This window comes from Bufo bufo, chromosome 9, assembly GCF_905171765.1.
Source record: "Bufo bufo chromosome 9, aBufBuf1.1, whole genome shotgun sequence".
In the NCBI taxonomy this organism is placed as follows: domain Eukaryota; kingdom Metazoa; phylum Chordata; class Amphibia; order Anura; family Bufonidae; genus Bufo; species Bufo bufo.
In genome coordinates this window covers 85,161,516-85,233,604 of record NC_053397.1, presented here as the reverse complement: position 1 = coordinate 85,233,604, position 72,089 = coordinate 85,161,516, and the positions used below count along the sequence as shown (strand labels likewise).

The 72,089-nt window shown below is 46.3% G+C and overlaps 1 protein-coding gene across 2 annotated transcripts; it reads right to left on the bottom strand.

Annotated features, from left to right (window-relative positions):
• Positions 1–27,623: 27,623 nt before the first annotated feature.
• C9H1orf53 (chromosome 9 C1orf53 homolog) lies at positions 27,624–65,616 on the bottom strand. 2 transcript variants are annotated; one of them, XM_040408343.1, is made up of 5 exons: positions 65,188–65,616; positions 60,797–60,810; positions 60,654–60,705; positions 32,876–32,977; positions 27,624–28,017 (listed from the first exon to the last, which is right to left on the bottom strand). In XM_040408343.1, exons 1-5 carry the CDS (start codon positions 65,404–65,406, stop codon positions 27,949–27,951), a joined length of 456 nt encoding a protein of 151 aa, XP_040264277.1. In that variant the 5' UTR covers positions 65,407–65,616; the 3' UTR covers positions 27,624–27,948. The 2 variants fall into 2 exon arrangements, with proteins under 2 accessions (XP_040264277.1, XP_040264278.1); XM_040408344.1 differs by lacking the exons at positions 60,654–60,705; positions 60,797–60,810 and having other exon boundaries at positions 27,632–28,017.
• Positions 65,617–72,089: the final 6,473 nt, after the last annotated feature.

The window sequence follows — 72,089 nt, the reverse complement described above, 5'->3', positions numbered from 1 at the left end:
AGGGTAACTTCTTGAGAGGAACACAGTGGCACATTTTGGAAAACCGATCCACAATCATGAGAATGACCGTATGGCCTCGGGATGCAGGGAGGTCCACAATGAAATCCATCCCCAGGTGTGACCATGGGCGCTCCCCGGTGGCTATGGGTTGCAGAAGGCCCAACGGAAGGTGCCGAGGGGACTTACTCTGGGCACAAACGGAGCATGCCGCTACATATGCGGCGATGTCGGAACGTAGGGAAGGCCACCAGAACAGACGTGAAACAGCCCAGGACAGCTGATTCTTTCCAGGATGCCCCGCGGTCTTGGAGTTATGGTAGGTTCGCAACAACCGAGTGCGCAACTCCTCAGGCACAAAACATCTGCCGTTGGGTCTCCCAGAGGGAGCACCAGATTGAGCCGCCAAAATCTGCTCACCGAGGGGAGAGGTCAGGCTGGTGCGAATGGCGGCCAAGATCTGATTCGGAGGTATGACCGAAGTCGGAATCGACTCCTCCCTGGACAGCTCGGAGTACTGCCGTGATAAGGCATCCGCCCTGATGTTCTTGGAACCGGGTAGGTAGGAGACCACGTAATTAAAATGTGACAAGAACAGAGCCCATCTGGCCTGACGTGGTGTCAATCTCTTGGCCTCAGAAAGGTAGGTCAGATTCTTGTGGTCCGTCAGGATGAGGACCGGAACCACCGAACCCTCGAGCAAGTGCCTCCATTCTTTAAGGGCCTGCACGATGGCCAATAACTCCCTGTCACCAATCTGATAGTTGCACTCCGCGGAAGACAGTTTCCGGGAGTAAAACCCACAAGGAAGCAGAGGACCCTCTGGTGTTCTACGCTGAGACAGAAGGGCGCCTACTCCCGTCTCAGACGCGTCCACCTCGAGGACAAAGGGCAACCCAGGGTTGGGATGCGACAGAATCGGAGCCGACACAAAGGCGGGCTTTAGAGCCTCAAAAGCTCGGATGGCCTCGAGCGGCCAGACCTGGGAATTACTGCCCTTCCTGGTCAGATCCGTGAGAGGCTTGGCTAGCATGGAAAAGTCCCTGATGAACTTCCGATAATAATTGGCGAAGCCCAAAAAGCGCTGCAGGGAACGAAGACCACTGGGCTGGGGCCACTGTAAGACAGCCGAAACCTTCTCAGGATCCATGGAGAACCCCTCAGCGGAAATGATGTAACCTAAGAAGGTTACCTGGGATCGGTGAAATTCGCATTTCTCAAGCTTACCGAACAGCTTGTTCTCTCGTAACCGTTGCAACACTCGTCTGACATCCAGAATGTGGGCCTCCATGGATTCAGAATATACCAAGATGTCATCCAAATAGACCACCACACACTGCTGCAACAGGTCACGGAAAACATCGTTGATGAATTCCTGAAAGACTGCGGGCGCATTGCACAACCCAAAGGGCATAACCAAGGATTCATAATGACCGGTCCTGGTGTTAAACGCGGTCTTCCACTCATCGCCCGCCTTGATCCTTACCAGGTTATATGCCGCCCTCAGGTCGAGTTTGGTAAAGACCGTGGCCCCTTTAAGGCGATCGAACAGCTCGGAAATCAAGGGTATCGTGTAAGCGTTCTTGATCGTGATGCGATTGAGACCCCTGTAATCGATGCAAGGCCTCAACTCACCGCCCTTCTTTTTCCCAAAGAAAAATCCAGCCCCTGCCGGGGACGAGGATTTGCGAATGTGTCATTCTCCGCTACCGACAGTGGATAGACTTTGCCACGAGGAGGAACGGCACCAGATTGTAACTCTATGGCACAATCGTATGGGCGGTGCGGAGGTAGGGCAACAGCGCGCACCTTATCGAATACATCCCGGTACTCCTCGTATTCAGGAGGCAACAGAGAGTCCGAGGAAGTACACAGCAACTTGACAGACCCATGGATGCAACTAGCCCCACACTGCGGTGACCACGAGAGGATCTCGGCTGATCTCCAATCGAAAGTCGGATTATGCTTCTGGAGCCAGGGGTACCCCAAGACCACCGAGTAGTGTGGAGACGAAATAACCTGGAGGCAGACCGACTCTCTGTGAACGGCACCAATGGCTATCCCCACTGGAAGGGTCTCATGAGTCACGTGTGGCGGCAGAAGGGGTCTGCCGTCTATCGCCTCAAGAGCCAGTGGGGAACCTCGAGCCTGCAGAGGAATGGAATTGGCGGCAGCGAACACACTATCAATGAACAAACCACCAGCACCAGAGTCCACCAACGCCTGGGTCGTCACCGAGCCCCCGACCCAGGAGAGGACAACAGTGATCAGTGGTTTGTCAACACGGGAAACCGGGGACGAGGAGACTCCACCCAAGATCTGCCCCCGACAGGATCTCAGGTGCGAGCGTTTCCCGGACGGTTCGGACATGCCAACCGAAAATGCCCACCGAGACCACAGTACATGCATCGGCCCTCGCGTCTCCGGAGTACCCTCTCCCCCTCGGACAGGCGATCAAACCCCAGCTGCATGGGTTCACCCCCAGACAAGTCATCCCCAGGAGGCGTGGGAGGAGAGGGAGGCACGGGTGGGACAGCAAACGTAGGCGCCAATCTGTTAGAAAACCTCCGCAGGCTCTCCTTAAAGGAAGGTCTCTCCCTGAGTCTGGTGTCAATCAAAATCAGGAAAGAAATAAGAGACTCGAGCTCCACTGGTAGGTCCTTAGCTGCAACCTCATCCTTCAAGGCATCCGAGAGACCATGAGAGAAAGCAGCGACCAGAGCCTCATTGTTCCAGCCCACCTCTGCTGCCAGGGTACGAAACTCAATGGCGTATTCAGCTACGGATCGTGAACCCTGTCTGATGGACATAAGGAGCTTCGCAGCAGAGGCAGCACGAGCCGGCACATCGAATACCTTCCGAAGAGAAGCAACAAAACCGGAAAACTCGGCAACCACCGGATTGTTGTTCTCCCATAAAGGGCTGGCCCAGGCCAAGGCCTTGTCCGAGAGCAGCGAGATCAAGAAGCCCACCTTTGATCTCTCAGTAGGAAAGGCATGTGGCAGCAACTCGAAATAAATGCCCACCTGGTTAAGGAAACCTCGGCACTGAGTTGGCTCTCCCCCAAAGCGCTGTGGAAGAGGGGCAGAACCGGTCATACCCCGAAACACCGCAGGCGCAACAACAGGTGTCGGGGTAGACTCTGGCGCAACAACCGGAGCGGCAGTAGGAGCGGGCCCAGGAGCGACAACCGACCCATCGGCAACGGGAGCGAAATGAGCCGTGCGTTCAAGCAGGGTTTGCAACGCCACAGCGAACCGACCCAACAGGTGATCCTGCTGATCAAGTCTGGCAACCAGCGTGGGTAGCGAGGATGGCCCTGTACCGTCAGAATTCATGGCTTGGTCCTAATGTCACGGAACCATGAACCAGACGTACAACAAGAGATAAGTGAAAAATAAGAAGGCTTTATTAAAAATAAAGTTGTAAAGCAAAAGTCCAAACGGATGGCGAAACCGAAGCAGAGTCTTTGCGAAGCCAGAGGTCAGGAACCAGAAGGGTAGTCAGACGAAGCCAGGATCAGGAACCAGCAGGGTAGTCAGACGAAGCCAGGATCAGGAACCAGCAGGGTAGTCAGACGAAGCCAGGATCAGGAACCAGCAGGGTAGTCGGACGAAACCAGGATCAGGAACCAGCAGGGTAGTCGGACGAAACCAGGATCAGGAACCAGCAGGGTAGTCGGACGAAACCAGGATCAGGAACCAGAAGCAGCAGCAGTCTTAGAAGCATGTGAACACAGGAGGACCAAGCAAGGAACTGAAGCCACAGGCCTCCTATATATATGAGCTAGGCATCCAGCTCCTCCCAGTGGGAAGGAGGAGCCGCAGGGTGGGAGGCTACAAGAAACCCAGAAACCAAGATGGCCGCCAGCACATGTCAAACGAAGGAGAACAGCAAGAAGGTAAGACCATGACAAATACAGTTGTATCTATCTGGCAGGCAGGACATTCGGGGACTGGGACAAAACATCAGGGGCCCAGGCCCCGAATGTTTTAACCTAGCAACGCCCCTGGTAGGTTATATAAATGGTCTCTGTGATCCATCATCTCTGTAGTGTAAATGATGATGGGGCGGGGGCTGAATGAAGAAACATTAGATTGGGGATGTGATAGGCCATCCTAAAAAGATGTGTTTTTAGGAAGCGCCTAAAACTGTGGAGAATTACCTCATTGCTTTCGGTAGGGCATTCCAGAAAACTGGTGCAGCTTAGAAGAAGTCTTGGAGACGGGAAAAAGAGGTTCGGATTATGGTGGATGTTAGTCGTAAGTTGCTGGCTGAGTGGAGATCACGGGAAGGGTGGTAGACAGAAATGAGGGAGGATGTAGGGGGTTTAGCACTGTGGATAGCTTTGTGGGTGAGAATGACTAGTTTAAATTGAATCCTGTTCTGTGTGAGCAATCAGTGCAATTATTGGTACAGGACAGAGGCATCGGAGCAGAAAAGAGTTACAGTAATCAATGCAAGAAAGTGTCAGGGCCTATACAGTAAGAATAGGGAACATTTTAGAAATGTTTTTGAGGTGCAGGTGCATGAGCGGGCGAAGGATTGAATACTACCACACCATCAATAGGTTGACACACTGCAAAATGTATATAGTAATCTCTAAAACTGAAATAAATGAGAAATGCTCTGATATATATTTTGGAACAATGTCAACCTCAATCTTAGGGTTCAAATATTGCCAAAGATTTGACTTTCAATTTTTTTAATGCTTGTACCACTTGTGCTTGTACCACTTGTGCTTGTACCACGGAATGGGCGGCCCATTGTAGAAATGCCTATTCTTGTCCGCAAAACGGACAAGAATAGGACATGTAACTTTTTTTTTGCGGGGCCACGGAACAGAGCAACGGATGCGGACAGCACACAGAGTGCTGTCGCAATCTTTTGCGGTTCCATTAAAGTGAATGGGTCCGCACCCGAGCCGCAAAAACTGCGGCTCGGATGCGGACCCAAACAACGATCGTGTGCATGAGGCCTAAAGTGTGTGAATAACTTCTTGGTAAGAGCTAAGGTCCTAAGATCAGGAGATATTTGAAACTAAATGCTGCCATTGCACCAGTGTCAGAGCTTCCTATAAAGTTTATTGAATGCTTAGACTTCACACTTGCTGTAATGCTCATTCATCATTGTATATGGCATCTTTGTAGGCAACCCTACGTTTCTCTCACTTACAAAGCTGGTTGGCAAGAGTTCACATCTGATTTCTCCATTCTTCTATTTTCTACACTGAACTCTTCTCAACATGATGTTGCCTTCCCTGAAAAAAAAAAGGAATTTCTCTTTACCAGCAGCTACTTTAAAGAATACATTTGGGAACTGCATAAATACAATGCCCCATTTTCAATGGAAAAGTCTTTGTGGAGAAACTTAAATTCTGAGATATATTTTTAAATATGCAATAATCTGATGCTGTCTTTTGTGGATTATTAAATGCAAAATACATTTCTATGCCCAATATTATTAGAATACACTAAATAAGTAAAAACTATTAGTGATCTAATTAAAGCTTCTAAAATATGGAACAAATGCAGTCAAGGAAGGGCAAGTATTGAAATCTTCCATCACGACTCCTTCAGCACAAAATGTTCTGCTCCCAATTTTCCCTTCTAATTATCTATTGCGTTTCCCTGTGTTCTGAACAGGCTTCAAACATGCTATTGTTTGGTAGTTTAAGTAAACACATGTTTAATCACTGTTATTTCCCTGTCATTAAAATCTATGGTGATACTGACATGAATTTTTCAGCTCCACATGGGAGCATTACAGCTCTACACAAAGACTGAAAGGGAAATTCATCGTTTTAACAGGTTATATTTACTATTTACACAATTGATACAAATAATAATAATAAAGAACAACAATAATAATAATGACAATAATAAATAATAATTTGTGTGCAGCAGAAAAGTCTCTCATCACTTATCTCAGGAACTGAATCTACATGTCTGAAGGAGAGATAACATCTGTGATGGCATTAAAAGGGATATTTCAGCCAGAAGCCGTCATCACCAATGCCACTGGATAGCTGAAAAATACTAGATATGTGCAATATCCCTTTAAGCAAGGCATCAATGGTTCAAGTGCCTGTGAGCCCATCACAGCACTCCCTGTTCCTGAATTTTGGCATGTAAATGTTATCATCGACTCACCTGGCTTCATGGTAGTAAAAGACATTTCAGCTTTCATTTTACTAGCGCAGATGGCTTGCTATCAGGACTAGTATTGCTAAGTAATCAGAGTACAGGGACAGGAAGCACTATCATAGGGACACAAAACGTTTTCTTGCAGACAACCTGTAAGAACTTGAAGAATAAGATAATTTTTTTTTTCATATTTATAAAAGATACTGAGTTGACTTAAAGGGGTTGTTCACGTTTATGATGTTTTTTACAGTACACACAGAGTGGATGGACCCACAGTGGTGATCATACTTAGCTGATCCCCACCACAGTTTTTTGGATAAATTGCTGGTCCGCCAGCTCTGCAGGTCTCCCTGTGTCAACATCCGGTTTGATATGGGGCAAGTGACCGTTGCAGCAAATGAATGGCTGCAGTGGTGACATGTCACCCATGTGGCATGTCACTGGATCACATGCTCCATGGGTGACTCGTCACTGCTGTGTCCAGTGGTTGGCTGCACTGGTCACATGACCTGAGTCAAAACGGATACTGGCATGAGGAAACCAGTTACCTGTATGGCTGGTAGAGCATTGTTGGAGACAGAACGAAGTGTTAGGGATCAGGTAAGTATGATCACCACTGAGCGTCCAGCCATTCAGACTGGCGCATCGACACGCCACTCCCTCAACACCGGAGGCCCCATTTGCTACACCGGAGGTGCTACAGCATATCCCGAGGTGCTCAGACACAGAGGCATGCTTACCCGATTCACAGGGGAACAGAAACCTTCTTCCGTAGTGTAGTACCACGAGGCAGCCGCCATCTTGGGATGCAGCTCAAACTACACAACCCCAATACAATGCACAGACCCCAGGTAATACAGGCATGGCAGAGGGGGGAAGCCTAGGAGAGCAATGGGACTGGAGGGAACATATGAAGCTTTTGGCTACTAAGCATGAAATGGAGATGTTTGTGGAAAGGCTGGAAAACTCATATAAACAAGAGCTATCCACGATTAAAGCCAATGTACAAGCTATAGAATAAAAAGTGGAAGACGTGGCATCCATGCATGACCATACAGCAGCAAAAGTGGAGGAAATGTTAACACAAGGGGATTAAAGATCGCCATATAAGCCATCTTTACCGCCTTCATGACGATATTGAGAATTGCAACAGAAGGAACAACATAAGAATCAGGGAGCTCCCAGAGTCCACCAGAACGGAGGACTTAATTCCCACATTACAGGGTCTATTTAGCACTATTTTAGGGAAACCTATCTCAGACCGTCTAGAGATGGACAGGGTGCACAGAGCTTTAGCCCCCATCAATCCAGACCCTTCCAGGCCAAGAGATGAGATTTGCCGTCTTTACTACTACGCATTAAAGGAAGAGATTATGAAAAAAAACATTGATTTTGATGGGGCTACCCTGACAATTCTACAAGATGTATCATGAGCTACCCTAGCTCAGAGAAGAGCTCTCAAACCTTTATTGGATCTCCTCCGAGCAAAGGACATCCCTTACTCCTGGGAGTTCCTGTTCCAGTTAATAGTACGCAAGAATAGACACCGAATAGAACTGCAAGATCCTGAAGACCTCAACATGTTCCTCAAAGCACTAGATTTACCACCCATCCAGTTGCCAGACTGGCAGAATATACCTCCTCTCCCACTTCGCTCCATAATAAAGAGACCCAGAAGATATTTCCCAAAGAATACAAACACAGAGCATCCTACTTGATCTCACCATAGGAATAGGAGAACGAAGGCACCTACAATGTCCTTTAGTTAGCTCTGGAAGTGATGAGCCGGACTCATCTGTATTCACCTGTTTTATTAACCCGAGTTATTTGCTTTTACTCAGGTCACTCCTTTCTTTCCACAGGGATTTAGTTCTCCATAAGAACTACTTGCCTCATTACCATGCCACCAATTGGTGAGCTTCGGTTAGAAAAAGTTGGAATTGCTAATTGAAAGATTAAGATTTTCATGGGCTCGGGGCGGCTTCCTCGTTCTGTCACTGGAAGTCAGTCTCCCATTGTAAATCTCGTCTTAAATGTGTAATAGACGAGGTACCCCTTTTTTGTCGAAGGGCTACTTGATTCCTTATTTTACTTTTATTCTCTCTCTCCTCTCTCTCTTGCTCCCCTTCTTCCTCCCCCTAGGCCCCTGCCTTCCCTTGTTACACCTCTCTGCCCATTGGTTTGGAGACCCCCTCTCTACTCCTCAGAAGTCATACGTACCCACAGAACCTATCTGAGTCTTAGGTAGCTTTAGAGCTATCTCTCTTTTTTCTCCTCTCCTCACAGCCTCCTACAGCCCATACAAGAATAGGGCGCCCGACAATCCTCAGTCCACCTAGCGTTAAACTTGCCTCATTAAATGTTCGGGGCTTTAACACTCTGGAAAAGCAATCAGGGGTCTTATACTGCATGCACAAAGAGAGGGTGCAGATACTGTTATTGCAGGAAACACATTTTAAACAGGGTCACATACCAAAAATGTATTCTAAATACTTTACCTACTGGGTTCACAGCACCAAACCAGACTCTAGGACTAAGGGAATTTCAATAGCTCTTCATAAATCCCCCCCCTTTCTATCCAAATTAGACACCTTTGCTGAGGGAGTTGTATTGTTGGGAAGTGACTTTAATATGATCATGGAGCCCTCGCTGGATTCTTCTACGGGTAAAATGACGGTTCCTTGGTCAGCAATTTCAAGAGCAAAACAAACACTACACTCTAGGCAACTCGTAGATGTCTGGCATATACTTCATCCTAAAGACAAAGATTATACCTATTTTTCCCCAGCTCACCAATCTTACAGCAGACTGGACAAGTTCCTGATATCCCACCAAGCATTATCTTTCTCCCCCAGCACGCACATAGGCGCCCCAGTTTGGTCAGATCACTCGCCAGTCTTTCTGTCTTTGGAGTTACCAGGTCTGACAACTAAAGAATGGACATGAAGATTGAATGAAACCCTTATGAGTGACAGTGTGTGTAGAGCGGACATAGAATCCATTATTAAACAGTTTGTTGAAAATCACTCAACAGATAAAACAGCTCTCCCGCTACAATGGGAAGCATTCAAATGTGTGTGTATGCCCCCAAAATAGTACCAATCTAACCATTACCTCATCCAGCAAAAAAGGATACCAAAACTAAGACAATCGTCCAAAAAATAAAAAACTATGGCTCTAAGACTATGGAGACACTAAAACATGATTTTTTTGGTTTTAAAAATGCTGTTATTGTGTAAAACTTAAGTATATAAAAAAAAGTAAACATATTAGGTATCGCCGCATCCATAACAACCTGCTCTATAAAAATACCACATGACCTAACCCCTCAGGTAAACACCGTAAAAAATAAAAAATAAAAACGGTGTAAAAAAAGCAATTTTTTGTTACCTTACATCACAAAAAGTGTAATAGCAAGCAATCAAAAAGTCATATACACCCTAAAATAGTACCAATCAAACCGTCATCTCATCCCGAAAAAAAAATTTGCCCCTACACAAGATAGTCGCCCAAAAAATAAAAATAAACTACGGCTTTCAGAATGTGGAGACACTAAAAAACATATTTTTTTTCAAATATGCTTTATTATGTAAATCTGAAACTAACAACCCAAAAAAGTAGTCATATCTAGTATTGTTGCGTCCGTAACAATCTGCTCTGTAAAAATACCTCATGATCTAACCTATCAGGTGAACGTTGTAAATAACAAAAAATAAAAACAGTGCCTCACAAAGAGTGTAATATAGAGCAACCAAAAATCATATGTACACTAAAATTGTACCAACAAAACTGCCACCTTATCCCGTAGTTTCCAAAATGGGGTCTTTTATTGGAGTTTCTACTCTAGGGGTGATTCAGGGGGGCTTCAAATGGGACATGGTGTAAAAAAACTAGTTCAGCAAAATCTGCCTCCCAAAAACCATATGGCCTTTCCTTCTGCGCAATTCCGTGTGCCCGTACAGCAGTTTACGACCACATATGGGGTGTTTCTGTAAACGACAGAATCAGGGCCATAAATATTGAGTTTTGTTTGGCTGTTAACCCTTGCTTTGTAACTGGAAAACATGGATTAAAATGGAAAATCTGCCAAAAAAGTGAAATTTTGAAATGTTATCTCTATTTTCCATTAATGCTTGTGGAACACCTTAAGGGTTAACAAAGTTTGTAAAATCAGTTTTATATACCTTGAAGGGTGTAGTTTCTAAAATGGGGTCACTTTTTTGGAGTTTCTACTCTAGGGGTGCATCAGGGGGTCTTCAAATATGACATGGCAGCTTAAAATGATCCCAGTGAAATCTGCCTCCCAAAAACAATATGGCGTTCCTTTCCTTCTGCGCAATACCGTGTGCCCGTACAGCAGTTTACGACCACATATGGGGTGTTTCTGTAAACTACAGAATCAGAGCAATAAATATTGAGTTTTGTTTGGCTGTTAACCCTTGCTTTGTTAGTGTAAACAAATTGATTAAAATGGAAAATCTGCCAAAAAAGTGAAATTCTTTTCATCTCCATTTTCCATTAATTCTTGTGGAACACCTAAAGGGTTAACAAAGTTTGTAAAATCAGTTTTGAATACCTTGAGAGGTGTAGTTTCTAAAATTTGGTCATTTTTGGGTGGTTACTATAATGTAAGCCTCACAAAGTGACTTCAGAACTGGTCCTTAAAAAGTGGGTTTTGGAAATTTTCTGAAAAATTTCAAGATTTGCTTCTAAACTTCTAAGCCTTCTAACGTCCCCAAAAAATAAAATGTCATTCACAAAATGATCCAAACATGAAGTAGACATATGAGGAATGTAAAGTAATAACTATTTTTTTAGTTATTACTATCTATTATAAAAGTAGAGAAATTGAAATTTGGAAATTTCTCAAAATTTTTGGTAAATTTGGCTTTTTTTTATAAATAAAAATACATTTTTTGGACTCAATTATAATTTTTTTTAACTCCTTTTATTGAAGTTTAACAACAAGCATGGTTCATCACATTTTGGAGCAGTGGCAACCCACACAGGGGAACCCCTAGCTCCACACAATTCAGTCATAGTACAAAGTGCATTGGGTAATTACTAGCAATATTTCCACAGCTTGGCATCAAGGATACTACAGACCTACATTCCTATACTCAGACACCCAGCGCAGTGGGGTCTTCCGACACGGAGTGCATATGCCTAGATTGTAAGGAGTGAGTTGAGGAGCACCACTCTCCCCACACTTTCTGAAATTTCCTTGGGCACTTTCTATGTATATAAACCACTTTTTCCATATTCATTGCATGATTCATCAAGGTCTTCCATTGGCCCACCGTAGGGAGTCTTTCCGCCATCCACCTTAGCGCTACAGCCTTCCTGGCCAAGAAGAGAGCCTCCCCAAAAATACTCTCTGATAGTGTGTCCACTGTTCCTCCTCTAATATCCCAAGGATACATATTTTAGGGCAGACTTCTATCGAGACCGGTACCATTGTGGAGAGAATTTCTACAATTTTACCCCAAAAAGTTTGTAAATATCTATATCCCCACATTAAATGCCAGAAATCTGCACTCTCCTCTTGACATCTATGACACCTGGTGCTAGGCAATCTCCCCATCTTATACAACCTAAGAGGGGACAAATAGCTTCTATGCAGTATGAACAATTGTATCAGTTTGTTATTTACCGATGGGGAAACCTTAGTGGGTACCAACATGGCCTCCTCCCATTCTTCAGCATCAAGAGTTGGAATATTAGCCTTCCATTTCGCTTCTACCTCCAATGGTTGAAGAATCATGCGATCACCCAATAAATATGTATACAATATAGAAATAATGCCTTTAGGTCCCTGTGATCTCAACACCCCTATCAATGGGTATTTAGAAATACTACGATTCGTCCCCCTAAACTGAGCATTCAGGGCGTGCCGTAATTGAAGGTACCTATAAAACAAAGAGTGGGGAATCTCAAATTTCTCCTGTAGTTGCTGTAAAGTCTGCAGTACACCCCCAACATACAGCTCAGCCAGTGTCAGCACCCCGCATCCTTTCCATGTCTCAGCGCCCTCCAAGTCTATCAAGTGCGGCAGCATGGGATTATCCCAAAGCGGAGTTGCATCTGGCAAGTCTACATATGAGTTGAATTTGGCTGCTTTCCATACTTGGTTAGCCAATCTATGAGCAGGAAGTAACCTCCTGGGGACCAAACCTGGAGATTCCAGCACAGGCCACAGAGTATAAAGACCAAGATATTCCCTCAGCCATTATTCCGGCCCTGGTAGTTTTCCCTGTTTAACCCATGCCGCTACATATTTCTACTGGCCGGCCAAATAATATAGAAAAAAATCAGGCAAAGCCGCCCCCCGCCCCTTGTCTTAGACCTCTGTAGCACTTTCTGTGAAAGCTTCCTCCTAGCTTTGCCCCACACAAAGGCCGTAACCAGGGAATGCAGCCTATCAAAAAAGGCCTTTGGTACCGGGGCGCATGCGTGCGACAGGAGATACAAACCCTTGGGGAGCAAAATCATTTTAACTAAATTCAGTCTCCCCATCACCGAGATCGGTAATGCCTTCCATGTCTTAAATTTATCAATGAATAGGGACTCTATCGGTTCTATATTCCTCGCCACAGACACACCAGGGTCCTTTGTGATCACAATGCCAAGATACTTAAACTGGTCTACTACCGGTAAATTATGTATACACTCCGGCCATCCATGATCCCAAAGAGGCATAATAGCTGATTTCGTCCAGTTTATGAGCAAGCCCGAGTATGTGCCAAATTTCTCTATTGCCTCAATTGCACTGGGGAGGGTCCGTTCAGGCTCGTCCATAAACAGGAGGAGATCGTCCGCATACAGACCTATCTTTTCCTCCCTATCTCCCTTAGAGATCCCCATGTAGGTCCTATCCTGTCTGACCCGCAATGCTAAATGCTCGATTACCACCGCAAACAAGAGGGGGGAAAGGGGGCAGCCATGCCTGGTGCCTCTATGCAAAGTAAATGAATCTGACAGGGTTCCATTTACTAGTATATTTGCCTTAGGTCTCTGGTACAGAATCTCAACCCACCGCATGAACCCCGGACCAAATCCAAATTCCTTCAGGATCCGTAACAGGAAAGGCCACTCCACGGAGTCAAAGGCCTTGGCCGTGTCAAGTGACGCCATGGCCCATTCACGACCCTCCGCTACTCCTATCTGAGCAATGACCTGGGCTCTCCTAATATTATCAGAGGTGGTCCTCCCCGGCATGAACCCTGCCTGATCCTGATGAACTATAGACGTAATTACTTTATTTAAACGGGAAGCTAACAGCCTAGTTAGAATTTTGTAGTCTAAATTAAGCAATGAAATCGGCCTGTAAGATCCGCACGCAGTTGGATCTTTATCCGGTTTTAATATGACAACGATAGTAGCATCATATAAGGTCTCTGGTAGCTGATGACGCTGAAATGATGCTGAGTACAGCTTAAGGAGTTGGGGACTGAGAATTTCACTATACCTGGAGTAAACTTCAATCGGGATCCCATCCGGGCCCGGTGCCTTCCCAGATGGTATATCATGAATGGCTAATTGAATTTCTTCCAGGGTTATGTCCCTATCTAGGAGGGCCATCTCCGCCTCACTTAGCCTAGGGTGTTCCACCTCTAAAATATAATCATTCAGTTCCCTCTCCGTGTAGTGAGCTGCTGAACTGTACAATGACTGGTAGAACCGTTTGAATCCATCAAGTATTCCTTCACCGGATTCCACCAATTGTCCCTCCGGGTTCAAAATTCGTAGTACCGGGGGGGGGACTGATTGGTTCTAGCAATCTGAGCTAAAAGCTTACCCGCTCTATCACCCGATTCAAATGACTGCTGTTTCATGAAGAACATTTTGCGTTCACTTTTCTCCTTAAGAAACATCATGTACGCCCTGCCTCTAGTCATCCACTCTATCCTATTCTCTTCTGTGGGGACAGAACAGAAAGATGCCTCAGCCTCCCTACATTTAGTGTGCAGTTCCATTTCCTGGCGAGACGTGTCTCTCTTTACATAAGATATTGAGGACCTCAAACATCCCCTCAAGTAGGCCTTCAGGGTATCCCACAATAACAAGCCCTCCGTCTCCTCTCCCTGCACATCTAAGAAAACTCTCAACTGGTCGGGAATCCTATCATTTTGTGTCAATAGGGAGAGCCAGAAGGGATGGATTCTCATCTTCCCCCCTCTAGATGCAACCCCGGGAATATCAAAACGTGCCACAACCGCCGCATGATCTGAGGGGCCCTGCGACTCATAGGTAATTTCTACCAGATCCGTATAAATAGCAGCGTTACCCAGGACATAGTCGATTCTCGAAAGTGCCCCTCTAGCGGGAGTAAAACAGGAATATTTCCTCAGCTGTGGGTTCCTAAGTCTCCACAGATCCACCCATCCCATTTCTGCAGCAATTCTAAACAGAACGGTTGTTGAGTGAATCCCAGCTTCCCTCCCGTCAGGTGGTCGAAATCTGTCTAGCTCCTCCTGCATAACCATGTTAAAATCTCCCATGCAAATCAGCCGGGCCGAGGGATATTGCGCCGCAAACTCCAGAACAACATGTAGAAGTGAAAGACTAGCCGGGGGGGGGGGGGGGGGGGGGGTTATATATGTTAATTATAACATACGGGATGTGAACAATAAAGCCATACACTAGTAAGTATTGTCCCTCTGGGTCAACAATTGACTGCTGCGGCTCCCATAGGAGTCCCTTGCGCACTAATATGGCCGTACCTCTAGAATTTGATGTACCGTATGATTGAAGTGACCACTGCACCCATTGTTTAGCAATTCTATGCCCAGTGTCAGCCGTCAGATGAGTCTCCTGAAGTCCCAGAACGTGAGGGCAATAGCGTCGCACATGCGAGAATACCGCTATCCTCTTGTTCGGATCTCCCAAGCCTCTCACGTTCCAGGACATCACCACTAGAGGTCCCATGATTCAAGCATAAGGTTATCTCTGCAGCAGTGCCGGATGCCATCCGGCAAGTGAGATGGGGCCTCACTTAGTTTAATAGTTCGCCTCCCAACCACACTCCTATTGAACCATTGATGAGACCATGCTTTCAATAACTTAATGAACATATAACATAACAGGTATACTCCTAATACCTCTGAACAAACATTCAGTGTATGCAACATAGTGTTAACAACATGGCAATATATTCGGGGACCACACAGGTAGATGTAAAAAAGATGTAATGCCCACACAGGTAGCCGAACACTTCCCGGTCAATGTAGATATTGCAGCTGCAGGTGCAACTAAGCCTCAGAAGGTGCATATATATACATCCAGCCCTCCTATAGATCAATATCAGCAATTGAACTATATCTGTGAACACAATAATCTGGTATCCAACAGTACATCACATTGCATGCAGGTAAGACTAAATATTGCACCGTACAATAAGGATAATTAACTCAGTGACAAGGCATCCATATCGTGCCCTTCCAGGACCTAACAATACTTGCAACTCAGTCCCGATGTTTCAGATCAGTGCAGCCTTGGACGTCTAGCGACCCATTCCTCAGCTTCCTTCGGATCGGTGAAAAAAATAGGCCGGTCACCATCCACTACACGTAGTCGCGCCGGGTAAGCCATAGGAGTACTGCAAGTTCAATTCCCTGAGGCGCCTCTTGACCAAAACGAAGGTGGCCCTCTTCTTCTGCAGATCCGCAGAAAAGTCCGGGAAAAGCGACACATTGGCGTTTTCGTGCGTCAGTACACCCTTGCTCCTTGCTTGGCTGAGAATTAGATCCCGATCCCTCCAGTTTAATAGGCGGGCGAGCAGGGGCCTCGGTGGTGCGCCTGGAGGCGGTGGTCTGGCCGGGACTCTATGCGCCCTTTCCACTGCATAGGCCGCAGAGAACGTGGCTGCAGGAAACTGGGCCTTAAACCACAATTCCAGAAAGCTGGCAGGATCTCTCCCCTCCGCTCTCTCTGGCATCCCTAGGATTCTCACATTGTTGCGTCGGGCCCGATTCTCTAGGTCGTCGCACTTCTGCCGCCATAATCCAACAGCTCTTTCCACCTCCGTCAGCCTCGAATCCAGCGGTCTGGTGTAGTCCTCCAGCTCCGACACCCGGTCCTCAGTGTGCTTGACTCTCTCCCTCAACTGTTGCACGTCCTGTCTCAGCAGGCCCAGGTCGACGCGCACTTCTTCTATCTTGCAGGTAAGAGAGGATTGGCAGGAGGATATAGCTGTAAGGAGCTGCTCAGAGACCGCTTTCAGCGTTATCTCCGGTTCGCCAGCATCTTCGTTCTCTATCTGCTGTGCGGCCTGCCCACGCGTCACCGCTGCACGTGGAGTGGCGGGAGCCGCGGCGCCATGTTGGTTTTCCTGGCGGGCATATTCTTTAAGTTTGTCGGCCGCAGACTGCGCCTTACTGGGACCCATATCGTGGTGCCTGGGTTTCCTCCTTCTCCTCTGCACTTGCCAGCCTGAGTTTGAGGAATGCAGCTTGGCAGGATTAGTCAGGATAGATTCTAGGGACCGGAGCCGCTCTCAAGTGCGTGCGGTCATGCCGGCAGTTGGCCACGCCCCCCCTTTTGGACTCAATTTTACCACTGCCATATATTACGAGAAAACAATCTCAGAATAGCCTGGATAAGTAAAAGCATTTTAAAGTTATCACCACATAAAATGACATGTCAGATTTGCAAAAAATTGTCTGGTCCTTAAGGTGCAAAATGGCAGGGTCCTGAAGGGTTTAAATCATACTATGAGAGCATATACAACATAAGAGGGCAATTGGCTGATATGCAGGTTGAGGACCTCGATAGCCGAATAAATACCTACGGTATATTGAAGAAACAGCACTACTCCCGATACCTAGAGAGGCAGGAGTATTGATGGAGGAAGATTTCTCTCATAACGAGCTCAGAGAGGTTCTGAAGTCCCTGAAAGGAAGAAAAAGTCCAGGCCAGAACTCCTAGTGTCTTTCCTCCTAAGAGTGTTCAGTAGCATATCACCTACTTGCCCCTTTCCCAAACAATCACTAGAGGCACACATAGTGGTGATTCCAAAACCTAATAAAGATCCAACTATTTGCAACAACTACCGGCCCATATCTTTAATTAATTGTGACATTAAAAAGGTACCCCAAACCTTTAGCAAACCGCCTCAACAAGGTACTTCCTGGTGTCATCCATGGAGATCAATTAGGGTTTGTACCAGGAAGTAAACCAGAGATAATACCATTCGAATGATCAATCTTATTTCCAGAGCAAAGAACCATAAGGACCCTTTTTGTCTCTTTGCAGTAGATGCTGAAAAAGCTTTTGATAGAGTACATTGGAGATTTACGATAGCCGCACTGAAACAAATTGGCTTGGGTTCCACATTTGAAGGGAAAATATGCACCCTTTACACTGATCCCATAGCTAGAGTCAGGACCAACAGCATACTCGCCCCTTCCTTTAATATTAAAAATGGGACTCGTCAAGGTTGCTTTTACTCCTGCTATACGTAATAGTAATGGAACATTTAGCTAATGCTTTGAGGGACAATCCAGACATCACAGGTATAAAGTTAGGGAACCAACATCACAAATTGGCACTTTACGCTGACGACCTTCTCATGTATATCTCAAATCCCCACGTGACCATCCCATCCATTCTCAAGGAATTTCAGAAGTTTAGTCACCTCAGTAATTTTAAAATGAATGCTACCAAAAGCGAGATGCTGAATATCTCACTCTCAACTGAAATTGCTTTGCAGATTCAAAGTAATTTACATTTTAGGTGGCAGACCACAAGCATAACTTATCTAGGTCTGCAAATCCCGAAACAGCTACACTTATTCTACCCCCTCAATTATTTAGCCTTGCAAAAAGAAACAATTGAGGACATACAGAAATACTCCTTGAAACACCTGTCATGGTTTGGCAGGATGGGAGTTATCAAAATGGACATCCTACTCAGATTTCTATATCTCTTCCAAACAGTTCCGATAAGTGTACCCAGAGGCTTCTTTGTGGTCCTTCATTTGGCCATAGCATGATTTGTATGGGGCTATGGTAGAGCAAGGATAAATGTCACAGTACTGACCAAAACCAGAAACAGAGGAGGATTAGGGCTGCCAGACCTAAAACTATACCATGCATCAGCGATACTGTTGAGAGTCGTAAACTGGTCAAACCGGAAGTCCCCGAGACTTTGGAATCAGATGGAACGGGAACTCTCCCCAATGGACTTATCAATAGCTCCATGGGTGAACAACAGACCACTTAAATCTAAACTACTGATGTCTTAACTATATAACCTTTGTTTATGATGTCATCACTGGAAGGCAAACCAATGGAGATCGACTCCCCAGTGTTCCTTGGACTGTGATTCGTTGCGTCCCACCGGTCCCTCCCCCCGGTGTCGCCGCCCATCCATGGAAATTGGATATCTGCATAGTGGAGAGAACCACCTATACTCTGATTTCTCCGCTGAAAGAGTGAGCTCTGTAGCTGCTTAGCAGCGCCAACGTCTTTCTCCCAGTGCTTCTAAATAGATAGCTAATTGTCAGTTTACTGCAGCTGTGAGAGGAAAATGTTATCTCAATCCTCAAGATAATAATAGGTGTAGAACTGAGACAACAGGATGACAGCTCTATTGTTTTCTTGTTAGGCTTAGGCCTCTTGCACACGAACGTGTACTGCCCGTGCACGGGCACCGACCATTGGGCTGCCGCATGCAGATCACGACCCCATTCACTTGAATGGGGTCCGCGATCCGTCTGTTCCGCAAAAAGATAGGACAAGTTCCATCTTTTTTGCAGAACGGAAGCACGGAACGAAACCCCACTTAAGCACTCCGTAGTGCTTCCGTTCTGCGGTTCAGTTCCGCACGGCATCTCCGGATTTGCGGACCCATTCAAGCAATTGGGTCCGCATCCGTGATGCGGAAAGCACACGGCAGGTGTCCCGTGTATTGCGGACTCGCCGCATGCAGGCCGCAATACGGCCACCGGGGACACACGTTCGTGTGCAAGACACCTTAGATAAAAAAGATGTCCACAGAAGAGCATTGCATAGATTACCCTGATGTCCTGATTGAGTCTCTCACCTTCACCCACACTTCTCTGTCTGGCCAGAGTGATGGCCATACTAAGAGTTAAGCGAGACTTAAAGGGGTTGTCTCATCATAGACAATGGGGGCATATCGCTAGGATATGACCCCTTTGTCTTATAGGTGCGGGTCACACCGCTGGCACCAGCACCTATATCAAGAACGGAGCCCCGCAAGGTGGTGGCTGCAGGATGCTGTTTCGGCCAACACCAAGCCGGCTCCCCATAGAAGTGAATTGGAGAGCACCGTGTATGACCGGCCACTGCTCCCATTCACTTCTATGGGCTCGACGGAAATAGCCAAGCCAATGCTCAGCTATTTTCACCAGTCCCATAGAAAATGAATGGAGGGCGGCTGCGCATGCGCAGTGCGCCCTCCTATACTTTCGGGGCTCCGTTCTCGATATAGGTGCGGGTCTAAGCAGTCGGACCCGCACCTATAAGACAATGGGGACATATCCTAGCGATATGCCCCCATTGTCTGTCATGACACAACCCCTTTAACAAACAAAGAGAAAGTTAAAGGGCCAGGACAGAAAGTAGATACATGGAGTGATTTTAAATTTTTTTATATGAAATTCAGCCACCATTTTTCTTTTAAATAAAAAACAATTACACAGAATATTCACAAACTGGCTGTTATTATGTGATTTTTTTGGATGGAAGTGATTTTTCTCTCTTCTTCTAATCCTGCCTATAACCACAGATCACCTTTTACAGTGAATAATATTTACAGTGAATGAATAAATAAATATAAGTGCATAAAATAAATTATAGTATAAAATGATGTGTGATTTTATTGGGTCTCTAATCTGAGCAAAAAATTATAAAATGATGCACTCTTGTAAATGTTTTATTCTCTTGCACGGTATCATACTGGTAACCCTATTTCATAATGGACCCAACAATTATAAGACAACCCAATACAAGGGTCTCCACTGCTGGCTTAAACAGTGAGGTCTCATTAGTTTAATTTACACCCGGTTTGACCCATTCAGCCGCACATTTCTTGATCACAGCACAGTTGTGTCCTGAACGCCACACAACCGCTCAGTGTGGTCGTACACTAGAAGATAACCTACTGGTATATGGTTTCCTCGGTCAATTAATAATGGTTCCTTTTTTATTAGATGGGGCATACTTATTTTCCAGCCTCCAGAATTTGGACATTAAAGGAGAACTACAAGAAGAGAATGAAAAGGCTCCACAAAAAACTGGAATGAAGAACAATTTTAAAAGGAATTGTCCAGATTATTAAAAATTCAGCCAAGACAGCAATTGTGGCAAAATAAAATAAAAATAACATACTCAGTGCTGCTGCTCTGATCCCCCCCTCCCCCCACTCCAGAGACTGTAGTGATGATGTGCCCAGATAATTCACTTGGCTGCTGCACTCATTCACTGGTCTCATTGGTAATGTGCCATATACTGCTAAGGCCAATGATTGGCTGCAGCAGTATCTGTGGTATATGGGTATCACACCACTGCAGCCAATCACTCCAGATGATACAATGGCTGCAGTGACAGAGATGATTGGGAGTGATGGTGCTAGAAGTGGCAGGTGATGAAACAAATAAGCATATGAAATTTAAAATTTTATCATAAATACTGCCTTGGCTAACTTTTTGTGACTAACTCTGACAACCCCTGTAATATCTTACATCTATGCTAAGATATGATCATGATGACGTGCCCCTTTTTATTTCTGTAGATGCACTGGTGTCATGGAGACCTTGTTTGGATTCACCAACAACCACATCCGACCTGGTTTATAAAGTGGCACACCATGGTACTTCAGAAATCAGAACAGGAAGTGTTGTCCTCAAAAACTACAACTTTACAGTATTGTGAGTAATCAAATCTCAGCACAAAACTTGTTAAACAATTTGATATCATTATGCCTTCCCAAAAAGAAAATGAAAAGTAAAAAATACCTTGCACCTGGCCTGAAGAAGGGGCCTGGAGAACTGATCCCTGAAAAAAAAAGCAAAAAAAAGCAAAGGAGGGGACAGAATACAATAAGCCATAACATTAAAAATGTTTGTCTAATAGATAAATACATAGATCAGCTATAATAGTAAAACTAGTGTTGGGTGAATCAAAGCATCTGAAGTGGAATTCGATCTGAAATTTAGGGGAAAATTCAGTTCGTCACAAATCCAAATTTCCTCGCGCTTGGCAACGAATCGTGCTGCTGAACATGTTACAAAGTGAAAGAAAGAAGCCTGGGAATGCAATATTACCCATATTGCTGTGCAGCCAGCCATTCCGAAGATAGCCATCCCCTCTGATGTCACTGCCCTATAAAAGCCTCATCCTGCACGGTCTCCGCCATTTCACTGTGAGCTGAGGGAAAGACGTAACAAGCCCTTTTGCGCTAGAGACAGTCTTGGAGAAAGCTATTAATAGAAGAATATTGGATAGGGAGAGTGCAGGTACAGTGTAAAAGCCATGGGCATATTGTTGAACTGCTGCCACACTTGTAGTTAGGCCTCATGCACATGGCTGTTTTGGTCCGCATCTGAGCCGCAGTTTTGGCGGCTCGGATGCGGACCCATTCACTTTAATGGGGCCGCAAAAGATGCGGACAGCACTCTGTGCGCTGTCTGCATCCGTTGCTCCATTCTGTGGCCCCGCAAAAAAAATATAACCCTGTCCTATTCTTGTCTGCGCTTTGCGGACAAGAATAGGCAGTTGTATTAAAGGCTGTCCGTGCCGTTCCGCAAATTGCGGATCGCACACGGACGCCATCCGTGTTTTGCAGATCTGCGGTTTGCAGACCGCAAAAAACGGAATGGTCTGTTAGTTTATACATAGACTTACTGTGCCTTAGTATTAAAGGGAGGTCTAATATATTGCTGTGTACATCTCATTGAACTGCTGCCACATTCACAGTTAATGTTAGTTTATACATAGACTTAGGGCTGTTTCACACGAGCGGATGCCGTGCATGTCATCCGCTGCGTGAAAGACAGCCAAGCCCTGCACTGGACAGCAGAGACACAGAGCATTAACATGATTGATAATGCTCTGTGCCTCTCTGTGACCTTTTTACTACAAAATCACAGTGACTACTTTATCTCACTGTGATTTTGTAGTAAAAAGATCAGAGAGAGGCAGGGAGCATTGTCAATCATGTTAATGCTCCGTGTCTCTGCTGTCCAGTGCGGGGCTTGGCTGTCTTTCACGCAGCGGATGATACGCACGGCATCCGTTCGTGTGAAACAGTCCTTACTGTGCCTCAGTATTAAAGGGCGGTCTAATATATTGTTGTGTGCATCTTGTTCAACTGCTGCCACATTCATAGTTAAAGGGAACCTGTCACCGGGATTTTGGGTATAGAGCTGAGGACATGGGTTGCTAGATGGCCGCTAGCACATCCGCAATACCCAGTCCCCATAGCTCTGTGTGCTTTAATTGTGCAAAAAAGCCGATTTAATACATATGCAAATGAACCTGAGATGAGTCCTGTCTCATCTCAGGTTAATTTGCATATGTATGAAATCGTTTTTTTTACACAATAAAAGCACACAGAGCTATGGGGACTAGGTATAGAAATCCATGTCCTCAGCTCTATACACAAAATCCCAGTGACAGGTTTCCTTTAATCTGTTAATTTATACATAGACTTACTGCGCCTCAGTATTAAAGGGCAGTCCAAGTGTGCATCTTGTATAACTGCTGCCACATTCACAGTTACGCCCTAATGCACATGGCCGTTGCCTGGCCATATTGCGGCTCCGGCCGTGTGCCCCCCGCATAACGGATGCAGACCCATTCACTTGAATGGGTCCGCAATCCGGAGCAGTAGTGCGGAACGGAGGCATGGAACCCCACGGAAGCACTACGGAGTGCTTCCGTGGTGTTTCTGTCCGTGCCTCTGCACCGCAAAAAAATAGAACATGTTCTATTTTTTTGCGGTGTGGACGGATGACGGACCCATTCAAGTTAAATGGGTCTCGAACCCGTCTCGGAACGGCTGCACAACGGCCGTGTGCATGAGGCCTTAATCTGTCAGTTTATACCTAGACTTTTTGTGCCTCAGTATTAAAGGGCGGTCTAATATCGCCACATTTATCTTGTTCAACTGCTACCACATTCTTCGTAAATCAGTTACATTTACTGATACAGTTACTATGCACTATGACCAACAGACAGTTGCCTGGGCAGTGGCAAAAATGTTGCTGGAGCCGGCACATGTAGCAGCAGAAGAAGAGCGGGTTTCGTAGCAGCCGCAGCAACAGGCCAGAGCTACAACTGTCATCCGGTAGTCGTGTTTTGACCAACAATCCAGCTGTACTGGAATGGTTGACTCGCTCTTCAACATCATCTCAAGTGATAGATACATACAGCGAGGAATTAGTGGGTTCCTCTGACACCATCAGCCTTCTGTCTTTCTTTGGATCACTTTTGGTAGGTACTAACCACTGCATACCAGGAACAACCTTGCTTGTGCCTGATCCTAGGAATAATTCATTGTACTGTAAGTTATGTGAATGCTGTTTTACGTGACCTGTCTGAATGATGTGATTGCAAGTTTAATGAATGCTGGCCTATGATATCATATCTGAAAACCTACAACATTTGCCTTACTATTAATGTGCCTCACAGACACATACCATAATAGTTTACAGGCCAAAGTTCATACAAATTCATAAAGACCGAAGGCCCACTAACGTAAAAAGTAATTGATAAAAGCAAAAAGTTTGTAAATAGTCCACCTGATAGGCCTTAAACATTTCTATAATCTTTTGTGCTCTGTAAGTGATATATCTTGGGAAACGCAGCTAAGGGTACTTTCACACTAGCGTTAAAGTTTTCCGGTATTGCGTTCCGTCATAGGGGCTCAATACCGGAGAAATTTGAGGAAGGCAAAAAAAATAAAAACCCCATGAGAAAGAAGCCAATTTTCCTCACCTTTAGGCCTCTTGCACACAAAAGTTATTTTTTATCGTTTACGTTCCTTTTTGTGTTCCGCATACAGACCATATACGGAACCATTCATTTCAATGTATCCGCAAAAAAAAGAAGGTACTCCGTATGCATTCCGTATTTCCGTTCAAAGATAGAACATGTCCTATTATTGTCCGCATAACGTACAAGGATAGTACTGTTCTATTAGGGGCAAGATGTTCCGTTCCGCAAAAAACGGAATGCACAAGGATGTCATCCGTATTTTTTGCGGATATTTTTTTTGTGGACCGGAACAGCTGGCCCCTGATAAAACAGTACTATCCTTGTCCGTTATGCGGACAATAATAGGACATGTTCTATCTTTGAACTGAACAACGGAAATACGGAAGGCATAAAAGAAAATGGAACGTAAACGGAAAAATAGAACGTTTGTGTGCAAGAGGCCTAAGGAAAACACTCCTTTCCAACTCCTAACCTGGCAATTTGAGTAATTCCCTTAAACAACAACCCATCTCCAGTAATCTATTAACTATAAAACTTATACTATTGTTCCTCTCAAGAAGGGAATCCAGGCCCCTCTTGAACTCTTTTAGTGAGTTCGCCATCACTACCTCCTCTGGCAGAGAGATACATAGTAGAGATAAGCAAATCAATTTGTTCATCATAAAGTTCTTCAGCTGCAAGGGGCTGTCCCCGCAGCAGAAACTTCCCACTGCTGCTTGATTGACAGGGCTGGACATCTTGCCTGGTCCTGCCAATCTTACTCCCGTAGCAGCACAATCACAGTGGCTCTACTGCTGATGCCAGAGAAGCAACGGTTCATGTAGCGGTGCATGCACAAGTCACTGTTCCAGAATCAGAAGCAATGCAGGCGTGAGATTGTAAGGGATGGGCGAGATGTCCAGCTTTGTCAATCAAGTGCGAGGAGGAAGCTTCTTCTGTAATGTGGACAATGAAGAACTCTTTTTGATGATCGAATTGATTTGCAATAGTCTCAGTAAAGAACCCTCTCCTATCTTGATGTAGAAACCTGCTGTCCTCGAGCTGTAGAAGAGGCCCTCTTGTTACAGTCCTTGGTATAAATGTCTGTATCACACTTGATGATGGATGGACGTGTCAGTTCCAAAATTACAACACTGCCTCATCGAGTACAGTTTCCAAACTCAGGCTGCGTCCAACATGTTTTGCCATCTCTACTGCATCAGAATTTTTCTGGCAGGCCCGTTATTTTGTAACATACTGCTTGTTTAAAGGAGGTCTGTCACCAGCCACAATGCCTTGTAGGTCTATCTCAGCTGAGTGTAATGATACCATTCACTTAGGGATCCGTTGCTTCATTCTGGAGAAAAGGTACTTTCAATTCATATGCAGATGAGCAGGTAAGTGCACTGAGGGTGGACCTAAGCCACTCTGCACACCCTTGTTCCTCCTGCTTCCTCTGTCAGCACATCTCTCTCCTTCTTCACAGGGACAGGTTAGATGACAATGAAGGAACCTGACTGTCAAACAAGAAGAGTGAGGGGCTGGCAGAGGAAGCAGGAGGAACAAGGGTGCACAAAGTGGCTTTAGCCCACCCTCAGTGCTTTAGACGGCTCATTTGAATATATATAGCTAGTAATTTTTTGACGGGAAATGACATAGGTGTCTCCCAAAGGTAATGAGATGATGTACAAGAAGCATTATTGTGGAAAAGAAAAACATTTCTCAGCTTTTATTTACTTTTATTTACATTTGAGCAAAAAATACAAGATGTTCCGCACTGTGGAAAATCTTAGAGGACACTAGTTGGAAGCCAAAAGTGACACCTATGCTGGCCAGGAGGATAGTTAGAGAGGTGAAAAAGAATCTAAGGATCACCACCAAGGCCATCCTGGTGAATCTGGGCTCTGCTGGTGGCAATGTCTCAAGGCAGACAATCCAACGGACACTGCACAATGCAGACCAAGGAGGATGCCACTTCTCCAGATAAGGCACACAAAAGCTCGCTTGGCCTTTGCAAAAGCTCATCCTGACAAAGAAGAAGACTTCTGGTCTTCTGTGTTATGGTCAGATAAAACAAAAATGTAATGCTTTGGGGGTGTTTTTCAGCCAATGGACCAGGGAACCTAATCACAGTAAACGGCACTATAAAAAAAAAGAGCAATACATGAGGATTCTCAACGACAACATCAGGCAGTCTGCAGAGAAACTTGGCCTTGGGCACCAGTGGACATTTCAGCATGACAATGACCCAAAACACACAGCAAAAGTGGTGAAGAAATGGTTAGCAGACAACAACATTAACATTTTGGAGTGACCCAGCCAGAGTCCAGACTTGAATCCAATTGAGAATCTGTGGAGGGAGCTAAAGATCAGGGTGATGGCAAGAAGACCCTCCAACCTGAAAGATTTGGAGCTCATTGCTAAAGATGAATGGGCAAAAATACCTGTGGAGACATGCAAAAAGCTGGTCTGCAATTATAGGAAGCGCTTGATTGCTGTAATAGCCCATAAAGACTATTCTATTGATTATTGAGAAGGGTATGAATAATTTTGGACTGGACACTTTTTGCTAAAATGTAAATAAAAGCTGAGAAATTGTTTTTTTTTCCACAATAATGCCTCTTGTACGTCGTCTTATTATCTTTTGGGAGACACCTATGTCATTTCCCGTCAAAAAATTACTTGCTGGTTGAATAAAATTAACTTCAAGTCAAAATATGCCAGGGGAATGAATAATTATGGGCAGCACTGTATATATTAAAAGTACTACTTCTCTAGAATGAAGCAAAGGATTACTAGGTCAACGATACCATTACACTCAAGGGAGCTAGTCCTACAGGCACTGTGCCTGGTTTAAAGGGGTTTTCCCAGCTAAACATTTTTGGCATATGGCTAGGTCCCAGAGTTGGAACCCGCATCGATCTTGAGAACGGGGCCTCCGAAATCCACTCACTGCTACAAGTCTTCAAAAATAGCTGAACAGATGCAGCGGGCTATTTTCAGAACTCCCAGAGTGGTGAATGGAGGATGGCCGTGCATGGCTGGCTACTTTTACTTCACTTTGGAGGCCCTGTTCTCTCCCTGACATGGGGCCAGCACCTATCTGACATTTGTGGTATATCCTAGCCATATACCATAAATGTTTAGATTCGAATACCGCTTTTACTGTGAATTTCCTGGTGACAGACTCCATTTAATAGAGATTTTGCTTATTTGAGGTTTGTTGGTGGGTTTCCATTCGACATTACCACTGGGTAATCAATATTTTATTGCTAAATTCAGATCTTTTTACCAGTAGTTCCACAGGCTGCTCCTTTTTAGAGCTTTTATTGATCTGTATACTTACTAGTTTATTGTGCAATATTTATCCTATATTTCACTTTGATGTTTATCCTGTCATTTTACTTTTCCTATATGCCCACTGGCATTTCATTATGCAGCATCGTGCCATGTATAGTAGTGAGGAAATATTGAGTAATAAGAGAGACATTTTTCCATGGCACAAAAACACAAATTCCTGAAAAAAATTGCTTTTTATAAAGTGTTTTATCAGTGCCGAACGTAATAATATGACTTTCACAAATAAACAAATACAACAGTAAAACTGCTTAGAAACTGATTAAAAGAGAAAATTAAAGCAAGGATAACCATAGCATCCAGAGGACACACTAATGACTGAGAACATTTGCTTTCCATTTCATCTTTATTAGAATTAACATTGAATTCATTACTTAGGAATATTAACGAGAAAGACTGCATCACATGTGGGACTAAAATACAATTGCTTTCTGGTACTACGGTGTCTTCTAAAATCCCCACGATTAATGAAAAAAAAAAAAAAAAGAAAAGATTGAACTCAGCTGTCATATATAAAAAAAGGAATTAAATTGCTTCTTTTTTGAGGAATCAACATTTTTCTGGCCGAAAGGGCACTGCAAGAAGAGAAAATGAATCACAGTTATTACTTAATTCATGTACCATTGAAAACCGACACATACTGCCTCAATGAGGTACTAAGGTAATACATATGCAAGGAGGTGTCTCCCAGGGAAAGAACACCGCACCGAGCCAGCCAGAATCCTACTCCATACTGATGAGGGGCAAGCACCCCCGAAACACCTGTCTACAGATGGATATCTGGATTGGCTATTTCCCCTTATCATGTTCAAAGGTTTGTTGAAAAGTGAGACTTTTTTATTTTATTATTGCATTGTACTTATTTTGAGCTAAAATCTTTTTTTCAATTGGTCTTTATTAAAGATATGGAATCTTTTTTTCTGTACAGAGCTGACATGCTGTAGTAGCAGCCTGTGGATTTTCTGTCATTTGGGGGGCTGACGGGCTCCTTATCTCTGCTCTCTGACATTATAAACACTCATCAAAGCTCAATCCTTATCTTATTGATAAGACTGTGGCTTAAATAAGTGTTTATGACCTCTTAGCAATGTAGAGATAGGCCCCTTGCAGACGAGTGTGTCCGAATTAGGACCGGATGCGTTGCGTCTGCGATCAGGGAAAATCGTGCGAGTGCGTCCGCAATTTCAGTCAGTTTAGACTTGGGTTAGGTGTTCTGTAGATTTTATTATTTTCCCTTATAACATGGTTATAAGGGAAAATAATAGCATTCTTAATACAGAATGCTTACTAAAATGTGGCATGAGGGGTTAAAAAATATATATAATTAACTCACCGGCATTGTCTTCTTTCTTCTTCTTTCAGGACCTGCCAAAGGACCTTTGATGACGTGATCCCGATCACCATGTGGTGCCACATTTTAGTAAGCATTCTGTATAAGGAATGCCATTATTTTCCTTTATAACCATGTTATAAGGGAAAATAATACAGTAAATTTACTTTAATCAATTTACTAACATAATCTCCAAGCAACCATGCGTGAAAATCGCATTGCATCCGCACTTGCTTGCGATTTTCACGCATCCCCATTCATTTCTATGGGGCCTGTGTTGCGTGAAAACCGCAGAAAATAGAACAGGCTGCGATTTTCACACCAAGTACAAGTGATGCGTGAAAATCACCGCTCATCTGAACAGCCCCATTAAAGTGAATGGGTCCGGATTCAGTGTGGGTGCAATGCGTTCACGTCACACATTGCTCCCGTGCGGAATTCTCGCCCGTGTGAAAGGGGCCATAAGGTTTATTAGATGATCGGCACAAAGTTAAAGTACCGGTCACACAGCTAGAAAAATTGTTAACCCGTTTTGACAATATTTTTAATACAGGCCAAATGAAAATATGATTTTTAGCTAAAAATGAGTAAAATGCAATCAAACTAAAATTATCTCCAAAGGTGTACATAGCCTTTAACATACTACATAGACATTCATTTACATGCTGGCAATAAACCCCTTTTACCATGAAATATAAGGATGAGGGAACTCAGTGCATAGTCTCACAATGATGACTGCTTTTAGCCTTTACCATGTAGATAAAGTTAATACAAGCCTAATGTATTGTGATTGTCCATATTACCCCCTTTGCTGGTTGGATTCATTTTTCCATCACGTTATACATTGCTCATTTTCATGGTTACAACCACCCTGCAATCCATCAGCAGTGGTCGTGCTTGCAGACTACAGGAAAAAACATCAGCCTACGTGAGCTCCCATGTTCCTGGCCACCAGAGAGGCCAGCACTTTTTCCTATAGTGTACAAGCACGGCCACTGCTAATGGATTACAGGGTGGTGGTAACCATGGAAACAAGCAGTGTATAATGTGGTGGAAAGATGAATCCAGCCAGCAAAGGAGGCAATATGGACAATCACAATATATTAGTAAGTGCCTTGTATTAACTTTCTGTACATGACAAAAAATGCCATCCTTTAGCAGGATATTCTGAAAAAGACCCAACTAACCAAAATTATCGAAAATTGTCCAGACGATATTTGGATAAGCAATCACATGATTATGAATATTGCTGACAAAAAAAAAAAAATCGAATTCAATTCGAATTCTCAACGAACATTCGAAATCTCGCGAGATTATACAACGGAAATGAAAGTCACCACGTGGGACGCCGAGTCACGGCAAAAACATACAGGTGAACGCCACAGAAAAAACAACTAGAGTCAGCGCGATCAAGGAGGGTGAGTGCACTGTATTTGGAGTGGGACGCCACTCAAATCGACACAATACAGTAAAACCAAACCTCCTGTTAATATATTTAAATCAGATCTCCTACAAATGCATTAGAATTTGGATGCTCAACACTGGGAGTGGAATAGAAATAACAGTGATTGCTAATATTGCAATATATCCATTGGGGCCATTTACGTATTTTAAAACAAGGATGGTAGCAAAAAGTACATCCTCAAGCTGTGAATCATTTATTCAACAAGACTAACAGTGTTTTTATACCTTAACTGCTGATACCTCAATAACACTTCTGCTACGGAAAAAGGAGATCACGTATGATGATTTTTCAGCTGCTACCACATTGTTACTGCCGAACTGCTGCCATATAATTTACATGCTACCTTAAGGGTATTCCAGCTGCCACAAACTGCGGCTAATATATCTGCTGTATTAGAATTATATCTGCTGCTATATTGTTACCGCTATTTGCAGTTATTACTGCCACTATCTGCTGCTAATGGATTTTATGTTGTAATATCAAAGTTTTATACCTTTTATTATATAGCTTTTATGTTGTATTGTTAAATAAATATATAATAATTTTATAGTCTACACTGCTCAAAAAAATAAAGGGAACACTTAAACAACACAATGTAACTCCAAGTCAATCACACTTCTGTGAAATCAAACTGTCCACTTAGGAAGCAACACTGAGTGACAATCAATTTCACATGCTGTTGTGCAAATGGGATAGACAACAGGTGGAAATTATAGGCAATTAGCAAGACACCCCCAATAAAGGAGTGGTTCTGCAGGTGGTGACCACAGACCACTTCTCAGTTCCTATGCTTCCTGGCTGATGTTTTGGTCACTTTTGAATGCTGGCGGTGCTTTCACTCTAGTGGTAGCATGAGACGGAGTCTACAACCCACACAAGTGGCTCAGGTAGTGCAGCTTATCCAGGATGGCACATCAATGCGAGCTGTGGCAAGAAGGTTTGCTGTGTCTGTCAGCGTAGTGTCCAGAGCATGGAGGCGCTACCAGGAGACAGGCCAATACATCAGGAGACGTGGAGGAGGCCATAGGAGGTCAACAACCCAGCAGCAGGACCGCTACCTCCGCCTTTGTGCAAGGAGGAACAGGAGGAGCACTGCCAGAGCCCTGCAAAATGACCTCCAGCAGGCTACAAATGTGCATGTGTCTGCTCAAACGGTCAGAAACAGACTCCATGAGGGTGATATGAGGGCCGGGCTTACAGCCCAACACCGTGCAAGACGTTTGGCATTTGCCAGAGAACACCAAGATTGGCAAATTCGCCACTGGCGCCCTGTGCTCTTCACAGATGAAAGCAGGTTCACACTGAGCACATGTGACAGACGTGACAGAGTCTTGAGACGCCGTGGAGAACATTCTGCTGCCTGCAACATCCTCCAGCATGACCGGTTTGGCATTGGGTCAGTAATGGTGTGGGGTGGCATTTCTTTGGAGGGCCGCACAGCCCTCCATGTGCTCGCCAGAGGTAGCCTGACTGCCATTAGGTACCGAAATGATATCCTCAGACCCCTTGTGAGACCATATGCTGGTGCGGTTGGCCCTGGGTTCCTCCTAATGCAAGACAATGCTAGACCTCATGTGGCTGGAGTGTGTCAGCAGTTCCTGCAAGACGAAGGCATTGATGCTATGGACTGGCCCGCCCGTTCCCCAGACCTGAATCCAATTGAGCACATCTGGGACATCATGTCTCGCTCTATCCACCAACGTCACGTTGCACCACAGACTGTCCAGGAGTTGGCAGATTCTTTAGTCCAGATCTGGGAGGAGATCCCTCAGGAGACCGTCCGCCACCTCATCAGGAGCATGCACAGGCATTGTAGGGAGGTCATACAGGCACGTGGAGGCCACACACACTACTGAGCCTCATTTTGACTTGTTTTAAGGACATTACATCAAAGTTTGATCACCCTGTAGTGTGTTTTTCCACTTTAATTTTGAGTGTGACTCCAAATCCAGACCTCCATGGGTTGAAAAATTTGATTTCCATTCTTTTATTTTTGTGTGATTTTGTTGTCAGCACATTCAACTATGTAACAGATCTAAGATGTGTTATTTTTGTGTTCCCTTTATTTTGTATGTGTATATAACTAGATGAGGAGTGCCTGCTATACTTGACAAAGATATAAGTATTTGGGATAACCACACTGCACACTGGCCAATAACACGCTGGGCACATACCATACCCACAAAACACTTTCTGTGCACAGGGGGCTAACACACAAGCAAATAACATGCTAGACATATGCTGCATACACTGTTAACACTGTATAGATGTCACAAATGCCACTAACATAATTGAGACATGGTGCACACACCACTAACACACAGGACACATGCTGCACACACCGATAACACACAGGACACATGCTGCACACACCAGTAACACACTGGACACAAATCTTTGCATGTGCCAAATCTAAAGCAAATAAGTTATCCATTTAATAGGCTAACATCCCTGATACTGTTTTGTGACCATGTCTATATTACGCCGTTCATTACTGAATGAAAAAAATCTATTCTATGGTGTAAATTTTTAAACTATATGGCATAATGTTAGAAGAAAAAAAAAACTGATGAAAATTGAAGCAGGGTGTACAGGCCTTGCATCTAGCTGCACAGAGTGAAAATGAAGAGCTACTCACATGTCTGCACGCACTGCCGCAGCATTTCCCTCTCCTCAGATGAGCTAGTCTGGTGAAAACAAAATATCCAGTCTGTGGATCTGTGTATCCGTCTTGTCCAGCCTTCGAGAGAAACACACATTTTATTATTTAATCTATCTCCGAATAATAAGGCGTCCATGTCACCATTAAGTCACAGATGAGGACCCAAAGTCCTGTTCATGAGTACTGTGCCGCAATACATACAAGGTGGGGCATCAAAATAGACAATGACTCTAAAGCTGGTGGGTTCGGCCGACATACGAAAGGTATGCAAAATAACCGTGGAGCCCCAGTTATGGGTCTTTAACACAGTGAAAGCCAGATATCCCTCAAAGGAAGGAAAACTGAGCAAAGGGGTGTCCACATTACAGAGATCACCAAATCCACCATATTAAGTGGCCCCTATGTCAAGATCCCGCTCTTGTACAAGCTTTAAGGAAGTGACGGGAAAGACCTAAGCCAGTTATCCATCCACAGACAGCTGTTTCGGGGTGTTGCCCCTCATCAGTGTGGAGTAGGATTCTGGCTAACCGGGAGCAATGCCTTGGAGACTACTCAAACAAAACAATAGCTGATCTTAGGGAGACCAACTACAAAAAACACCATGGAGCCTCATTTAAGAGTCTCGACACAGCAATCCAAAGTGCATTTGGATATTGTTTTGTTTGACATACGAAAAGGGATGGGGAGCTTTCATCTCTCCCCTGACAGATGATGTTGGGGGAGACAAGAATTGGGCAAAATGAATATTTTCACCTGATCCTTTTGTTCTCCGGGGAGATAAGCCACCTCCAGAACTGTGTGGCAGGGGCTTTCTCCACTCTCCCCATAGCATATACAGACATGTTCAGATTAGTCAAACATGTATGTGTAATGGGGAAGCCGGGAGAGATAGCCGTTGGACGAATGGTCGTTTGGCCAACAGCTATTGAATGTGTATGATCAGCTTTAGGGCTTGTTCACACAACCGTTGCCCCTCCGTGCCGTGGGGCTGCCGCATGCGGATCGCGACCCCATTCACTTGAATGGGGTCCGCGATCCATCCGCTCCACAAAAAGATAGAACTTGCTCTATCTTTTTGTGGTGCAGAGGCACGGAACGGAACCCACTGAAGCACTCCGTAGTGCTTCCGTATGGTTCCATTCCGTGCTTCCTTTCCAATCAGCACTGCATCTCCGGATTTGCGGACCCATTCAAGTGAGGGGCAATGGCCGTGTGAATGAGCCCTTACTCTGACACGTTGTCTCTTTTGCAGACCTTGCCAGCCAAGGCTGAGGATTTAGCTTTCTCACACTTGAACAGTTCTGGTCACGGATCCTTATAACAATCCATACAGCGGATAGGTCAGAACATTAAAGCAAATTACGACAAGTGAACATAGTACATAGTCTAAAAAAGCATAAATTGTACCAGGTACTATCTCCCCTATGTTCCCCTGTAACAACAAAAAAATATATCAGTAAATACCGGCCACTGAGCTAAAGGGGTTTTCCAGCCTTTTAGGCCTCTTGCACATGACCGTATGGCTTTTTCAGTATTTTGCGGTCTGCAAAAAACGGATCCGCCAAAAATGCATTTTTTTGCGGAATGGAACAGCTGGCCCCTGATAGAACAGTACTATCCTAGTCAGTTATGCGGACAATAATAGGACATGTTCTATCTTTGAACGGAACGGAAATACAGAAACGGAATGCATACGGAGTACTAGGGATCGACCGATTATCGGTTTTACCGATATTATCGGCCGATATTTAGGATTTTGAACGTTATCGGTATCGGCATCTATTTTGCCGATATACCGATAACGTATTGGGAACACAGAACGCGCTGCTCAGCGCTCTCTGTGTTCCCTCAGCAGCACAGGGGGAAAGGAAGCAGTGTCTCCCTCCCCCTGTGCTGCTGCCGCCAATTAGAGGAGACAGGACAAAAGAAGTGGAGGGGCTGTGGCCACCGCTCCACCAATGAAGATAAGTCTTTCATTAATTCATATACAGGAGGCGGGAGCTGGCTTCAGAATCACATAGCCGGCTCCCGACCTCTATGAGCGGTAGCTGCGATCTGCGGTAGTTAACCCCTTAGGTGCCGCGGATCGCAGCTGCCGCTCATAGAGGTCGGGAGCCGGCTATGTGATTCTGCAGCCAGCTCCCGTCTCCTGTATATGAATTAATGAAAGACTTATCTTCATTGGTGGAGCAGTGCGCCCCCCCAAGCCCCCCAGTATTAATCATTGGTGGCGCAGTGCGCCCCCCACCCCCATCCCAGTATTAAAAACGTTGGTGGCGCAGTGCGCCCCCCCACCCAAGCCCCCCCCAGTATTAATCATTAGTGGCAGTGGCCACAGGATCCCCTCTCTCCTGCTCCTCCGATCGGAGCCCCAGCAGTGTAAGCCTGGGGCTCCGATCGGTTACCATGGCAGCCAGGACGCTACTGAAGCCCTGGCTGCCATGTTCAGCTCCCTGCTGCTGTGTGCACAAAGCACAGAGCAGCAGGGACAGTGTGAGATCCTATTCACCCTGATAGATCTCTATCAGGGTGAATAGGACAAGGGTTCTAGTCCCTAAGGGGGCTAAAAGTTAGTAAAAAAATAAAAATAAATATTAAGTATAAATGAAAAAGAAAGATTTACAAAAAAAAATTAAAATACACGTTAACAATAAACATTAATTTTCAGCAGATTTGTGTAGGAATTTTTTTTTTAAATTCCCAGAATATCGGCATAAAATTATCGGCTATCGGCCTGAAAGTTCACAAATTATTGGTATCGGCCCTAAAAAATCAATATCGGTCGATCACTACGGAGTACATTCCGTTTTTTTTGCAGACCCATTGAAATTAAATGTTTCCGTATACAGACCGTATATGGAACGCAAAAAACGGAACGTACACGAAAAAAAAAAAAAAAAAAAAACGTTTGTGTGCAAGAGGCCTTAAACTGATGGGCAATTCCATTTGTGACGGAATCACTATTTAAGTATGTGCTTCCACATTTGATGGTAAATAAGTCTATGTTATATCCTTAGGATAAGCCATCAATACTAGATCAGTGGGGACCCCTGCCGATCAGCTGTTTTAAGGGGCTGTGGTGCTTGTGTGAGTGCAGCTTCTTCAAGGTCTGCATCAGTTTCAGGATGGTTTGTTCCTGTAAATACTATACTTTTGTAGTAGCGGTTCACGGTAATGCAGCACTGCCACATTCAGTAACCTGCGAGGTGCTGAAAGCTGGACTCCCACGGCTGGATATTGAGGGAATATATCGCAGTTTTTTTTTTTGCGGATCCATTGTAACAATGCCTAAAACGGACAAGAATAGAACATGTTTGATTTTTTTTCCGGGGCTACGGAATGGACATACTGATGCGAACAGCACATGGGTCCGCATCCTATCCACAAAAAAAACGAAACTGACACGGAAACAAACAACATTCGTGTGCATGTAGCCTTATGATTTCTGAGAATCAGCAAGTGCAAAGACAGAGCGCCACTCCCCATGTGGTCATTAACGGAACTCAAGTCCATGTCACCATTAAGTCACAGATGAGGACCCAAAGTCCTGTTCATGAGTACTGTGCCGCAATACATACAAGGTGGGGCATCAAAATAGACAATGACTCTAAAGCTGGTGGGTTCGGCCGACATACGAAAGGTATGCAAAATAACCGTGGAGCCCCAGTTATGGGTCTTTAACACAGTGAAAGCCAGATATCCCTCAAAGGAAGGAAAACTGAGCAAAGGGGTGTCCACATTACAGAGATCACCAAATCCACCATATTAAGTGGCCCCTATGTCAAGATCCCGCTCTTGTACAAGCTTTAAGGAAGTGACGGGAAAGACCTAAGCCAGTTATCCATCCACAGACAGCTGTTTCGGGGTGTTGCCCCTCATCAGTGTGGAGTAGGATTCTGGCTAACCGGGAGCAATGCCTTGGAGACTACTCAAACAAAACAATAGCTGATCTTAGGGAGACCAACTACAAAAAACACCATGGAGCCTCATTTAAGAGTCTCGACACAGCAATCCAAAGTGCATTTGGATATTGTTTTGTTTGACATACGAAAAGGGATGGGGAGCTTTCATCTCTCCCCTGACAGATGATGTTGGGGGAGACAAGAATTGGGCAAAATGAATATTTTCACCTGATCCTTTTGTTCTCCGGGGAGATAAGCCACCTCCAGAACTGTGTGGCAGGGGCTTTCTCCACTCTCCCCATAGCATATACAGACATGTTCAGATTAGTCAAACATGTATGTGTAATGGGGAAGCCGGGAGAGATAGCCGTTGGACGAATGGTCGTTTGGCCAACAGCTATTGAATGTGTATGATCAGCTTTAGGGCTTGTTCACACAACCGTTGCCCCTCCGTGCCGTGGGGCTGCCGCATGCGGATCGCGACCCCATTCACTTGAATGGGGTCCGCGATCCATCCGCTCCACAAAAAGATAGAACTTGCTCTATCTTTTTGTGGTGCAGAGGCACGGAACGGAACCCACTGAAGCACTCCGTAGTGCTTCCGTATGGTTCCATTCCGTGCTTCCTTTCCAATCAGCACTGCATCTCCGGATTTGCGGACCCATTCAAGTGAGGGGCAATGGCCGTGTGAATGAGCCCTTACTCTGACACGTTGTCTCTTTTGCAGACCTTGCCAGCCAAGGCTGAGGATTTAGCTTTCTCACACTTGAACAGTTCTGGTCACGGATCCTTATAACAATCCATACAGCGGATAGGTCAGAACATTAAAGCAAATTACGACAAGTGAACATAGTACATAGTCTAAAAAAGCATAAATTGTACCAGGTACTATCTCCCCTATGTTCCCCTGTAACAACAAAAAAATATATCAGTAAATACCGGCCACTGAGCTAAAGGGGTTTTCCAGCCTTTTAGGCCTCTTGCACATGACCGTATGGCTTTTTCAGTATTTTGCGGTCTGCAAAAAACGGATCCGCCAAAAATGCATTTTTTTGCGGAATGGAACAGCTGGCCCCTGATAGAACAGTACTATCCTAGTCAGTTATGCGGACAATAATAGGACATGTTCTATCTTTGAACGGAACGGAAATACAGAAACGGAATGCATACGGAGTACTAGGGATCGACCGATTATCGGTTTTACCGATATTATCGGCCGATATTTAGGATTTTGAACGTTATCGGTATCGGCATCTATTTTGCCGATATACCGATAACGTATTGGGAACACAGAACGCGCTGCTCAGCGCTCTCTGTGTTCCCTCAGCAGCACAGGGGGAAAGGAAGCAGTGTCTCCCTCCCCCTGTGCTGCTGCCGCCAATTAGAGGAGACAGGACAAAAGAAGTGGAGGGGCTGTGGCCACCGCTCCACCAATGAAGATAAGTCTTTCATTAATTCATATACAGGAGGCGGGAGCTGGCTTCAGAATCACATAGCCGGCTCCCGACCTCTATGAGCGGTAGCTGCGATCTGCGGTAGTTAACCCCTTAGGTGCCGCGGATCGCAGCTGCCGCTCATAGAGGTCGGGAGCCGGCTATGTGATTCTGCAGCCAGCTCCCGTCTCCTGTATATGAATTAATGAAAGACTTATCTTCATTGGTGGAGCAGTGCGCCCCCCCAAGCCCCCCAGTATTAATCATTGGTGGCGCAGTGCGCCCCCCACCCCCATCCCAGTATTAAAAACGTTGGTGGCGCAGTGCGCCCCCCCACCCAAGCCCCCCCCAGTATTAATCATTAGTGGCAGTGGCCACAGGATCCCCTCTCTCCTGCTCCTCCGATCGGAGCCCCAGCAGTGTAAGCCTGGGGCTCCGATCGGTTACCATGGCAGCCAGGACGCTACTGAAGCCCTGGCTGCCATGTTCAGCTCCCTGCTGCTGTGTGCACAAAGCACAGAGCAGCAGGGACAGTGTGAGATCCTATTCACCCTGATAGATCTCTATCAGGGTGAATAGGACAAGGGTTCTAGTCCCTAAGGGGGCTAAAAGTTAGTAAAAAAATAAAAATAAATATTAAGTATAAATGAAAAAGAAAGATTTACAAAAAAAAATTAAAATACACGTTAACAATAAACATTAATTTTCAGCAGATTTGTGTAGGAATTTTTTTTTTAAATTCCCAGAATATCGGCATAAAATTATCGGCTATCGGCCTGAAAGTTCACAAATTATTGGTATCGGCCCTAAAAAATCAATATCGGTCGATCACTACGGAGTACATTCCGTTTTTTTTGCAGACCCATTGAAATTAAATGTTTCCGTATACAGACCGTATATGGAACGCAAAAAACGGAACGTACACGAAAAAAAAAAAAAAAAACGTTTGTGTGCAAGAGGCCTTAAACTGATGGGCAATTCCATTTGTGACGGAATCACTATTTAAGTATGTGCTTCCACATTTGATGGTAAATAAGTCTATGTTATATCCTTAGGATAAGCCATCAATACTAGATCAGTGGGGACCCCTGCCGATCAGCTGTTTTAAGGGGCTGTGGTGCTTGTGTGAGTGCAGCTTCTTCAAGGTCTGCATCAGTTTCAGGATGGTTTGTTCCTGTAAATACTATACTTTTGTAGTAGCGGTTCACGGTAATGCAGCACTGCCACATTCAGTAACCTGCGAGGTGCTGAAAGCTGGACTCCCACGGCTGGATATTGAGGGAATATATCGCAGTTTTTTTTTTTGCGGATCCATTGTAACAATGCCTAAAACGGACAAGAATAGAACATGTTTGATTTTTTTTCCGGGGCTACGGAATGGACATACTGATGCGAACAGCACATGGGTCCGCATCCTATCCACAAAAAAAACGAAACAGACACGGAAACAAACAACATTCGTGTGCATGTAGCCTTATGATTTCTGAGAATCAGCAAGTGCAAAGACAGAGCGCCACTCCCCATGTGGTCATTAACGGAACTCAAGTGGAAAGTATCCGCGTGGAGAGTGGGAACACATCTCACACGGGACCAGGGCCGCTGATAGGCCAGTACAGCTGGCCCAGTTGTACCGGGCCCGGCTGGCAGGGGGGCCCGGGCTGCCGACTCCCGAGCCATTTCAGGGCTCCAGATGGCGACCAAAATGGTCGCCAATGCGACTTAGAATTTACAAATGGCGACAAGACTTTTTAGTCTTGTCGCCATTTGCGACTAGACCCGCCGCCGCAGCTCTGCTCAAATCGGCGGGGCACAGGAGCTGATGATAGTTCTCAGCAGCGCAGGAGGAGTCTCTCCCTCCCCCCTGTGCTGCCCCCGCCGCTGCCAATAAGAAGAGAGACGGGAGGAGGAGGAGGAGGAGGGGCTGTGGCCACTGCGCCACCAATGAAGAAAACTGAGCTGTAATACAAATACAGGAGGCGGGTGCCGGAATCAAATAGCCGACACCCGACCTCTGTGACAGGGAGCTGCGATCCGCTGCGGTTGAGTTAACCCTTCAGGTGCGGTACCTGAGGGGTTAATTGTAGCTGATCGCAGCTCCCTGTCACAGAGGTCGGGTGCCGGCTATTTGATTCCGGCACCCGCCTCCTGTATTTGTATAAGAAACGTTGGTGGCACAGTGTGCCCCCCCCCCCCCCCACAGTGGGAAGTGCCAATGAGGGTTAAAAATAATAAAAGAAAATTAACTCACCTCCTCCAGTTGATAGCGTAGCAGCCGGTCTCCTGTTATTACTTCTTTCTTCAGGACCTGTGGTGACGTCACTGAGCTCATCACATGGCCCATTACCATGGTGATGGATCATGTGAGGAGCTCAGTGACGTCACCACAGGTCCTGAAGAAAGAAGTAAGAACAGGAGACCGGCAGCTACGCGATCAACTGGAGGAGGTGAGTTAATTATTTTTTTATTTTTTAACCCTCATTGGCACTGCCCGATGCACCACCAATGTTTATTATATTGAGGGGGCGCACTGCGCCACCAATGTTTATACTGGGGTGATGGGGCGCACTGCGCCACCAATGTTTATACTGGGGTGATGGGGCGCACTGCGCCACCAATGTTTATACTGGGGTGATGGGGGGGCGCACTGTGCCACCAATGTTTATACTGGGGTGATGGGGGGCGCACTGCGCCACCAATGTTTATACTGGGGTGATGGGGCGCACTGCGCCACCAATGTTTATACTGGGGTGATGGGGCGCACTGCGCCACCAATGTTTATACTGGGGTGATGGGGCGCACTGCGCCACCAATGTTTATACTGGGGTGATGGGGCGCACTGCGCCACCAATGTTTATACTGGGGTGATGGGGCGCACTGCGCCACCAATGTTTATACTGGGGTGATGGGGCGCACTGCACCACCAATGTTTATACTGGGGTGATGGGGGGGCGCACTGCGCCACCAATGTTTATTATATTGACCTTCTACTATGCATTCTGTATTCAGAATGCTATTACTTTCCCTTATAACCATGTTATAAGGGAAAATAATACAGTGAATAGACTGTCACCTAGGAACCGTGCGTGAAAATCGCACCGCATCCGCACTTGCTTGCAGATGCTTGCGATTTTCACACAGCCCCATTAACTTCTATGGGGCCTGCGTTGCGTGAAAAACGCACAACAGAGCATGCTGCGATTTTCACGCAACGCACAAGTGATGTGTGAAAATCACCGCTCATATGCACAGCCCCATAGAAGTGAATGGGTCCGGATTTAGTGCGGGTGCATTCCGGTATTTTGAATGCTGGATCCGGCACTAATACATTCCTATGGGGAAAAATGCTGGATCCGGCATTCAGGCAAGTCTTCATTTTTTTTCGCCGGAGATAAAACCGTAGCATGCTGTGGTTTTATCTTTTGCCTGATCAGTCAAAATGACTGAACTGAAGACGTCCTGATGCAAACTGAACGGATTACTCTCCATTCAGAATGCATGGGGATATACCTGATCCGTTCTTTTCCGGTATAGAGCCCCCGTGACGGAACTCAATGCCGGAAATGAAAAACGCTAGTGTGAAAGTACTTTAAAATATTAAGTTTAAATCCCCCCTTTCCCAATTTTACATATAAAATATATAAACAATAAATAAATAAACATATTACATAGCGCTGTCCAAACTATTAAATTATTAAAAAATATCTCCTATGCGGTGAGCATTCGCCATTTTTTAGTCACCTTGTCACCCCAAAAAATAGCATAGGACTGTTTTATTATGAGCCGAATGTTTCATAAAATGCGAAATGCACGCGGCTTTTTTGTTTTTTTTGGGGGTTTTTTTGCGCGGTATTGAGTATCGCAATAATTTTTTATGGTGACGAAAGCGAATCAAAATTTTGGTTTCAAAACAACCCTACGCCGATCTAGGGTTGTTGCGGGTATCGAAATTTCGATACCCAATCGATACTTTTGTCCCGGTATCGATACGATACCGGGATTTCCGTTTTTTCGATACTGGGCTGCGCTTCTGCGCAGTCTAGTATCTCTGAACATGAGCGCGCTGCTATCGGCGCGCTCATGTTCTCTCTCAGCAGCACGGGGAGAAGGAAGCTGTCCTCCCTCCCCCTGTGCTGCTGCCGCTGCCACCAATGAGAAGAGAGGGGCGGAGGAGGGGCGGCAATGAGAAGAGAGGGGCGGAGGAGGGGCGGCAATGAGAAGAGAGGGGGTGGAGGAGGGGCGGCAATGAGAAGAGAGGGGCGGAGGTAGGGTTGAGCGATATACCGGTATCACGATATACCGCGGTATTAAAAAAACGGCGATATGGCGATATCGCCGTTTTGTAAATACCGCGGTATTTCGTGACGTCATAGGAGCGGTCATGTACGCTGACCGCTTCTAAATCTGCGGCCGCCCGCCCCAGCATGAACCGATACGGGACATTTGCAGAGTACTTCTACTCGTGCAAATGTCCCCGATACCTGCTGGCCGCTTGCGGCGGCGCTCTTAGCAGTTCGGCCGGCGTGGGGGAGGGAAGGAATTCTGTCACTCGCATTTCCTGCACCCGACCTCTGAGAGGACGCTGTGATCCGCGCAATTAACCCCTCAGGTGATCACAGCGTCCTCTCAGAGGTCGGGTGCCGGGAATGTGGGCAGTGCCCCCCTCCTCCCTCCCTCCCCAGTATTAATCATTGAGGCCACAGGGTCGTCCCCCCATCATTGGTGGCAGTGGGCCCCCCCTCCTCTCTCCCTCCCCAGTATTAATCATTGGAGGCCACAGGGTCGTCGTCCTCCTCCTCCCCCCATCATTGGTGGCAGTTTGCAGTTCCGATCGGAGTCCCAGCAGTGTAATGCTGGGGCTCCGATCGGTTACCATGGTAGCCAGGACGCTACTGAAGCCCTGGCTGCCATGGTATGTTAGTGAGCAGCATTATACTCACGTGCGTCGTGGCCGCCGGTCGCTCCTTCTTCTGTCTGTGCGGCGCATTGCTAAGGCTTATAGCATTAGCAATGCGCCGCACAGACCTATGAGAAGAAGGAGCGCCCGGCGGCCACGACGCACTTGAGTATAATGCTGCTCACTAACATACCATGGCAGCCAGGGCTTCAGTAGCGTCCTGGCTACCATGGTAACCGATCGGAGCCCCAGCATTACACTGCTGGGACTCCGATCGGAACTGCAAACTGCCACCAATGATGGGGGGAGGAGGAGGACGACGACCCTGTGGCCTCCAATGATAAATACTGGGGAGGGAGAGAGGAGGGGGGGCCCACTGCCACCAATGATGGGGGGACGACCCTGTGGCCTCAATGATTAATACTGGGGAGGGAGGAGGGGGGCACTGCCCACATCCACCAATGATGGGGGGGACGACCCTGTGGCCTCCAATGATTAATTCTGGGGAGGGAGGAGGGGGGGCCGACTGCCACCGATGATCGGGGGGAAGACCCTGTGGCCTCCAATGATTAATACTGGGGAGGGGGGGGGGGCCCACTGCCACCAATGATGGGAGGGGCACCCTGTGGCCACTGCCACCAATGATTAATACTGGGGGGGGGGTGCACTGCCCACTGCCACCAATGATGGGGAGGGGGACCCTGTGGCCACTGCCACCAATGATTAATACTAGGGGGGGGGGGGGTACCAGAGGGGGCTGATAAGAGGGAGAGGCTGGGGGGGCTGATCAGAGGCTGGGGAACTGCCCGTCTGCCCCCATACAGTATAACGTCTCCTTGTGGCTGCCCCCCATACAGTATAACGTCTCCTTGTGGCTGCCCCCCATACAGTATAACGTCTCCTTGTAGCTGCCCCCATACAGTGTAACGTCTCCTTGTGGCTGCCCCCCATACAGTATAACGTCTCCTTGTGGCTGCCCCATACAGTGTAACGTCTTCTTGTTGCCCCCCATACAGTGTAACGTCTCCTTGTGGCTACCCCATACAGTATAACGTCTCCTTGTGGCTGCCCCCATACAGTATAACGTCTCCTTGTGGCCCCAAGTGTTTTTTTCTTCTAAATGGGCCTTTATCGCGATATATATCGTTATCGCGATAAATTTCTTAATATCGTTATCGTGGGAATATTTTTGATATCGTCCAACCCTAGGCGGAGGAGGGGCGGGCGCACTGCGCCACCAATGATAGGATTACTATCGGAGCGATGGGAGGAGACATCAGCTTCACTAGTGGGCGTTCCTTTTCCCTGCGCTGCGATTGGACAGCGCTACAGCCAGGGAGAAGGAACGCCCACTAGTGAAGCTGATGTCTCCTCCCATCGCTCCGATAGTAATCAGCAGCATGTGGAGCAGGAGAGGAGACAGTAATGGGGCACTGCGGGCGAACGGAGCGGCGCCCAGGACTAAATGGTGAGTGCTGAGACATCGCTGGGCGCCGCTCTGTGTGGCCTAATAGTGAAAGTCTGGACTCATATACAGTAGTCAGTCTTTAACACATACAGGAGGCGGGTGCCGGCAGCAGAATCGCATTGCCGGCACCCTGCCCCTGACAGGGAGCTGCGATCAGCGGCAGTTAACTGCCGCTGATCTGCTAGTACCCGCCTCCTGTATAAAGGGGTAAAATCATTGGTGGTGCAGTGTGCCCCCCCCCCCCCTCAATCCCCCCATCCCATTAAAATCATTGGTGGCACAGTGCGCCGGCCCCTCTCAACCCTCCAGTATTAAAATCATTGGTGGCAGTGGCCACAGGGACCTCTCCACTCCCCCTCATTGGTGGTGCAGTGGCAGCTTCTGATCGGAGCCCCAGCTGTGTAAGCCTGGGGCTCCGATCGGTTACCATGGCAGCCAGGACGCTACAGAAGCCCTGGTTGCCATGGTAACATCCCTGATGCTGTGTGCACAAAGCACAGAGCAGCAGGGACAGTGTGGAGTCCTATTCACCCTGATAGAGATCTATCAGGGTGAATAGGAAAAGGGATGAAAGATCCCAGGTTCTAGCCCCTAAGGGGGGAAATAGTTATTAAATAAAAAGTGAAAAAAAAAAAAACACTAAAATATGAAGTATAAATCACCCCCCTTTTCCCAATTTCACATATAAAATATATAAATAAACATATTACATCGCCACGTCAGAAAAGTCCAAACTATTAAAATATTAAAAAAAAATCTAGGTGGTGAATGCCGGAACAGAAAAAATAAAATAAAAACTGCGCGATTCGCCATTTTTAAAAATGAGGAATGCACGTGGCTTTTTTTGTTTATTTTTTTCGCGTGGTATCGAATGGTATCGAGTATCGCAATACTTTTTCATGGTATCGAAACCGAATCAAAAATTTGGTATCGCAACAACTCTACGCCGATCTGATCGGCGTAGCGTTGTCACGATACCAAAGATTTGATTCAGTTTCGATTTGGCGACTAAAAATTTGATTTGGCTCCTAAATTTTTCAGTTCAGGAGCCAATGGCTACTAGGTATTTTTTTTAGTCTGGAGCACTGCATTTTAAGTATTTTGCTGTCAGTGGGCTGGCTCCAGTAACAGCAGGCAGTGTGGGGGCGGCGCTCACTCACTGACGTCACACGCCTGCTCCTCCCACTAGGCGGCGCAGGCGCGTGACGTCAGTGAGTGAGCGCTGCCGCCCGCACTTGTTACTGGAGGCTGGAGGGTGGAGGGAGGAGGCAGGAGCTGAATGTAAGGTAGTATTTTAGTAAAGAGATGAGCGCTGTGCCTGTGCTAAAATTAAAGTTACTGTCTGCAGCCTGCACGGCTGCACCGATTTATTAATGTATACTACTGTGAGTGGCGGGGGGGGGGGATCTATATGGATGACGTCATGACGGCACTGTTATAGGGAGGGCGGGGGATCCGTGGATGGCACTGTTATGGGGGGGGGGGGTCTGTCATGTGGATGACACTTATGGGGGGGGCCGGGGGGTCTGTGGATGACACTTATGGGGGGGATCTGTGGATGGCACCATTATGGAGGGAGGGGGATCTGTGGATGACACTGTTATGGGGGGGATCTGTGGATGACACTGTTATGGGGGGATCTGTGGATGACTGTTATGGGGGGGATCTGTGGATGGCATGAGCATGAACTTGCAAGACAGCTAAACTTTAAAGACCTTATAAATGAGTTTGCTGAAGCAAAGGTACGAAGAATGTCCACTACAAATTTGTAACACCTTTGGCAAAATGGGAAAGGACTAGTGAAACTGGTCAGTGTTTTTGGGTGAAGCCATAAATATATGCACATATGCAGACTGTGAATGTTCAATTGCACTCTGAACTTGGGTCGTTTGACTCCTGTTGTTTTTGTGCCTGTTGGCGCACTTATGTTTACCCAGTTGTCTACAGTAAACTATCTTTAACGAGACCTGGCTTGTTGTTTTTTTTCCACCTTTATCATTTGTTTAATCTTCCTAATTTTTTCAAAATACCACTTCATTTATTCATTAATGTTTTTTTATTACATATTGATATTAAAGAGGTCTGTTCTCATCTGAAAACAGTATTTATTTTGGACCAGGGGTGTGGCTGAAGGAGGGATCAGGGGGTGGAGCTGAAGGGGGCCCCGTCATGTATGCTGTACGGGGCCCCATGATTTCTATCAGCGGCCCTGCACGGGACAGTCTAGAGAGAGGTGAGTATATGGTTGAGAAATTTGAAATGTTAATAAGAAGGTAATTGGTGTATTCATCATTTAATCAAGAGAATCTGCAAAACAATTTAAGAAATGAATCGAATAAAATAAAATAAAATAATTCTGTCAACTCACTTTGCTGGGGAAAGGGTTGTCAGCAGAATAAGCTCAAGATACCTGAGACATTAAACCCCCCCGGCCAGGATCGCATGTTAAATGTTGTAGACTGAAGGCAGCACAATCCACAGGTGGCTTCAGGTCTATCGCTTTATTGGAACAATATATGGCTCAACGTGTTTCAGGGGTTTGTAGTAATACCCCCTTCCTCAGGAGACAATTGGGTTGTCAGGTTCCCTTTAAATGGGGTTTTCTAAGGGTATTTTCACACTTGCGGCAGGACGGATCCGACAGGCTGTTCACCCTGTCGGATCCGTCCTTCTGCTATTTTGCCGTGCCGCCGCTCCGTCCCCATTGACTATAATGGGGATGGAGCGGCGGTCTGGCAGCACGGCGAAATAGCGGAAGGACGGATCCGACAGAGTAAACAGCCTGTCGGATCCGTCCTGCCGCAAGTGTGAAAGTACACTAAGACTTTAGAACTGATGACCTATAATCTGGATAGTTCATCAGTACCATCAGTTCATCATATATTGTTACTGTGAATAAAGCAGTAACATGTATATTAGCTTTCTGAGCAGGTCTCAGTGTGGTGAATCTATAGTACATAGTGATATGATATTATGATATTGCTAGGACACAGCTCTGCCGTCAGCATGTCTAACCCTGTCAATCAACGGGAGGGGGAGAGTGCAGAGCACAGGGGGTGTTACAAAGCAGTGCTCAAAGGATTCAGCCCCACCTCCTGGTGCTCTAACTTCTCATGTGCATATGAATAAAAACGTAGACATCTCTACAGCTGTTTATCATACAGACAAAAGAAAGGTATCATTTAAATCAGCATGATAAGCGCTACAAGGCAGTGTTTCTGGTTTAATAGGGTTGATCCTGGTGAGAGAGCTTTTTTAATTATATGGGGATGTTGGTCCGGGAAAACGGACAAAATAGGACATGTCCTGTTTTTTGACATCCATTATTCACTGGCGTAAAAAAACAAACAACCATGTCAATACTCCTATAGACTAACAATGTTCTTATTTATGGACATGTGACAGCCATTAAAAGAATGGCCATCACACATCCATTTTTCACTGTTATGTTAATGTAGCCTTAAGCTTTGTTCAGAGGAATAGTTTATGCAAACTGCAAAATGACCTAAATTCCACAGCAAAATCTGAAAGATATTCCAATTTTGCAGTGGATTTTACCATCTGAAAGACATCTATAATTTAAAGATCTGCAGCATACTAAGTTCTGCAGCATAAAGCCTGCAATAAATAAACCTCATGCAGTGCCCTTGGGTACTGTGATACAGTGAAGGGTATGGTCTGGGAAAACAGGTATTTTCCTCCCAGCGTGTGCTGCTGAGCTGATTTGCAGCCATGTGGGGTCAAACACCGGACTGGATTTTAAGTGCCGGTCCGGGTTTTGGCAGCACCTAGCTGTCCTTAATAGACAGCTGGGCTTAGCAGCAAGGTGTGTGTGTGCTGGGATCTTAGGCTTGTGCAGTGCTGGAGGTCTGAGACCGTGTTTAGGGGAAACAGCCCCCTAAAAGCCTGCTATGGACTGCTGGAGGCAGAACTGCCAACAAGGTGATTTTTGCTATGTGGACTTTCCATTGTGTGTGAACTAACACCAAGACTGCAAAGTGAAGTTTTGTTTTTGCCTTGTGTGAATAAACACGAAAGTTTGATTTAGGAACTGGTAATTTGCCTCTGTACTGCGTCCCCATACCCTGTCTACCAGATCGAATCCCCACTATTGGTGGAGGATGCGGGCACGCGCAGGAAGGCTGGCGTAAACGCCAAAATATTTTTTTTTTTTTCGGGTATGGCTGGATATCCTGGATTAAACCAGCTAAATTCAAACCTGTGTCACTTGACAAAATGGAGGCTGTAATGAAAGCTCTCGTGGAGGCTAACCAACACCAGCAAGAAACAAACCAGCTGCTGTTGCAACACGTGATGTCTTTACAGACTGCAGGAGGGTCTCAGAGTGTCCATGATGTCCGGAAAGCAGTCCGTGCGGCGATCCCCAAGATGACACCCTCAGATGCCATCGAAACCTACCTGGCGATGTACGAGAAGGTGGCCACAAGGGAGAATCTACCCCGAGATCAGTGGGCTGAGGTCGTCGCTCCGTTTCTGGCATTCGATTCCCAGCGGGTGTATTTCGACTTGCCGGGCGATCAAGCGGCCGACTACCAGAAAGTCAAAAGGTAAGATTCTGGCAAGACTGGGGGTGAATGTGTTGATCCGGGCCCAGCGGGTGCTTCAGTAGAGGTTCAACCTGGCTGAGCCTGTGAGACCCCAGTTTTTTAACTTACTTCACCTCTTGGAAAAGTGGCTACAGCCTGACATGCTGGGCCCCACTGCTATGCTGGATCGTCTGTTAGCTGATATGTTCTGGAGGGCTTTGCCACCCCCTCTCCAGCACTGGATTGGCCAGGTGTCTCCTGGCAATGCCCTTGAGATGGTGGACCTGGTGGAACGCTATGAGGCTACCAGGAATCTAAAGGGGGGTTCTTTCGGGAGGGGGCCAGTCAAACCCCGGAAATCTCCACCCCAGGCCTGGAGGTTTGAGCTGATAAAACCCACCCAGGATGTACCCACCACGGACCTGGCTCTGATAGTCTGTTGGTGGTGTCAGGAGCCTGGCCATGTAAGGGCTGACTGTCCCCATCGGGTTGAGCCAATGGAAACTAACTATGGCTACCGTCAGTCGCTATATGCCAGGAAGCTGTGCGCAGCGGGCACCCCAGAAACTCTAAACCACTTGTGCCAGGTAGAAGTGGGAGACATTCCAGCGGAGGCCCTGCTGGACTCAGGGAGTCTGGTGTACCTAGTAAGGGCTTCGCTGGTACAGTACGCTGAGTATACTGGCAGGAAAGTCAGAGTCATGTGCACTCATGGGGACTTAAAAGACTATCCCACTGCCCAGGTGTCTCTAACCACAGGGGCCGGCTGTGGATTCATGAAGTGGTAGTTGCCACAAACTTACACTATAAACTTATAATAGGGAGAGACTTCCTGGGCTTCCCATCACTGTGGCCTGCCTCGAGAGTGACTGATACACGTGAGACAGGGGTAACCCCAGCAGAGTGGCCTTGCTCCAGGGGGAGGCCAGAACCCTGGGAATCCGAGGCCGAAGGGCCAGCGGTAGGGGTGACTGCCACTTTGGTGGAAGAGGGGGAGACAACCCCACTGAGTAATGGTGGGAGACGTGGAGAACTTGCCGCCGGGGCATGAGCTGGCAGACCTCAACGTCTCTGGGGATAATTTTGGTACTGCACAACACCAGGACCCAACCCTGTCCCGAGCCTGGGAAAATGTATTAATAGTAGATAGTGAACCACAACAAGCTGGGGCAGAGTTGGTGTTCCTCCGTTTTATGGTTCATCAGGATATGTTGTATCAGGTAAACCAGCTGCGGGGTGAACCCATTGAACAGTTGTGTGCCCCAGGCTTATCGCAAACTTGTGTTAGAGTTAGCCCACCAACATGTTCTCGGGGGTCATCTGGGAATGCAGAAAACACAGGACCGGATATTACAATGGTTTTACTGGCCCAGTTTAGAGAGGTGGACAAATTCTGTAAGTCTTGCCCGACCTGCCAGGCAACTAGCCCCCAGCACCTTTTCTGCAGTCCCTTGGTACCTCTCCCGATCATCGAGGTACCGTTTGAGCTAATCGCGATGGACCTTGTAGGCCTAGTACCGAAGTCCGCTAGAGAATACCAACACATCCTGGTCGTCCTAGATTACGCCACTTGGTACCCGGAGGCGGTGCCACTGCAACATACATCGGCTAAACTGATAGCTAAGGAGCTAATGGAAATGTTCTCCCGAGTGGGGCTACCTAAAGAGGTTCTGACTGACCAGGCTCCTACTAGGTTCTCGCCCTTTGAATTGCTATATGGCAGACATCCTCGCGGTTTGTTGGACGTAGCCAAAGAGGCGTGGGAACAGCAACCCACTCCGCATAGAAGTGTCCTTGAGTATGTTACCAAGATGCAACAACAGATAGAGACCGTTTTGCCTCTTGTCAGGAAGCATATGGAGGCCGCTCAGCGAGCCCAGAGTCGGATCTATAATCGGCAAGCTCGGGTCCGGATCTTTAACCCGGGTGATCGGTGATTGGTTCTGGTACCGACCGTGGACAGTAAGTTCCTGGCTAGGTGGCAGGAGCCCTAAGAGGTACTCGAGAAAGTTGGAGAGGTAAATTACAAGGTACACCAGCCAGGGCGGCGAAAGCCAGAGCAGGTTTACCATGTTAATTTACTAAAATCTTGGAAAGATAGGGAGACCTGTACTGAAGACAGCCGGCGGCCGGGTTTTCTAGGGTAAGGTGTTCCGGCCCCTCTGTCTGATGCAAGGGAAATGGTTGCCACAGTAAAAATTGCTGACAGCCTCTCCTCTAAACAGGCTCAGGAGGCCAGGGAGTTCGTGAGTCGGAACACGGATGTGTTCTCGGTCCTCCCTGGACGCACTTCCGCAATCCAGCACGACATTGTCACTGAGCCTCAGGCAAAAGTCCGATTAAAGCCATACCGGGTACCCGAGGCTTGGCGACAAGCCATCTCAGAGGAAGTGCAGCTAATGCTGCAGCTAGACATCATCGAGGAGTCTAAAAGTGAGTGGGCCAGTCCAATAGTCTTAATACCCAATATATAAAGGATGAGCGAACCAATTTGTAACAAACCATGTGAGTTATGAATTTCACAAAAAAGTCGTCTGCTAATTGAACCCGAAGCGTTTCAGGTTTGTTTCAGACAAGTCCAGTAAAACAGAGTGCAGCACAATTTTACTGCACTAAACCACAAGGGATGAAGAAGAAGGATGCTTACATGACCCTGGGAGGAAGTGGGGGGGGGGGGGGGGGGAAGCTTGCTTGGATCAGCCAATCAGTAGAGCGGCAGGCAGAGTGATGCCAGTGCAGAGCAAGCAGAACGTCATTCTGTGTTGAGCTGTTAAAGGGTTTCTACCACCACATTTTGACCTAATTAGCTGTCAGACACTAGCGATCTGCTAGTGTCTGCTGTACCTAACCATGCTATTGTAATTCCTTTCTCTGCAGCGGTTACCCTAAAAAACAGTTTTATTGGTATGCAAATGAGCCTCTAGGTGCTATGGGGGCGTCTTTTCAGCACCTAGAGGCTCCGTCCACTCACCAGCCCGCCCCTCTCCTCTAGATTGACAGCCTACTCGCGCCTGCGCCGTGTGCTTCTGTATTCGGCGCAGGCGCAGTGACTGTTGGACTGCTCCCTGCGCCATAATCGTTGCAGGCGCAGTGAAGATGCCGGCGCAGGGAGACAGTCACTGCGCCTGCGCCGAATACAGAAGCACACGGCGCAGGCGCGAGTAGACTGTCAATCTAGAGGAGAGGGGCGGGCTGGAGCGCACTGGGCGGCAGAAATGGTGAGAGGACGGAGCCTCTAGGTGCTGAAAAGACGCCCCATAGCACCTAGAGTCTCATTTGCATACCAATAAAACTACGTTTTTTAGGGTAACCGCTGCAGAGAAAGGAATTACAATAGCATGGTTAGGTACAGCAGACACTAGCAGATCGCTAGTGTCTGACAGCTAATTAGGTCAAAATGTGGTGGTAGAAACCCTTTAATGAGGGTGAATGAATACATGCAATGTCTGACAGAAAACAATCTTACACAGTATACTAAGGCATAAGCAAGCATCTCTTCTAGTGTGAAAGGGACAGTGTAGGGAAAGAATAGAAATAATTGAGTGTCTTTGATCAGGGAAAGCAGTTTGAGGGAGGGAGGGGCTGGGGTACAGTGCTTAAGAATACAGCTACTGCAGAACTTTATTCTGCAAGAGAAAAAATATTCTTTTTTTCTCAATTGAGCAGAGGGAAAGCATTTTTTTTTTCTAAAGAACCTGAAGTTTGTACATATTATTTTTGCCAGTACAGCACCCCAACAGCATTCTGCTGCTCAGCATTTTTTTCAGTGCCGGTACTGTTAAACGCGTTGTAATATAGCAAAAGCATTTTATGGCAATAACGCAATTTTTAGACCAGTGAAATAAAATGCAAATTACACCGTAGACAAATTACACCGTAGACAAATTACACCGGCTTTCCTGCATCGATATATTGTTGGTGTGGGCAGGAGAATAATCGTATTACAAGTTTGCAATGTGTGTTTTACATTAGAGAAAGGTCTTCTCTGAAACTGTGTTTTTGAATGCAAATAACACAATAGTCAAATCTTACACGGGCCTTTTCTGCATTGTAATATTGGTGTTGGGGGGAGGTTTGAATAATCGCATTACAATTTTCCAATATGCGTTTTTAAATGCAAATAAAAAGTAGGTAGAAATCTTACCGATGCCAATACTGCATTATTCCCAAAGTAATTATAGTCAATAGCAGTATGCACTGTGTTTGTAGAAGGGGAAGGAAATTTAACTGCACCTCTGTCTTTAAGTTACAGAAAAACACGCTTGAAATTTTACTATAACTGTTCCATAATTTGTGTGACTATGCACCAAACCCATGACTTTTCATTTTATTTAAAACCGTGAGTTTACATAAAGCTTCATAATAAAATGTCTGTAATATGGAAGGGTTCAGAATCAAAATGCAAGACCCACGCCTTGTTCTCCCAGAGCCAGAATGTGGGTAGTACCAGAACCAGCTTTGGCCAGAAGTAGTAGTAGTTGTCTGCAGTTGACTCTGGGTTTGGGAAAGGTGCAACATTATCATTGAGAAAAAAAAGAGGATGAGATTGAAATTGGATTGCTCAGTCCTCCACTGAATCACAGCAGGATTAGGTGGAGGTCACTTCTAAGTCTGACATCATGCCTTGGTGCCAGGGTTCACAGCATTCCTTCTGCTTCTCCTCCTTGCTGCCCCAGAGAAGCCTTTCAGTGCCATCCTCTCTGTCTTCACTGTCCCCTCCTAGTGGAGCGCCTTATTTTTTCTAAGAAGAGGCAACAAAACCTCACCACACCCTACGGCAGATAGTCAAGACAGCTTGCCTTGTACTCTCATGTGGAGCAAATCATGGGCCGCTCCTTTCGATTTTTGAAGGTGGACACCTGGTTCAGCTGTTACGGGCTGGGACAGTACATTTCTTTCATGGCCCACTGGGTCAATGTTTTTTGCGGCAGCACCCCAGCAATAAAGTCAGGTTCTTTTGACACCTCCATGTTCATGTCGGCCTGGTTCCCACAGCAGGCACTTATCCACTTCCTCCTCCATGGACATCCTCCCATCCCCAACAGTAGCAGGGCAGAGCTTCCACTCCCCCTCCCTCCTATCACGTGTTAAATCAAGTGTTGCCATGCGGGGTTAGCGCTGATCGGCCTTGGCATGAGTAGCCACACAGCCAATCAGTTGCTAAAGTGCATCAAGCAGCAACAATCCTACTAGCTGTCTCCCCGCAGACTCCAACTGGGCAAGTTGGTCTGCGACAATGGCCACAGCATCATGGCTGCACTGAACCTGGGGGTAATAACACATGCTCCCTGCATGGCGCACGTGAGCAACACTTTTAAAAAAAAGTACACTGGCTGGTGCAAGGTGCTAGCAATGTACAGGAGACTGTCCTCAAATTTCAGCCATTTTTATGTGGCAAGGAACGCCCTCCTGGACTTATGGCGACAGAACGGTCTGCAGTTACAATGCTTAGTCTGTGACATTCTAACTTGCTGGAATTCCGCTTTGTATATGCTAAAGCAACAGAACGAGCAGCGTGAACCCATGAATGGTTTTTTCATGCACCAGACCTCCTCAGGAGGGTGCATGTGTTGTTTCGAGGTAAGGCAGTGGCAGATCATCTGAGATGCCTGTTGTGTGCTTATGCCTTTCAAAGAGGCCATGAAATTTGTCAGTAGGGACAACTGCGGCATGAATGATGTCACCCCCCTGATACTTATGTTACAACAGATCCTCACACTCATGCAGAAGAACAGCTAAAGCATCCTGCTGCCCACCCTGTAGCTGCTTGGAACCCACAAAAAGAAAGTACCATGGAAGAGGAGAAGGAAGAGGATGAAGAGCTTCCACTGGAGGAGGAAAAGTATGTGGTGGTGGAGCAGGATGATGATGATGACACTGGCCACAACAATCAATCATGTCAGTGTGTTTGTGGGGGGGCAAGCCAGAAAGAACTGGCTCCTCAGGCACGCTGGCCAGAATTGGCAAACTCTATGCTTACTCATTTTCTGACAGGCATATCACTCACATCATGCAATCTGATGATTACTGGATAGCCTAACTATCAAAGCAAAATAGGGGTATGTTTTCCTCCTGCTGAAAGGGAGGCCTAATTACGTTATCAGGAATCACTGTGAAGACAGCGTACCACAGCTTTCTTCAAGCAGATGCCTGCCACAAGCTAGTTTGAAAGGGAAGCCCCTCTCCACCCCCAGAGAGTTACCCACCTCCCGCCTTCTCCGCTGTCCCAGGTAGCAAAAGCAGCAGCAGCCAGTTCAGTCTCAACATGATGGAACAGTTTCTTCATGTGCCGCGCCAGGCTCAGCAAAGGGAGACCTACCATTTCAATGCCCATGTTCAGTCCTACCTGGACTCTGGCCTTTCTAAGGCACATACCCTGTTCCCTGACCCCATGGACTTCTGGACAGGCAGACTAGAACAGTGGCCTGAACTGGCCCAGTATGCTCTCTCTGTTCTTTCTTGCCTAGCCTCCAGTGTAATCATGGAAAGGGCTTTCAGCATGGCAGGGGGCATGCTGACACCCAAACAGTGTCCGCCAGTGTCTAAAACATTATTTTTGTCAAAATGAACCCGGCACGGATCTTGGAACTCTTTCTTCTGACAATACATACTGGCAAGCATTCTGTCCACATTAACGCATAATTTTTGGAGGCTTGGTCCCAGCAAGCCACTCTTTCTTCTGACAAATAATACTTGTGCGTGTCATATGAGAAGGCATTCTGTCTTCGTTAAGGCATCCTTTTTGGACGCTTGGTACCCCAACAAGCCACAGTTTTTTTCCAATTTTTTTGAAGCCTTGGAATATGAAAAAGCATAACACATGTGCTGGCGCAGAGTGTTTTTAAACATGCTGTTCTTCAACCATGAGTTTACCTACAGCTATGTATGTCAGTGTCACTCAGAGATCATATACTATTGCTGTCATTGCGTTCCAGAGCTTTGGGAGGGAAAAAGTGGAGCAATTGGAGCCACTTTGGTTTGGGTAGAATCAATTAGGGTCTGAAAAACCAGAAATGAACTGAATCTTAAAAGGTTTGCTCATCTCTGATATACACACACACAATAGCTGCCACTGTTCAGTGGTGTCACTGTCCTCTCATACAGCCTTACAAAGGGATGTCACTACGAGAAGGGAGAGTTCTCTGTGATTCTGCTCAGTGTCAACAGTTCCGCATTGAAACCACAACATGCATCAGTGGAATTTACAATACAATTCATTAATTCCATTTCCAACCAGTTCTCCGCCAGCAGATTTCTCCTTCCCACATGCCATATTAATTAGTGCGAGCATGGTCAGCTTAAAATCCCGCCTGTGTCGGAGAACTGACACTCCGTGGACATTAGGAAATTGTTCATGACAAGAAACAGGAAAAATGGGAACAAAAATCTAATTACAATTCATTCTTTATCATTCACTAAAAACCCCTGATGGCCTGCATAGGGTCTGGAATGGTAAATACTCTCTAATGCATGCTAATACCATAGTAATAGACGGAGTCTGGCGTGGAGTCACACGGATATGGCTAGTTTCTTTACACAACATTCTTTAAACTACATTGACAGAAAAGTGATTAATCAGTTCACCATGGAGAACACGTACAGCACACACCACTGAGGTGTGAATGAGGCTTTAGGCTTCATGCACACTACTGTAGTTTTGGGCCGTGTCCGATCTGCATTTTTCGCGGATTGCACGTAGACCCATTCATTACTATGGGTCTGCAAAAAAATGTGGACAGCACAAGGACGTCATCCATGTGGTGTCTGCTTCCGTGTGGCCATTCTGCCATTATTCTTGGCCATTGGCCAGTTCTAGTAGAAAAATGCGGCATGAACGGCGTTTCTACTAATGCTCGTTCCCAATAACCGTGTAAAGGCGCCGCATATCACCCGATGAAAGAGCGAAATGCGCGTTCATGGGGTGAAATAATAAGGTGCGGACCCCTCAATCATCGTTCCTCTGCACTGCCTGGGAACAATGGGGCACATTTACATTCAAGGGCTCTTTCACACGAGCGGATGCCGTGTGTGGAATCCACTGCGTGAAAGAGAGCCAAGCCCCGCACTGGACAGCCGAGACACGGAGCATTACATGATTGACAATGCTCCGTGCCTCTCTGTGATCTTTTTACTACAAAATCACGGTGACAACTTTATCTCACTGTGATTTTGTAGTAAAAAGATCACAGAGAGGCACGGAGCATTGTCAATCATGTTAACACCTTAAGGACCAGGCCATTTTTTGCAAATCTGACCAGTGTCACTTTATGTGGTAATAACTTTAAAATGCTTTTACTTATCCAGGCCATTCTGAGACTGTTTTCTCGTCACATATTGTACTTCATGACAGTGGTAAAATTGAGTAAAAAAAAAATTTACCCCACATTTTGAAAAATTTGCAAATTTCCAAATTGCAATTTCTCTACTTTTATAATAGATAGTAATAACTCCAAAAATAGTTATTACTTTACATTTCCCATATGTCTACTTCATGTTTGGATCATTTTGTGAATGCCATTTTATTTTTTGGGGGGGGACGTTAGAAGGCTTAGGGTACTTTCACACTAGCGTTATTCTTTTCCGGCATAGAGTTCCATCCTAGGGGCTCTATACCGGAAAAGAACTGATCTGTTTTATCCCCATGCATTCTGACTGGAGAGCAATCCGATCAGGATGCATCAGGATGTTTTCAGTTCAGTCTTTTTGACTTTTCAGGACGGAGATAATACCGCAGCATGCTGCTGTTTTATCTCCATTCAAAATTCCAGAACACTTGCCGGAATGCCGGATCCGGCCCCAAATGTTCTGGCAAAACCGATACGGCATTGCGATCTGCGCATGCTCAGACCTAAAAAAATTATTTAAAAAAATAAATGCCAGATCCGTTTTTCCGTATAACACCGGAGAGACGGATCCGGCATTTCAATGCATTTGTCATACGGATCCGTCTGACAAATGCCATCAGTTTGCATACGTTTTGACGGATCTGGCAGGCAGTTCTGGCACAAGTGTGAAAGTACCCTTAGAAGTTTAGAAGCAAATCTTGACATTTTTCTGAAAATTTCCAAAACCCACTTTTTAAAAGGACCAGTTCAGGTCTGAAGTCCCTTTGTGGGGCTTACATAATAGAAACCACCCAGAAATGACCCCATTTTAGAAACTACACCCCTCAAGATATTCAAAACTGATTTTAAAAACTTTTTTAACCCTTCAGGTGTTCCACAACAATTAATGAAAAATGGAGAAGAAATTTAAGAATTTCACTTCTTTGGCAGATTTTCCATTTCAATCCATTTTATCCGCTAACAAAACAAGGGTTAACAGCCAAACTAAACTCAATATTTATTGCCCTGATTCTGTAGTTTACAGAAACACCCTATATGTGGTCGTAAACTACTGTACGAGCACACGTCAGAGCGCAGAAGGAAAGGAATGCCATATGGTTTTTGGAAGGCAGATTTCACTGGGATAATTTTAAGCTGCCGTGTCACATTTGAAGACTCCCTGATGCTCCCCTAGAGTAGAAACTCCAAAAAAGTGACCCCATTTTAGAAACTACACCCCTCAAGGTATTCAAAACTGATTTTACAAACTTTGTTTACATTTTAGGTGATCCACAAGAATTTATGGAAAATGGAGATCAAAATTTCACTTTTTTGGCAGATTTTTTCCAGTAATACAGCAAGGGTTAACAGCCAAACTAAACTCAATATTTATTGCCCTGATTCTGTAGTTTACAGAAACACCCCATATGTGGTCATAAACTGCTGTACGGGCACACGGCAGGGCGCAGAATGAAAGGAACGCCATATGGTTTTTGGAAGGAAGATTTCACTGGGATAATTTTAAGCTGCCGTGTCACATTTGATGCACCCCTAGAGTAGAAACTCCCAAAAAATTACCCCGTTTTTAAAACTACGGGATAAGGTGGCAGTTTTATTGGTACTATTTTAGGGTACATATGATTTTTGGTTGCTCTATATTACACTTTTTGTGAGGCAAGGTAACAAAAAATAGCTGTTTTGACACTGTTTTTTTTATTTTTTTTATTTACAGTGTTCATCTGACAGGTTAGATCATAAGCTATTTTTATAGAGCAGGTTGTTACGGACGCGACAATACCAAATATGACTACTTTTTTTTGTTTGTGTCTCCATATTCTGAAAGCCATAGTTATTTTTTATTTTTTTGGGTGAGTGTCTTATATAGGGGCTCATTTTTTTCGGTATGAGATGGCAGTTTGATCGGTACTATTTTAGGGTGCATATGACTTTTTGATCGCTTGCTATTACACTTTTTGTGATGTAAGGTGACCAAAAAATTGCTTTTTGTGATAATTTTATAGAGCAGGTTATTACGGCGATACCTAATATGTCTACTTTTTTTTTTTACATTTAACACAATAAAAGCATTTTTGAAACAAAAAAAATCATGTTTTAGTGTCTCCATAGTCTGAGAGCCATAGTTTTTTTTTTTTTTGGGCGATTGTCTTAGGTAGGGGCTCATTTTTTGCGGGATGAGGTGACAGTTAGATTGGTACTATTTTGGAGGGGATAGGCCTTTTGGATCGCTTGGTGTTGCACCTTTAGTGATGTAAGGTGACAAAAAAATAAATAAATTTATAGCACAGTTTTTTTTTGTTTTTTTTTATGGTGTTCACCTGAGGGGTTAGGTAATGTGATTTTTTTTATAGAGCCGGCTGATAAGGACATGGCGATACCTAATATGTCTACTGGGAAAAGGACACTTTTATTTATTTTTTTCTTACATCTTTTTTTCACTTAATTTTTTGTCCCATTCTGGACTTCAACATTACGTGGTCTGATCTCTGTTTCTGATCCCTGGGCCTCATAGGCCTTCGTATATGCAGGGCCCCAAGGCCTTGGAATGGCTTGGGGCTGACATGGCAACCATCGGGTCCCCGCCACCACAGCGCGGGGACCCAATGGATGAGGAGACGGAGCGCAAACCTCCAATATGCTGCGGTCAGCGCTGACCGCGGCATATGAGGGGTTAATTCACCGATGCTGGTGGATGCAGCAGGGATCCGGCTGTCATTAACAGCCGGATCTCTGCCGCTGATTGCAACACCGCACGTGGGGGAAGCGAAGGACCGCAGGACGAGAATGCTCATCCTGGGGTGCAAAGTACCAGCCCTTTAGGACGAGCATTCTCGTCCTGGGTCCTTAAGTGGTTAATGTCCGGTGCAGGGTTTTGCACTCTTTCACTTGTGTGAAAGAGCCCCAATTTCTACTCCACTCCGGGGCTGGCATACTTTTCTTTGTCTGTTTTGAGTAGTGAAGAGCAGGAGACATACGACTTTTCTCTGCACAGAAGTTACTTTTTTCATGTGCAAATAAATTAGACAGGTCTAAGTTAGGGCTGAAACGATTACTCGATTGAATCGAGTAAATCGACACAAAAAAATCATTGATGCAAATTTTTTGCATCGAGGATCCGTTTGTGTCACGTGACCAAGGAGCAGGAGTGAAGCGCTTGCTATTACTTACCGCTCCGTGGTCACCCTCCGGCCTGCACCGCACTTTCTTGCTGACACATCGTCAGGTCATAGTGCATGTAAGCGTGCACTATGACCCGACGCTGTGTGACGTCAGGATCCAGTGCAGCTCGCAGAGAAGAAGAGGAAGGAGTTGTGGAGCGGCGCCCCTACAGGAAAGGTAAGTATTTTATTTCACTGGCGCTGGGGACCTGGCACTGAAGGGAGACAGCCGGCAATGGATGGCATGGAGGGGCTGATCTGATGGCACTGGGGGACATGGAGGGGCTGATCTGATGGCACTGGGGGACATGGAGGGGCTGATCTGATGGCACTGGTGGACAGGGAGGGGCTGATCTGATGGCACTGGGGGACAGGGAGGGGCTGATCTGATGGCACTGGGGGACAGGGAGGGGCTGATCTGATGGCACTGGGGGAGTGGGGGACATGGAGGGGCTCATCTGATGGCACGGGTGAAGTGGGGGACATGGCAATGGATGGCATGGGGGGGGCTGATGGCACTGGGGGAGTGGAGCTGAAGGCACTGGGGGGGGGAGCTGGTGGCATTGGGGAAACTGATGCACTTGGGCTGATCACACAGGGGGAACGAAGGGTGTTGGGGACTGATGGCAGGGGGTCTGAGTTTTTCTAATGGAAAACAATCTATTAATAAAAATTTTCTTATTATATTACTCGATTAATCGTAAAAAATAATCAATAGAATACTCAATTACTAAAATAATCGTTTACTGCAGCCTAGTGTAAGTGAATATGGTCAGACTAGTAACAATGGGAATCATTTATGAACAGATATACGCCACTTTTGTGGCTTATATCTGCCATAGATTCTGTTGCACGCCATGTTGCAGCAGAATCTGCAACTTTTTCCCGGGTCACGACAGGTCTAAAAAAAGGGCGTGTGTGGGGAAGGGGACAGGCCGGTATCTCATTCATCATTTTCTACGCCTGGTTTAGGCCTCTTTCACATGAACGTGTGTTCCCTATGGCCGTGCTGCGAACCACAAATTGCGGTTCACAATGCACGGGCACCAACCGTGGGCCAGCCGCATGCAGATCGCGACCCCATTCACTTGAATGGGTTCCGCGATCCCTCCATTCCGCAAAAAGATAGAACAAGTTCTATCTTTTTGCGGAACGGAAGGGAACCCCACAAAAGCACTCCATAGTGCTTCCGTTCCGTGGTTCCATTCCGGAACGCATCTCTGGATTTGAGGACCCATTCAAGTGAATGGGTCTGCATCCGTGATGCGGAATGCACGCGGCCAGTGCCCCGTGTATTGCGGACGCCGTATACGGGCTGTAATATGGCCACGGGGGCACATGGTCGTGTGAAAGAGGCCTGAGACGTAGAAAATGGTCTAAATAACTTTGGCGATGCACTGCCAGCTATAGCGGTTATTAAGATAAATTACTAAATGACCCAAATATGCAGAGTCAAGGCTACTTTCACACTAGCGTTCGGGGCTCCGCTTGTGAGCTCCGTTTGAAGGCTCTCACAAGCGGCCCCGAACGGATCCGTCCAGTCCTAATGCATTCTGAGTGGACGCGGATCCGCTCAGAATGCATCAGTTTTGCACCGTTTGCTGCTTGCAGCGTTCGGGTGTCCGCCTGGCCGTGCAGAGGCAAACGGATCCGTCCAGACTTACAATGTAAGTCAATGGGGACGGATTCGTTTGAAGATGACACAATATGGCTCAATTTTCAAACAGATCCGTCCCCCATTGACTTTCAATGTAAAGTCAAAACGGATCCGTTTGCATTATCATTTTTTTTATGGTAATGCAAACGGATCCGTTCTGAACGGATCTAAGCGTTTTCATTATAGGAGCGGATCCGTCTGTGCAGATACCAGACGGACCCGCTCTGAACGCAAGTGTGAAAGTAGCCTAATTCAGCTACTGCTCTGCGACTTTTAATAAATACTTGGCAAAAGAAAGACAGACAAATAAAACTCGTCTGTCTAATTTTACGCCTAAAAACAGGAGAGTTTGATAAATGTCCCCCAATTATTTTGTATGGAGAAGAGAGGTAGCAGCCGCCATCCTCGTTCTTATACTCTCTCATACTGCGCAGTAGGGTTGTTGCAGGGTATCGAAATTTCGATACCCAATTGATACTTTTGTCCTGGTATCGATACGATACTGGGATTTCCATTTTTTCGATACTGGGCTGCGCTGCTGCGCAGTCTAGTATCGCAGAACATGAGCGCACTGCTGTCGGCACGCTCATGTTCCCTCAGCAGCACAGGGGAGAAGGAAGCAGTCCTCCCTCCCCCCTGTGCCGCTGCTACCAATGGGGAGAGAGGGGCAGAGGAGGCGCGGGCACACTGCGCCACTAATGATAGGACTTTTCCTACACAGAGCAGCGCCCAGAGATGTCCCAGCACTTACCATTATTCCTGGGCGCCGCTCCATTCGCCCGCAGAGCCCCATTACTGTCTCCTGCTCCATATGCTAATTACTATTGGAGCAATGGGGAGGAAACATCAGCTTCTCTAGTCGGCGTTCCTTCTCCCTGTGCTGCGATTGGACAGCGCTACAGCCAGGGAGAAGGAACGCCCACTAGAGAAGCTGATGTCTCCTCCCCATTGCTCTGATAGTAATTAGCAAACGGAGCAGGAGAGGAAACGGTAATGGGGCACTGCGGGCGAACGGAGCGGCGCCCAGGACTAATAGTAAGTGCTGGGACATCGCTGGGCGCCGCTCTGTGTAGCCTAATACTTAACGTCTGGACCCATATAAAGTAGTCAGTCTAACACATAATACAGGAGGCGGGTGCCGGCAGCAGGGAGCTGCGATCAGCGGCAGTTAACCCCTCAGGTGCGGCACCTGAGGGGTTAACTGCCGCTGATCTGCCAGTACCCGTCTCCTGTATTAAGGGGTAATTATCATTAAAACCCCCACCCCATTAAAATCATTTGCACAGTGCGCCCGTCCCTCTCAACCCCCCAGTATTAAAATCATTGGTGGCAGTGGCCACAGGGTCCTCTGCCCTCCCCCTCATTGGTGGTGGCAGTGGCAGCTTCTGATCGGAGCCCCAGCAATGTAAGCCTGGGGCTCCGATCGGTTACCATGGCAGCCAGGACGCTACTGAAGCCCTGGCTGCCATGGTAACATCCCTTATGCTGTGTGCACAGAGCACAGAGCAGCAGGGAAAGTGTGAAGTCCTATTCACCCTGATAGAGCTCTATCAGGGTGAATAGGACAAGGGATGAAAAAATCCCAGGTTCTAGCCCTTAAGGAGGGGGGGGGGGGGGGGGGGAAAAAACAAACAAAAAAAACCCACCAAAATATTAAGTATGAATCACCCCCTTTCCCAATTTCACATATAAAATGTATAAACAATAAATAAACATATCACATATCGCCACGTCAGAAAAGTCCAAACTATTAAAATATAAAAAAAATCTATGAGGTGAACGCCGGAACATAAAAAATAAATAAAAACTGCGCGATTCACCATTTTTTAAAATGCGGAATGCAGGTGGCTTTTTTGGTTTATTTTTTCGTGTGGTATCGAGTATCGCAATACTTTTTTATTGTATCGAAACTGAATCAAAAATTTGGTATTGCAACAACTGTACTGCGGAGGTGATCTCTGATACCGTAGAGGTGGTCTGTCACACTGTGGAGGTGATCCCTCATCCTCATACTGCGGAGGTGATCTCTGATACCGTAGAGGTGGTCTGTCACACTGTGGAGGTGATCCCTCATCCTCATACTGCGGAGGTGATCTCTGATACCGTAGAGGTGGTCTGTCACACTGTGGAGGTGATCCCTCATCCTCACACTGTGGAGGTGATCTGTGCATGTAAATGCAGCAGCTCACCTCCAGTTAACGAGCAGCCGACTGTTGAGAAGAACTGCTTCCTTCCTGCCAATAGGCTTCTCCTCGCTGATGCATCTTGAGGGCTAATGCACACGACGACCATGTTGTGCTGCGGACCGCAAATTGAATGGGGTCCGTGATCCACATCCGACGGTCCGCACCGCAAAAAAGTAATGCAGGGGCTACTTTTTTGAGGTGCGGAGGCACGGACAGAAACCCCACGGAAGCACTCCTTAGTGCTTTCGTGGGGTTCCTTGCCTCCGTTCCGCACCACACCTTCTGCATTGTGGACCCATTTAAGCGAACGGGTCCGCATCCGTGATGCAGTGCCAGAATGGCCAAGACCTGTATTTTTGCAGAACCGCTGTTTGCGTGCCGCAATACGGGCCAGGCGGCACAGCCCTGAGGCTCAGTCCACATCTACATTTATAATGGAAGCCACAAGGCTCAGCGGATTAATGGCAGGATTGGACCCAGACCTCCATGGTTCTGATGGAAAGAAACAGCACGACTCCTATGGCACAAATCAGTGGGTGACAGATATGTTATAAATAGAAGTCATAAAACAGGAGTGAATGGAGCCTCATGGGGCTGTCACTTTTAGGGGGAATGGAGTAGGGCTCTATTATGGGGGCACTGTACAGCAGTGCTATTAGTGCCCCTGTCAGGCGGCACCGTCCCCCGCCCTGGCATCTTACCTGGCAGGCGACCTCATGAGCTTCCACTACCCGCAGGACGTCCGCGGCCTCACTCCACGGACCAGACCCCGGGCTGTCGTGTGGCTGCTCCCCGGAAGTGTCCTCACCTGGTGTCCCCTCCGTCCTATAACTGAGGCCCCGGCATAGGGCGGTGCAGAGAGCCGGGCCGATCACCCGTGTCCTCAGGCAGAGCTGCAGCGGGACCCGGCAGGCAGACATGGAGACCGGGAGTCCCGGAGAAAAGGGCCCTCACCCTCCGGTCTGTGTGCAGGGCCACCCAACAGAGCTACATATGGCGGCAGTGCCAGTCATGTAGGTGCCGGGGTTCTGCGGCAGGAATGCCGAGTATGTGCATTGTGGTTTTTATATTTTATATATTTAAACATTTTATTAACGCGCTTTGAAGCTGTTTTTTAGGCTTGTGCAATGTACAGCACATAGGGGAGATTTATCAAGACTGAGGTAAAGCGAAACTCTCTCAGTTACCCATAGCGACCAATCAGATTCCACCTTTCATTTTTGACTGTTCCTGTGGAAAATGAAAGGTGGAATCTGATTGGTTGCTATTGGCAGCTAAGCCACTTCTACTTTACACCAGTTTGATAAATGACCCTAAAAGTGTGTATTATGCTTGGATTTTCACGTAGAAAATAAGGGAGTAAGGGTTCATGCACACTTCCGTGGTTTTTCTCTGTATCCAATCCACATTTTTTGCGGGTCAGGTGCACTTCAACGGGGCCGCAAAAAAATGTGGATAGCGCTTTGTGTGCAATCTGCATCCGTATGTCCATTCCGCGGCCCCACAAAAAAATAGAACATGTCCTATTCTTGTCCGTTGTGAAGGAATGAAAAAAAAAATGTCTGCAGGTTCTCGGCTGGTATCAGTGTTTTGCAGATACGCAATTTGCGGACCACAAAACAGGTTACAGTCGTGTGCATGAGCCCTATTACAGTACCAGCCAAGTCGCTGAGATATTTTAAACTCTCATATAAACGGTGTGGACATTTTCCATGTAGAAATTTACCTGCAGGGGCGAGGTATTGGATGGCCTGCGTTTTCCAACCTAAACGTTGGTAAGTATGTGATTGCATCGCAGGAGGGCCAGTCAGAGCAAGCCCCCCCTCCCTCTGTCTAACCACTCCAGTGCTGCAGTAGCCATTGACGGTGGCATCTGAGGGGTTAAATATCTGTGATTGGAGTAATCTCTGATACCAGCTACTGCAGGTGGGGGTCAGCTGTATAAGAAAGCCAGAACCTGCTGTGTATGGTGCGGGTTCAGCTCCTGAGCCGTGCATGGATGTCACAGTGGGTAAAGGGGTTAAATTCCAACTGCTCCCTGCTATGTTCATTATAACCAATGTTCAGGGGTGTAACTATAGGGGACGCAGAGGAATCAGTCGCACCCGGGCCCTGGAGCCTTATAGGCCCAAATGACCCTCTTCCATATAAAACGACTCCAGCATTGTAAATGGCAGGTGGGGCCCGGCTCCAGAGTTTGCATTGGGTCCAGAAGCTTCAGGTCACGCTGATGTCATTGTGATGTCACTCGGGGCTCAGACATGTAACCATATCAGTACTCTGTACATGTAATATGTCACACATAGAAGATGGATGCCATGTTACACAGGCATTGCCCCCTAATTCACATAATCACAATCAGGGCTCATGTACACGGCTGGAGCCGTTTTTGTGATCCGCAAACCTCAGATCCTGCCCTCTATAGAACTGTCCTATACTTGTCCGTACAACGGAAAAGAGGAGGAAATGTTCTATTTTCTTTGTGGCCCACGTAATGGACAGATGGACGGATGCGGACAGCACACTGTGTGCTGTCCGCATATTTTGCGGCCCAATTGAAGTGAATGGGTCCATATCCGACCAGCAAAAAATGCAGATCAGATGCAGACCAAAAATATGTTTGTGTGCATGAGGCCTCACTGTGTTTAGGACCCAATTTATGCTACCGAACAGATAGTCAGTTTGGCTGCAGGATCAGGCTGCACAGGTTTTCTGTGTAGTCTGTTAGGCCCCTTTCACACGGGCGAGTATTCCGCGCGGATGCGATGCGTGAGGTGAACACATTGCACCCGCACTGAATACCAACCCATTCATTTCTATGGGGCTGTTCAGATGAGCGGTGATTTTCACGCATCACTTATGCGTTGCTTTAAAATCGCAGCATGCTCTATATTCTGCGTTTTTCACGCAATGCAGGCCCCATAGAAGTGAATGGGGTTGCGTGAAAATCACAAGCATCCGCAAGCAAGTGCGGATGCGGTGCGATTTTCACGCACGGTTGCTAGGAGACAGTCTATTCACTGTATTATTTTCCCTTATAACATGGTTATAAGGGAAAATAATAGCATTCTGAAAACAGACTGCATAGTAGGTGATCAATTGAGGGTTAATTATTATTATTTTTTTTTAACTCACCTTCTCCTCTTGTTCGCGTAGTTCCCGGTCTCTTCTTTACTTCTTAAAAGATGAACTACCGGCTAGGACCTGTGGTGACGTCAGATCACATGCTCCAATCACATGGTCCATCACCACGGTGATGTACCATGTGATTGGAGCATGTGATCTGACGTCACCAAAGGTCCTTTAGCCCACAGCTCATCATTAAAGAAGTAAAGAAGAGACCGGGAACTACGCGAACAAGAGGAGAAGGTGAGTTAATTTTTTTATTTTTTTTTAACCCTCAATTGATCACCTACTAAGCATTCTGCATTCAGAATGCTATTATTTTCCCTTATTACCATGTTATAAGGGAAAATAATAACATCTACACAACACCTAACCCAAGGACACCTAACTGGAGGATGCAGAGCCGAATCAGCGCAGAGCAGGGAAGGGAGATCTGCCGTCTGCTCAGTGTATAAATGAAAGCAACATGTGGTATGAGGACCCCTCTGTGCTGCAGGCGATTAACCCTTTAGGGGGGAGGGCTCTGGTTACTGACACTTTTGGGGGCAGTGGCGTAGGGATCACCATAGCAGTGGCTATGGGGCCCTACGCCACTGGGGGTCCCGTCCGTCCGCATTCATTTTTTTTATTAACACACACACTACACACAGGCAGTGGCGTAACTACCAGGGAAGCAGCTGCTTCGGGGCCCGACAGTTTATTTTCAAGTTAGTTAAATATCGATTCTTGTCTTAATGTTCAGGGCCCCTTCACAGCAGCAGTCTTAATGTTCAGGCCCCTTCACAGCAGCTGACCAGGCCCCCTCACTAATGAGATCTAATCTTACTGTATTCTAAAGTCTCCGGATGTGTCTGGGATTCGAACCCACAACTTCCAATGTATCAGTGGCAAATTACAGAGGCATGTATCAGAGGCATTTACCCTCACAGCCATAAAGAAGGCATTGCAACTGATTGAAAAAATATGAGACTTATACTGTCATAGCTGGCTAAGTGTACATTTATACACATGACAGCTGCCCCAACACACCCAGCACTGCTATATCTCTATATGACAGCTGTCCCAGCACACTCAGCTCTGCTATATCTCTATATATGAGCAGCTGTCATGTGTATAGATGTACACTTAGCCAGCTATAACAGTAGAAGTCTCATTTTTTTCAGTCAGCAGCAAGGCATCTCTTATGGTCTTGTGGTTAGATGCTTTGCCTCTGATACAGAAGGTCGTGGGTTCTTGTGGTTAGATGCTTTGCCTCTGATACAGAAGGTCGTGGGTTCGAATCCCAGCAGAAACTTTTTTGAAATACAAGCACTGACTCCATATATGGACATACAGGGCGGGACACAGGAAGAGGCTGCATCGCATCGCTGACATGGAGGTAAGTAGAAGTGTTTATTATTTTTTTTAATACCCGACTGTTACTGCCATGGGGGGAGCGGGGGGCACTTGATACTGGCACATGGGGGGAGGGGGGTTGGCACCTGATACTGGCACATGGGAAAGGGGGGAGAGAGAGGCACCTGATACTGTGGATGGCACTGTTTAGGGGAGGGGGATCTGTTGATGGCACTGTTTAGGGGAGGGGGATCTGTGGATGGCACTATTTAGGGGAGGGGGATCTGTGGATGGCACTATTTAGGGGAGGGGGATCTGTGTATGGCACTATTTAGGGGAGAGGGATCTGTGGATGGCACTATTTAGGGAAGGGGATCTGTGGATGGCACTATTTAGGGGAGGGGGATCTGTGGATGGCACTGTTTAGGGGAGAGGGATCTATTGATGGCACTGTTTAGGGGAGAGGGATCTGTTGATGGCACTGTTTAGGGGAGAGGGATCTGTTGATGGCACTGTTTAGGGGAGGGGGATCTGTTGATGGCACTGTTTAGGGGAGGGGGATCTGTTGATGGCACTGTTTAGGGGAGGGGGATCTGTTGATGGCACTGTTTAGGGGAGGGGGATCTGTGGATGGCACTATTTAGGGGAGGGGGATCTGTTGATGGCACTGTTTAGGGGAGGGGGATCTGTGTATGGCACTATTTAGGGGAGGGGGATCTGTGGATGGCACTATTTAGGGGAAGGGGGATCTGTGGATGGCACTATTTAGGGGAGGGGATCTGTGGATGGCACAGGGGGGGGGGATCTGTGGATGGCACTGTTTAGGGGAGGGGGATCTGTGGATAGCACTATTTAGGGGAGGGGGATCTGTGGATGGCACTGTTTAGGAGAGAGGGATCTGTGGATGGCACTATTTAGGGAAGGGGATCTGTGGATGGCACTATTTAGGGGAGGGGGATCTGTGGATGGTACTGTTTAGGGGAGAGGGATCTATTGATGGCACTATTTAGGGGAGAGGGATCTGTGTATGGCACTATTTAGGGGAGGGGGATCTGTGGATGGCACTATTTAGGGGAAGGGGGATCTGTGGATGGCACTATTTAGGGGAGGGGATCTGTGGATGGCACAGGGGGGGGGATCTGTGGATGGCACTGTTTAGGGGAGGGGGATCTGTGGATGGCACTGTTTAGGGGAGAGGGATCTGTTGATGGCACTGTTTAGGGGAGGGGGATCTGTTGATGGCACTGTTTAGGGGAGGGGGATCTGTGTATGGCACTATTTAGAGGAGGGGGATCTGTTGATGGCACTGTTTAGGGGAGGGAGATCTGTTGATGGCACTGTTTAGGGGAGGGGGATCTGTGGATGGCACTATTTAGGGGAGGGGGATCTGTGGATGGCACTATTTAGGGGAGGGGGATCTGTGGATGGCACTATTTAGGGGAAGGGGATCTGTGGATGGCACTATTTAGGGGAGAGGGATCTGTGGATGGCACTATTTAGGGGAGGGGGATCTGTGGATGGCACTATTTAGGGGAGGGGGATCTGTGGATGGCACTATTTAGGTGAGGGAGATCTGTGGATGACACTATTTAGGGGAGGGGGATCTGTGGATGGCACTATTTAGGGGAGGGGGATCTGTGGATGGCACAGGGGGGGGCATACATTTTTTTTGCTATGGGGCCCATGCATTTCTAGCTACGCCCCTGTTTGGGGGGCTATTGTTACTGGCTAGTGAGGGCAGGCGGGATTAGCCTCAGGGTGAGGGCAGTGGCGGCCATCTTAACTGAATAGTGAAATTACATTTTTATGCAGACTGGTTGCTAAGGGCTGAATCTTATTAAATATGGGGTAAGTCAGTCTAATAGTAACTGATTCTGGAATATCATGTTATTAGTAACTACATATATGAAAATTGAAATTAGGGTCTAAATGTGACAGTTATCCTTTAACAGCAAAATAAACCGCAATATACATTACTCTGATTCTGCAGTTGACAGAAATACCCCATATGTGGCAGTAAACTGCTCTATGGGCATGTGGCAGTGTCAGAAGGAAAGGTGCGCCATATGGATTTTGGTAGGCAGGTTTTGCTAGAATGTTTTTTTTAGGCACCATTTTGTATTTGAAGAGACCCTGACCTACCCCTACAGTGGAAACCGTCAAAAAGTGACCCCATTTTGGAAACTACACCCCTTAAAGAATTATATTAAAGGGGGTACTAAGCACTTTGATCCCCTAAGCGTTTTACGGAATTATGAAAATGAAAAGTTTGTTTCTTCCAATAAAATGTTGCCTTAGCCCCAAAATTTTTTATTTTTACAAGGGGGAACAGGAGAAAAAGCCCCCTATAATTTGTTACCCATTTTCTACTGAATCCGGCAACACCCCATATGTAGTGGTAAACTGCTGTGGGGGCACATGGCAGGATTCAGAAGGGAAGGAACGCCATATGGCTTTTGCAGGGCAGATTTTGATGGATTGTTTTTTTGCGGAATAAGGTGACATGTTCATTGGTACCATTTTGGGGTACATAAGGACCTTTTGATCGCTTGGTATTGGGTCATTCCATGTCAAGTGGACCAACTTAGAAATCCGACCCTTTCCAAATTGAATTAAATTTTGCACAGATGTTCCTTAGGGTCCTAAATGAAATTTTAAAAATTCATCTGGGCCTCTGTTGGTTCCAGAGTTTCAGGCAGCTGATGAAGGACCAGCTGTAATGCGCTCCTTGCTGTGTAACCCAAAGTGGCAAATACGTCATGTTGTCCTGGTACTTAAGGACACATGACGTACCAGTACGTCATGTATGGTTCCGATCACCGCCGCCCGGTGTAAAACAAAAAAAAAAAAGAAAGTATAAATATTAGGTATCGCCACGTCCGTAACGACCTGCTCTATAAAAATATCATATGCCATAACCCCTCAGGTGAACACTGTCAAAAAAATAAAATAAAAACTGTGCTAAAAAACACCAAGCGATCAAAAAAGCGTATGCCCCCCACAATGGTGCCAATCTAATCGTCATCTCATCCCACAAAAAATTAGGCCCTACATAAGACAATCACCCAAAAAACATGTTTTTTTTGTTGTTTCAAAAATGATATTATTGTGTAAAACCTAGATAAATTAAAAAAGGTAGACA

What these genes read in the sequence shown, in the direction of transcription:
- C9H1orf53 (XM_040408343.1), bottom strand. Translation starts at nt 65,406, where the DNA reads ATGTCTGCCTGCCGGGTCCCGCTGCAGCTCTGCCTGAGGACACGGGTG. An exon ending in CGGAGGGTGACCACGGAGCG is followed by an intron (nt 32,978 to 60,653) that starts GTAAGTAATAGC and finishes TTTCTCTCGAAG; the next exon opens with GCTGGACAAGACGGATACAC. An exon ending in GCGGCAGTGCGTGCAGACAT is followed by an intron (nt 28,018 to 32,875) that starts GTGAGTAGCTCT and finishes CTCTTCTTGCAG; the next exon opens with TGCCCTTTCGGCCAGAAAAA.